Source organism: Nyctereutes procyonoides, unplaced genomic scaffold (assembly GCF_905146905.1).
Source record: "Nyctereutes procyonoides isolate TBG_1078 unplaced genomic scaffold, NYPRO_anot_genome, whole genome shotgun sequence".
Lineage (NCBI taxonomy): Eukaryota > Metazoa > Chordata > Mammalia > Carnivora > Canidae > Nyctereutes > Nyctereutes procyonoides.
The window spans coordinates 67013254-67085342 of NW_026575049.1; positions in this window are offsets into that span (position 1 = coordinate 67013254).

Sequence of the window (72089 nt, forward strand, 5' to 3'; positions counted from 1 at the left end):
TCTCCTAAACCCAGTGAAAAGGTGCTCTGCGTACAGGGGTGATTTTTACAATCCATTGGGAGTGCTGGGTGAATTAAAGACCGTGCTGTGCCCACACGTTTCAGTCCACGTTGTGGGTCTCTCACGACAATATTCACTTTAAGTGGACCTTTCTCCTTTTCTTTCTTTATTCTCTTCAGGTCCAGCTTGCTTAGCAATTTAGCCAGACCTCAGCATCATCACATTATGGGTAAATGGTTTGGTGGTGACATGGGATCATTTGGACTTCAGAAAAGGCAGTAGTCAGTGTCTAGAAGGGGGGGGGGAAGCACTTTTTTGAGACGATCAAAAGGGACATAAAGGCAAAAACTGACTTTCACTGCAACAGGACTGAGGACCAGGCCTCCAGTGTCCTTATTGTAATTCATTGCTTGTTTCGAGGCCCCATGATAAAATTCTTCCATAACAGACAGAGGACTTTGTGAAATTGTAAATGAGTATGACTTCAAGCACTCTGTGGAAATATATTCTCCCCTATAGCCCATACATTATTTCTGCTTAGTTATGGTGGCTCACATTTCCCGTAACTATCAGAGAGAACTTAATTCAACTCACACCACATCACTTTAAAATTGTGCAGCTCTCTTAATCAACCTTTGTATCAGCCACAAATGTGCAGTATGACCTAATTTGAAAATGTCTCAAAGTGCTGACTCAAACTGTTAGTGAATAAAGGCTAGTCATTACCATTATGACACTAATGTGATGCAAAATAAAATTGAGTTGCATCAGCTGAACGTTAGTTTGCAAAAATATTAGTGATGGAAGCCATTTTGTGTTCATATTTTATTTATACTTACAGATATGTATCTATACGTACATATGCATATAGTCATTTATTTTTTTGTGTTCCTGAGACGGGCTCGCAACAAAATTTTTAAGTGCAGAGGGAGGAAGTCACGTTTCTAACGCTGACAGAGCCACCGGATTAGAAGTGGATCGTGCCTACACCGTGATCTCCCCTCTACGAGGTGAAGCATGTGCTTGCTGAGTTCTTGCTAGAATATTTATATGCACATGGGCACTAATGTATGAAAATTAGCTTTTCCTCTGTACTTTTGGTGCTCGATTCTAAGATTTTCAACAGCCCCGGAACTATTTATTGCTTACTACTTTGCATCACTCACAAATTCTCTGACTTGTGTGTTTTGGGATGGCAAGGGGTTGAATTTATTTCTTGTGTGGACTCTCCCGAATTTATTTCTTGTGTTGGCCCCCCATTTTTTTTGTTGAGATAAATACTCTGAGTAAATATTGTCGTTGATGACTTTTGAACAAAAGAAAGCAGGGCATGGGACTGGAAATTATCTAGCCTCACCGCTTCTGATAATACTTTGAGGAATGCACCATAAATTATTTTTTTCCTTATACAGGTTAGATGTTTTTCAAGAAATGTACGTGTGCTTACTTAATACTTATGCCTTCCCCGAGCTAGCACTGGTTTCGGTCTGTAAGCGGATCATTAATAGTTGAGAATAAGTCGGCGTGAGTCTTTCCTAAATTACAGAAATTGTCCCGGGGGTCAGTCAGAAATTCTGCTCTGCATCCCGGTTTGGGGCTCCTGAATTCTGAAAATTCTGAACATAAAAGCTACGCATGAGTGATTGGATACTTCAGATTTTATGTATTTAACAGTGAGAACAGGCCAAGCACAGAACTAGAAGGGAGATGGGTTATTCTCTAAAGTTTCCAAGGACCAGAGGTTTTGGCCATCAAGAAATTATTTAATGTGATAGAGTGTCGAGATAGGTCCACTCTTCGTAATACATCACTACAAGCGATCGCTGGAAAATACGGCTAAATTAAAATGCTGACAAGCTTCGTTCATCCACTTCTTAGAAAAACAAGTAAAACCTTAAAGCAAGATGTGTAGAAATTTGCTACCATGTGATGACTTTAGCGTTTTAGTCCGTTTTACATTATGTCACGTGTGGTTTGGGCTGTTTTTATGACCTATGTTTTATTTCCACATTAAGATAATCCAGATACTGAAAAAGTAAGTTTGAGAAATTTCAGAGTGGACTTGCCAAAAAAAACCAGCGTTCAGAAGCACGGGTGCTTTCGAGCACACGCACAGACGCACACTTTCAATTTACCTAGAAGAGGGGAAGGATCGCCTTTTTCGGCTAAAATACCATTGTTCTTACTTTCAGGTTCCAGGGGAAAAAGGTGTGTGGGTGTGATCGCTGTGAATGGATTGCCAGTCTCTTAACAGTCCATCATTCTTAAATGATAGAAGTGTAGCAGCACCCTCTGAGAAAAATCTTTCCTGTGGATTTGACTTTGTCCATGCCAGGACAAATTGCGTGCAAAGTTGGAATAATTCTGAGGTGTAAGACACCTCCATGACTGTCCTTGGAATACTGAGGAGCTGACATTCCTCTTTGGAAGATGAGGGGAGCATGGCCCCTGCCCTCTTAATTGATGATTTACCGTGCTCTCCCCAGGGCCACAACCGATGATCTGTAAGCTTGTTGAATTTTGAAGCAAATACTAAATATAATCAATATACAAAAATTAAAAAAGAGAGAGAGAGAAAAAATGCAATGAAAATTTATGACCTTAACATTCCTTCAGGGTCAAGCAATTTATCAAATTCTCTCACTTTCTGGTTTCAATTACACAGCCATTGTGGAAGGAACTTATTTTAGCAGGTTCATTTGCCTCAGTGGGGAATACAGGACTTTGGCCTAATGCTTCACCTTTAGTGCAGGCCATTTGAGCCTTAGAACAAATACCAATCATCACTCTTTGGGAAAAAAGAATCTGCATCGGCGTGGCCTATTGGAATGGGGTTTCTGTCAAGGTAAACGGTTGTCGGCAATGACTGTGGTAGAGTGGCGATAAATCCCATTTTATTGCTGAAAAATTCCAGCTTCTCTCCATGCCTGACAGCTCCCCACATTCTCATACCCATTTGGGCAATTTCTGCGCTATGTCCATCTGGTTCTCATTACCTCTCAACCTGCCTGCGTCTGATCCAGAAAAAGTGCAGGTCAGAAACAGGGGGAAAGAACCGAGGTGATGGACAAAACAGAAAGCAGGGGGGTGGCCCTTGGGGGTCGAGGTAGAGGTGAGCAACAACAGGGAAGGGGGGATCCCAGCTCAGGGTTGGGCCAGTGGCTGGAAGGGGCCGTTCAGACATTCTTCAGAATGATAACGACAGAGGCCCAGCCAGGAGGCCGGAGGAACCTGTACCTTTCGATTCAGGCCTTTAAAAGGCACCTGCTTTAAGGTGGAGGAGGGAGGGACAATGGGGTGGGCGGAGGGCGCAGATTGAGAGAAGCAGAGAAGGCACGTCCGGCCCCTTCCCTCTATGAAGGGCTCTATATCCTGGAGCGGAGGCCCTAGTCCAGAAGAGACCCGAGCATCAGGCATCTAAGGAGCTTGGAGTGCCACGTACACAGTTGGCATGCCTCTAAATATGGGGATAAAGCTCTGCTGGGGATTCTGTTTTGGTTCAAGAATATGATTATTTAGAAGAAGAAAACTCTAGGGCCTTCTACAGAGTTGTCTTCATGCGTTTTCCCGAGAAAATTAATATTGAAAATGAACGTGTCCTCATCGGTGCCTTCAGGATGGGTTCCTTCATGGAACGACGGGACCAGCACCGAGTCCCCTGGGTATTCGTGACCCCACTCATGATCGCTTTCAGAACTGCTGTGCATTCGTGCCTGCAGAAAGTCGGCCTCGTTCTCTGAAGCTGAAATCCTTTGGATCATAATTGCTCCTTCCTTAAAATGACTTATAGTCACCGTAAGCTGCCTCCTGGGGCCAAAAAAGGAATAGAAACAGTAAATATCTGACAATAGGTATTAGCAAAAAGCCCCCTTAAAGATGACCTGACAGTAGACTGGGATGAAACTATGTATGTCTCTACGTTTAATATAAAATTTACTTATTATTATTGTGCTGGGGTAATCGTAATTAATAGTAAAACAAAGTTTATGGGAAGTGTATTGAAGTACAAATGATGGAGATCTGAGAACTTTTAAGAAAGAAAAAAAAATAGAACTAGCTGAATGGTGAGCTGGATGGTAGTTGTTTTACCACCTGTTCCAAAGGCAAATAATTCTACAGGCAAGTGTCTTAAAACCAGGTCGGGGTGGGGGTGGGTGTTCTGAAATATCCTGGAAAGCTCTGGCACTGCTCTGATTTGCAGACCGTGTGCGAGGCTAGGTGTGTTTGGACAGACCCCATCTCTTGGCCCCTTCTGCATCTCGGGGTGCACGCTGCATCTCAGGTCCTCAAAACTCACTTTTTTTTGGACAGTGAGACCCCTCGGGGCTGCCATGAATATCCCGGTTCTACTCCCCCCTGAACTCTAATATCAAGATTGTGATACATTTTGGTTGCTGAGCTGGACCTCGTGGACGAGAAACACTGGCTTCCCAAATCCGACATTTAGTTTCTAAAACTTTAAGCCACGGACGCTCGGAAGAGGTTCCAGAACGTGTGTCCGAAGGCCGCGTGGGACGTTGAAGTGGAGAAAGAGATTGTTCGAGATTTTCAAGTCACTGGATAATCTGGACGGGAGGACCTTGCAGGTGATCAGAGGTAGAAGTTAGTTATTTGGCAGCTTTAACGTGAATACCTTCAGTCAACGAATACGGTTGTAAAACAGACATTTCTCCCACGTGCATATCGAAAGGCATAAACTCCTGGCCGGGCCCTCGCATCCGCCGTCGAAGGGGCCTAAGGGACGCATCCCTAACTGGGAAAGGGATTTCAGATGCTCAGCCAGAGAGCATCTCTCTGGCCTGAACTTTGCTTCTCTGGGCTGTACCTAGATCAGAGACGTGGTCCTTTAAAGGGTATTTGTTTCTTTTAGTAGCAAAGCAGAAAAATTAATGGCCTGGGGGCGGGGGGGGGGAGTGACAACTTAACTTGATGCTTGATAGCTGTTTACTTATAAATGTGTGTCCAGATTTCAGCGTCCTGTGAAGGAAAGGGAAAAATAAAGACACCAAAGCCTTCATCTGGTCTTTACGCAACACATGGAAGAAAGTGCTTAGAAGGCTAGTGAAATATTTACTAAACAAATCATTCACGTTAAACTTTTATATACGCGAAACCCAGAGCACCTACAAAAAGAGAACCACGGTGAGCTATAAGAAATATTTCGGCATCAAAATGGTTAATGGTATTATAGCTTCAAAAGAGCCTATTGGCTCACCCTCAAGGATGCCCTGCAGTTGTTGTGAAAGTCATCAGATGAAGCTAGCCTTCTCAGCTAGCCTTCAGATTTGTCTGCTAACAGTAAAAATACTATAATAAATCGGTAACATATGTTGCCAGGCAAGGAAAAGTGATATAAATAAAGAGACCAGGAGACCCAAACCAAGTACAATGTGAAAAGAATTTAACTTTCAATCTCTTCGCTGGCTAATTATCATTTGAAAAGTAATTTGAAAGTGTTACAGTTATTTGCTGATATGCTTCCTCATTTTTTCTTTTTTTCTCTTCAGATTGCATTCTTACCCAAATACTCTTCGTGATTGTTGCCTGCTTTGCGGCTTTGGGGTAAGTCCCAGTTTTCCACAACCTTAAGGAAAAAAAAAAAAGATGCATAACATAAAAGATGCCAAAAAGACTTATGTGTCCTGATGTGGTGGTGGTGGGGGGGGTGGTTGTGAGATATACGTGGGTTGGCTTGGAGGGGGGGTGCGGGGAGCGACGTTGGTAATGAAATAAAGAGAAGGGGTTTGTTTCTGCAAAGGATCAAGAGTGTGCGAAAGTGTGCATTGCAAACGAGGCTCCCTTCAGGAAAGCCACCTCTGGCATGGAAATGACAAAGCTCGGAACACACACAATCAATTATTTTCACTAGCATTTAAAATACAGAAAACAAAATCTGCTTTGGGAATTGACTGAATATTTTATTTAGCTTTTTTATTGAGACATCCTTTGAAAAATGGCATAATATAAATAGTTTTGCAAAGCAACAATATAATCAATCTCTAAACTAGAATATAAATCAAGGATTTCATTAACTGCTAGTAGCCAGTTTAAATTGTAGTCTTGTCCATAATGTCTATCTATCTATGTATGTCCAAGTTATATTAAAAACCTTTAAATGGCTTTGTAATATCAGCTACATCTAGCTATTATAATAATTAATGGTACTGTTTTATAAATCAATACATGTATTCTTGATAAATTCATATCCAGTTAATGGTGTAATTTAAATAAAAAATTAATGTAATAAAGGACGTGCAGAAACAGGCAGGAAATCTTTAAAGGTTAAGAGACAAATTTGTCTAAATTCATTTTTAAGCTGTTTTGAAAAAGTTTCTACTTAAAATCAGCTGAGATTTACCTTGTTTCTGTAAAACTAATCTTGCCATGTCTATTGGTAGCCAGTAATGAATCTGCGAGTTATTTTCTTTTTTTTTTAACTGTGAAGTTTTAATTACATACGTAGGATGCTCTGAGATAGTTTACTACCATTATACTCCTGTGCAATCACTGAGCATTCTTTAGAAAAAGAGAACAAAACTAAAAATCTCAAGCCGGTAATTTATTTTTAATACATGAATTAAGCGTAAATGCCTTATATGTGTATGTATATATTTTTGTATCTGTAAAAGAACTGCTCTGGGAATCCCCAAGGCCATATACAAATTTTACTTAAAGTGGAAAAGGACTGATTAGTTCAATAAATTTGCATGTGCAAGAGGAGAGCCCCGCGTTTTTTTTTTTTTTTTTTTTTACTGCTTTCACCGAATGAACATCCTAGGAATTTTAGAAAGAAGAGAAAAAGGCACTGAAGGGTCTGAAATGCGTCTTGACGCTGCACCCGGGTGCAGAAGCACACCACAAAGAGAAGCGTGTATCATTGCCCCGATTGAAAAAAAAAAAAATAACATACCAAAGGCGGATGAGGGGGTAACGAGATTTAGAACAACAACTGGATGTGGTGTAGTATCAAGTGCAATCTCAAATCTCTCCAGATACAATTTCATCTGGTCCATAAAGTAAGCCTTTCACACAAAATATCTTTCAGAATTACGCAGACCAGCCCGCCCTGCCCTGCTCCGTGACATGGTGCAGAAATGTTACTTTAATCCACTGAGCTTTTTCTGACATTTTTCTTAACATTGCTGAGCCTTATTTGGAGCAGCAAAGGAGACGTGTGCAGTTTCCCCTGACACTGATGGGTGTTGCAAAATGTTGAGAGAGAGAGAGAGAGAGAGAGATTTGCTGCCACTTTATCAATAGAGCTCCAGGAGCAATTGCTATTTGTTAAAAGTTTCCATTTCAAATGAAGCTAAACCTTAAAGAAGGCTCATCCTTTTAAAAGCCCGCTGCTTGCAAGGGGGAAACTGTGCGATCACACGTTAAAGTGCACCCGGCCACTGGAACCGTCTAGCATGTATTGTGTTTTTCGGTGAAATCTGCAGCAAAACCACTCCTGAGAGGCTTAATTTAGGTTTTATAGGAGGGACATAAAAAAGACCGGGTTACAGCAACACGCTGAAATATGGGGTACATTTTAAATATCTTCATTTAAAAACGTATGTTTATTTTCCCTCCTGGGATCACTAACGTGGGTCTCGACAGAGGAAGCGAGGACATGCTACATTCTTAAAAATTATCTGCTAAAGGGATCACATTCCGAGACAGGTCTGAGCATTTTTATTACTACCGATAACCTCTTAATTATGTCACTGCCTTCCACTTGTTAATCAAGGGACATTCAACATGGTTAACCGGTGACTGGTTGCCTTTAGACGACTACTTGGTTATTATTAAGAATTAAAAACTCATTTTACTCCCATCCTCATGTTGTTGCCTGTGTGATCTTAGCACTGCGAAAAACGGCTTTTACCTGCTTTAAACACAGAACGCCTAAGAACGGGCTTAGATGCCCCAAAACGATGCTGTTAATTACTTCTAGGTGCGGCTCACGGAAAGCTTCAAGGGGTAGATAATTTTCCGTTTCCTGTCTCAGCAACACCCCCCCCCCCCCGCCCAGCACCTCCCCCCCACCCCTGCTGCCTCCCCCACCTCTCCCACAATTCCTAGTTGAACCAATTTTAGGTTTCTTCTGCAGCCACCAGCATCTGAGATACTCAGAGACTTTTTCAGCGAGCGAGGTATAAGTGGAGTAAATAAAATCGTGTTTCGCTGTGGCTTTATCAACCCTCCTAGGTAGTTTTCCTGCCAGCGAACCTGCACTGTTAAGACCCAGAAAATTATGCAATAGTGACTTCTTGGAGGTTCTCTAATCAGATGATGGCCGGTGTTAGGAGGGAAGGGCCCAGGGCAATGTGGCTGGCACTTAACGCGGGCCTTGGTCATTACTTGTCTGGTAGAGACCAATAAACAGATGATTACTATCCTATAAGGAGCCAATGTTTTACATTTATCCTAGCTATTTCTTTTCTTTTCTTTTCAACGTCTTATAACAGCAAGTGTTTGTCAAGAAGATCTATGACGAATAACCTCACAGGCCCCTTAAAAATAAGAATTTTCCTAGCGTGAAATGATGCCCTTTGTGGAATGGGGAGAGTGATTCTGGCTTTCATGAGAGCAAAGGTTGGATTGCTTTAAAGTCGTTTTCTTTCAGGTGTGGACAGTCCCAGACACCTCCCCTGACTGTCCTGTCCCCCCCCCCTTCTCCCTCTATGACAGGTTCACAGGCTGCAACCAAGGGGTTTTAAAATGCAAATATTTATATTGGAGCTCTGGCAATAACCGAGTCATTTTGCTTCCTCTGTTAGCCTGTGATAATTGATGCTTCATACCTGGAACTACGTTTCATTTATCTCCTTACACATAGAAGATATTACATAAATAAGAGGTAATTTATGGAAAGGAAGCAGCCATTTGAAATAATAATAATCCCAAATTTGACTACATAATCTTGAAAGACTCTAAGAGTCAAAGATGCAGATTTCTACGGTCTTAGAGAAAACTTGATTGCAACTGGGAAATATGTGCATTTTTGAACACTTATTGAATTTGAATGCCTGCATGGATTTAAAAAAAAAAAAGAGGAGGAGGAGGAGGAAGAGGAATAAAAAGGAAGGTAGGAGAAGAAAGGTGTGAATTTTGCCTGTGCTTAAACGAACGCGTTCAGCCACACGTTCAGACTTCTCGTTACAATTTTACGGACTTTCCCTTCAGATCTGAAAATCACTTTAAAAATAGCCAGCGCAGATTGCAAGACAGCGAGGCTCCTAAAGTGCCTTTTCTTCCCTGGGATCCTCATCTTAGAATGAACAGAGAGGGGTGTGCCTAGACCTGGACCCTGATTTCACCACCTCATACAAAGCCAGGCAGATTTCTTGAGCCAAACAAACAAAGGGGGTGTAAGCGATTTCATTTATTTTGATAATCCTCCTCCTGCACAGGGGCATCGTGCCGTCTTTGTCAAAGTGAATGACAACAATTTGGCTAACTCTCTCTGAGCTGCACTCAACAGTGACAGGCAAATTATCAGAGGCCCTGCACTTCTTATTATCAGAGGAGAAGCCATCAGGGGGACGCACGGAAGATACCTCTCCCTTGTCACTATTTGTCAGTGGGACAAGGGCCACTGCTATGGGTAGCTGACAGGTAATTTCAACAATAACAATTACTCCTATTACTGGTGTCATAAACAATTCGCCCAAGGCATGACAATAGCAAAGCTTTATAATTCAATGCCATATAAATAAATGCCAGCAGGTAACAAGTAATTTAGCTCCAATCAAGCTTTCACCCCGGCATTAATATTGTTATTGCAAGAAAATGGAAAATTGAAAAAAATTCAATATGTTAATGAATTAAGAGAGGTTCCGGGGCCGGACAGAGGGGTTGAAAAAGGGAAACCAAAATTATGATGGTGTCATATTTGGTGCCATCCTGAGGGCCAGGGAGCAGCATAATTACTTCGAGGTAAGAAGGGGAACCAGGAATGCTGCTGCCTTTGACTTCAGACCTGGGAAAAATATGACATGGCCTTTCCAATCCCCCTCTCTCCAATTTCAGAAGAGTAGAAGTAGAAATATGAGAATGTGTATATAATGTAGCATTTCACTGGCTTTTTTTTTCCCTCCCCCCCTCCCCACCTGAAATATTTCATATGAAACAGAGGCACGAGTATCAAAGGAACATTTCCGTCCGCTTAAGAAAATCGCATCAGCACCTGCTTCCTTTACATTAAGTCTTGTAATGAAACTATTTTAGTAAAGCCTGTTTTTCTCTGCGGCGAAGGTGACGCTGAAAACCCCCCTTTGCTCCCCAGCTGTCCACCTCCTGGACGTGGACTGCCCGGAGGACACAGTCCAATCTTCCTCCATAAAACTTCCCGATCACACGCATTTGCCATTCCAGGGTTTGTCCGGCAAGACAATGTGCCATCATGGTGACAGCAGTAAAAGAATTTGAAAATCTCTAATTAGGAGAGCTGCAGAGCAATTAACGCATGTCAAATTTTACTTCATCAAGTGCCACTCTAATTTTCCTCTAAAAATTAATGGATTTTTTCCCCCCTTTCCTTTTGGTATGTGTGTGTGTGTCCCCTTAAGGCAATGTTGATTCAAATCTGCTCAAGATGCAGTGTTGCACAGCTAAGCATCTTCTTGATTACAATCCGCCACACTTCTAACTGCGCTCATTCTCACTGCCACGGATACTTTGTCAACAGTCAAATTACAGCACGCTGATAACAATGCGTAATGGTGTTCCTCCTCGAGGCCCCTGGCGGGGGACGGGCTTCATAAAAATGGGATGTTTTCCTCTCAACTGTTTCTAGAGGAAGTTTGTGTGACCAGGTCACTCGTCAGGCGTTAATTTTTTGCAATTAATTTGCTGATTTCCAGAAAAGCAATGCAAAGATGGAATATGAAAGCATCTCCTTGAAAAAGGAGTGAGGAATCGAGACTCTCTGTGGCCAAAGTTTTTTGCTTAAACACTTTGTTCGGAGACATTTTCAAGAGCGCCAGTGTTGGTAAAATACCAGGGTTTTCTTTTTCTTTTTTTTTTTTTTTCTTTACTTATGAGCTATAAACATTGGAAGCCTCTCTTGAACAGACAGTATTTGGATTGTGAGAGAAGTTTGTTTAACTGCCATATTTGCCAAAATCCTCAAAACATCACAGGACACAGAAGATAAATGGCCTTTTTTTTTTTTTTCTTTTAAGGTCAGGACTGTATCTTCCAGATAAATGTTGATTCATTTTAACTATTTTTTATCCCACTTGCTTGTTGCAGATTCATGAGCCTGAGTCATCAGCACAGGGGAGGATTATTTCTCACTGAAAAAAAAAAATGAAAGAAACCACAGTGATTAGATGATTTTACAGTCAGTCTTTTTAGAGATTAGTCAGATTTTCGATTTCTGCCACAGGATCGGATCCAAAACAAAAATGGGGGAAATCAAACAAGATGCTGAAGGTATCTCTTTGCAGATTCTCCAGGGAGTGGAGAACATTCACGTGGACCGACATTCCAGTTCTCTCATCCTGTGAATATATTTTTGATTCTATGTTTTCTTTGATCATGTTTATTCAGTAAAAAAAAAAAAAGAAAGAAAGAAATCTAAGTTCATGGAGTATACGCTTCATTTTTTTTTTTTTAATTCACAGGTATAACCCGGCCTTTTCATTGACCGACAACTGTGATCAAAAATCTTAAATTTGGTATTTCGAGGTTTGTATTTCCAGATATCCCCAAACTCTTCCTTTTCTGGTGGCCCCTCCCCAGCGTGTTCTGACGTGGTCTATTTCAAACAAAAGAACATGACATCCCTCTTTCAACTAGTAAACGTTGGCTTCTCCAAACCGACCAGGGGCAAACTGGAAGTTTTGCCATTAGGTTCACACGAACTGAACTGCGTTCACCATTCCCAAACATTCTCCTCCGAACTTCACAAATGTGATGATACTGAGTTTAGAGTTTCCTGTGGCTTGTTGACAAATAAAGGTATCTCGGTAGAAACCAAGCTCTGTGCATTTTTGAGAAACGAGAACGTGGAACGATCCCATATTAAAACATTACAAAAGGACTGTAAAGGGAAATTTAAGAGGGGAAAACTTGATTATATAATGCAATCCAGCAGTAATCAATTTTACCTTCAATATCTTGCTTTTGTTTTCAAAATGCTAAATAAACAATACATAATGCATCCCTCATCAGCCAAACCATGGAGGCTCTGTGCTCAAATAACAGGAAACATATTCAATTTTCCTAACAGAAGACAGTTCATTAAGCTGTGCCACATCAAATAAAACTTTAATTTCTCCAGCATCAGAGTCGCAATGAAAGCAATTGAAGAAGATGAGCCATATGGTACTTCTATCAGCAAACACATATTGCTCATTCCCCCAAAGTTTTCTAATTCTGCTCCCCAGACCTGTGTAATATAGATAATGTGCTCCGAGAGCAGCAACCATGAGCTATCTAGTGTACACTTCTAATACTGTATTTAATGGGAAATAATGAATCATAAAAGCCTGGAGAAGACGGCTTTTGCTAACCTAAATCTCAGCTGTAATTTCATTGTTCTGTGCCTAAGATGCTGTTCGCCCTTTCCAAACAACAGCAGTTGAACATAATTATGCTGCTTCAAACCTGGGCTTGAAAAAGCATCCCTAATAGAACCAAGTTTCTATTAACTCCTGAAATCCTGAATTTAATGATGCGCCGACGCAGACACTGAGCTAACTGGGCGGGTGTCATTTTAAAACCCAAATAAGCATTTTCGCCTTCTTCCCTTTGGCCAGACCGCTCCATGCATTTATGTTCCCTCCTCCACCAACCCCCCTTCCCCACGCCCCCACCCCCATGCAACAGGAGTGGCATGATTAAAAATGAGGAGATTTTCTTGTTATTAGCAAATTTGACATTTGCCTGATGAAATGCACATAAAATGTGAAAGCTACACAGTCCTCAGAAGAAACGTCTCCACTCCAGTGCAAGCAACCGGGATGAAATAATTTAGGTGAAGAGAATGTAAAGATCCTTGTACATCCCTACTGCAGAAAGCTGGGATTGTGTTAAAAATGAAAGGACCAAACCTCGCTGAGCTTCTAGAGCAAGGGTACTTGGACACACGTGAAGTGTCTAGTGTTTCTGCTCTCACCTCAACTGCTTTGGTTATTAACCTAAACGTCAGACGTGCGCTCAGATGCGGCAATTTCCGTGTCATGGGTCCAGCCTCTCTCTGGCAAGATCTTGGGGCCGGGGCGTAATTCCTTTTTCAAGAGAAATGGTCCCCCTCCCCACCCACCCCTACTCCTACCCCCGCCCCCAAATAGGTTGATGATTTTAGCTCTTCCATTTTTTTAAAGCTCATCAAATCAATATTTTACCAACACGCTGGTAATTTAAAACACTATCAAATAACACCGCAGATACATATTGAAAACATATTTTAATGGTTTTGTTTGTTTTGGCATCATAGGAACCAAGGACGATTAAATTAAAAAGAGACTTTTAAAAGTTAGAGATTGCCTTTTTACAGCTTATTACAATCAGCATGTTACATGCCTGTCTCCGAATTAGCTCTACACACTTGATTGCCATCATTAAAAGTAGCTGTTTGGGTGCTGCTCTGTGATGGTTCCAACCCTTCCTCGAAGCCGATCTGGGCTAGTCACTAACTTGGAATCTCTTTCCGTTGAAATTTAAAGAAAACAAAAACAAAACAAAAAACAAAAAAACAAAACAAAAAAAAAACACACACACAAAAAAAACAAAAAACAAAAAACACAAACCCATTCTCGCCAGTGGCAGAAACAGTCCCCAGAAAGTGAAATAGCACAGCGAGGCAGTAACATTAAACCCCCGAAAAGACCAACAGGTAAAATAACTACAGCGACATCTGAAACACACTCAGGAAAAAAAAAAAAAAAAATCACAACAACAACACAGAAGCAGTCCATTGATTATATTTCATGAATGCCTTAAAACAAATGTTTAAACAGTTTTCTGAAACAGTGCAGAGAACCTCTGCATGCTCCACTGGGTTGCAATGACAATGGTCTATTGCAATGTAAAACACGCTGGAGGATAAAAAGGTGCTTTTTGTTACCATTTTATCAAAGCTGTTCATCTTCGAGCTGCAGGCAGCATTTTGCTGGAATTGCAGATATTTCTCTGTCCAGGCTCCTTTGTTTGTGCATCTCATTTGCATATATTTATCTCCAGCTGAGGGTGCTTTCTGCTCATTAAGGCCTCCCTTCACATTATTTCATAAGCCAGCTGCTAAGAGGGATTTCACCTGTGGTGACTGAGAAAAGAGGGGTGAAAAACTAAATTCTTCATAAAAAAGGAAATCTTCTGAGTCTCTTCCCCTATAAATGGGCACCATTTGTGTTAAACAGCCTCTTGTCATGATAGATGCCTCCGGAGGTCAGGGGTTAAAGTTGATTTGAAGGTCAGCAGTAAAACAACAGACAAACCAGACGCCAAACTGGTTCCTTAGCTGTCGGTGGGAGCTGTGGTACAAACAGGTCTTGAACCTTTTTCAACCTCTAATAAAACAGGGGATGAATCTGAAGTGGATCAACCAGGCCCCTGAGGCAGCGGCACAGAAAAACACAAATAATATCAATATCAGGCAGCCACAGGAAACAATGGGGCATTTCTCCGTGCGACATGCATGCTGCTATTGTTTCAAGGGCTGGGGAATTAATTCCACTTATTTATTTAAGGCGTGTCAACTCACTGCCTAAACCTGTTTCAGTGTCAAGATGAATAAAACTTTTATGGCTCATAAAATAGAGCCATTCATCTCAATGTTCTTTGTGGTGCGTGGTGTGTTTTTTGTTGTTGTTGTTTGTGTGTGTGTGTGCGTGCGTGTGTTTTCCTGGCACACTGAGCTAGGCCTCTGCTCCTACGTGGTTACATCTGAACCCACTGTTGCTGTGATCCGCACCATATTAGAGAGAAAAAAAAAAAATGATTTCACCGGCAAACGGACCTCAACAGAAACGACAAGGGAAGCATTTTAGCTGTGATGTAATTGTCCCAAAATTCCTCCTAAACACTCCTCATGCGGTTGCATCTGTTTGGAGCGTGGATTATTTACCAAGCGGAAGTCTCGGGTTTTAGAGAGAAAAGCAATAAAAAAAAAAAATTAGTTTCCTGGACTATTCTAGATCTGCATTTTATTCCAGAAATGCAACCTTGTTGGAGCAGCTCTTCCCATTCTTTTTTTTTTTTTTTTTTTTTTTTTGGCCCAAGTTTTCACTGTCACATAGTCAGCTGGCACCCAGGTAATAAACCAATGCCTTTTTTTTTTAGCTCCGAAGGTTTGACTTTTATGTGCAATTTTCAACCTAAAATGCCAAACATAAATGGAAAGGAACGTGCATCGAAGTGCATTTTGTATCACAAGTTTTTTCAAAGTTCAGTTGTAGAATTAACTTTACTTTTGATATCTAACGATCTGAGTAATCACAGCACACGTTGGCATCACGCAAGTTAACAAACAAGTTAACATTTATGAAATGCCACACACGATGCTAAGCATACGCATTTTCTCCTGCAATTATTAGTGATAATTCAATCCCGGTCACAGGAACCCACGTAGAATGGGCTGTAATAACAAGCCTCTTCATTACCCAGGCTATATCTTAGTTAAAACAAAACAAAACAAAAAAATTCCAATCAAACAGTTCCATCATTCCTGCAGATGCCTTAATAGGTAACATCATGGGGCTATGATTGCTTTATATGAAAAGGAGCAAAAAGACACAATTTGATGATGTTTCACTCATGTATGTGACAGCCCTTTGCTCTATTGCAATATAAATTGATTTGTGGATGAATCACCGTGTCATCCCAGGCGCTTTGCTCTCGGGGCCTCCCGTGAATATTGTACTTGACTTCTGATGCCACGTTATTTCGAATTTGGTCAGTTTTTCCACACAGACTCAAGTGTTTCCAGCAAGTAGATTATTTGTGCTTTCACCTTTTGCCCGTGCACAGAGGTGCAGGAAGCCCTGGGGAAGGGAGGGGGGGTTTGCTCAGTTTCTTGGGGTGCCGATCACTGCTCAAGACGCGACGACTCTGTGCTTCCCATTCGACCGGGCGCGTGTGCCAGAGGCCTTGTTGATGAGGCTGCCCCGTTTGAAAATGGAACTGCTTTCAAGTGGCCAGAAAAAAAACATTTCAACTCAAAATTGATTGGGTAATCTATGTCAATGTGTTCTCATTTAAGCATGGAGCGGGAGATTGTTCTATAACCAATTACAGTTTAAAACAAAACAAAACAAAAAAAACGCAAGGGGTCTTGCTTCACACGAGGAGCACGACTCGTGGTCAGAGAAATTTTCCAACTTATTAAATATTGTTTGTATCCTCATCTTCGTAGACTCTCTGCCTTCCCAAAGCATCTTGTAGATCCGTCTGTCTGCCTTCGGACCTTCCACGTTATATCCAACTCCACTTCTATCCGCTCCACCCCCCAAACCTAGAACCTCCGAGTAACTGGACTAAAGCAAAAATACACAGCTGACCCCCCCTCCCCAAGTCTGCACCCATATCTCTCGTTTCTCTTTCCCCCTAATCTAATCGCTGATTCTTAAGCTTGGCCAAATAGTTAAAAATGTTAAGTGCTAGCAGAGCCTCTTACCTCCCCCTCCTATCTGTGTCTGTTTATGGAATGGGCCCGGTTTCCTCCTCTTCTCCTTCAGCCCGGGGTCCTCAGGTCAGAACACTGTAAATACTCACGGCCCTGGCCCGACCCATAAATCTGAGCAAAGGGCAGGCTTATATATTCAGATAAGCGTGGGTGAGGGTGAGGGTGAGGGTGCGGGCGTGGAAGGCGCGAGACCCAGCGGAATCTGATGCTTCACAGCCACGTTCAGAGATGAGAACTGGAAAGGCCAAGAATCTTTGGTGGGGGAGGAAACGACAGTTTTGTCTCAAAACATCTCTCCTTATTCCTAACGGATGAGGTTGGCACTGCTTCCTCTTTTTTTTTTTTTAAATTTTGTCCACATTGCTTATATTCAGATCCTTACCAAACATATGATCCGAGAGGCAATCAAATGAAACAACACATTCCATTCATTTCCAATGTCCCGTTTCCCCCTTATTTGTGTTTTGAACTTGGTGCGGTGTGCAGGGTGTGCGTGCGTGTGTGTGTGTGTGTGTGTGATGTGAATCGGAGTCACTTTACCAGAAACTCTTCTCCACTGTGATTTCTCAAACCCAAGGTCTTTGACTTAAATAACCATGTTGTTAGTCACCACATTGAATTGCAAAGAAAAACATGACTGAAGAAGTTGGAAATGACAAAGTGGATCCTTAAATGGGCTGCGTTTCCTTCAATCTTCAAGGCTTCGACTTCATGTCCCAGCCCGGATCTTTTGGGTTGGAGGGTTAGAGCTCACGATGGTCTGGGGCTCCTGAAAGTCCACACCCCCCGCGGGAGACGTGGCCCTTGTGAACATGGATATTGTCACAGCAGAAAACCCTGAGCAAGGTGACCTTGGCTGATGTCGCACTTTCTATCACTCCTCTGCCCTGATCCTCCTTTACACGCAAGGAGCTGCGCGCCACACGTTTGCCTTTGTCACGTAAGACACTGGGGAAAATGTGGCACTTGATGTTTTCATCACGGTTTTTAGATTTTTATCACATGTACATGTCCTCTTTATCTGATTTCTCCAGGCTCTGATTTCTATGAGCTCTTGGCTCATAGAGAACTGATGGTTCCAAAAAAGGGCTAATTCACGTTCCTCAAAAGAGCTGCTTTTCCTGGGTGGCAAAATGAGCAAAAATTCCACATAGGTAAGAGAATCTTGTGGGAAAAATTGTCAAGAGAGTGATTGGGCCGGCAGCCCAGAGCATTTTCTGCACTTGAGCCTCATCATCAACAAATCCTTGAAATAATAATGACAACAACCATAATATTACCATTTACGGAGCACTTACTTCTGGAAGGCAACGTGCGCTAGGTGCTTTGGGTATGTGCTCGTTTTAGTCCTGTGACAACGCAGCGGACGAAGCACTGGCAGTCTCCATTTATAAACGAAAAACTCTGAAAAGTGAAGAAACTACTCCTAGAACACATGTTGAAGCCCAGAACGTGGACGTGAGGCTGGCCCTACAGCTGTTTCTTCTGAGCTGCCTCTCAGGGCCTCAGGTTTGACGTCTTCAGGACGAGGGTCTTGGGTGGAATGGGGTGGGGTGTCTCTTGAGTGGCGATATTCCATGTCCTGGTTGGTTTTCTCCAGCCCACGGCTCTCCTGATGCCTGGTCCTGGTGCTTCTGACGGTCCCGGCGTCTCAGCCGCCTCTCTGAGTCCTTCTGGGCCACATGACAGAGACCAGACTCGTCGATCCCTCCCCTGACCTGCTTTCCCTCCGAGATCCATCTGCTGTTGACTGGGAGCACCCTCCGGCCCACTCAGCAGTCCAAGGGGGCTCTCGGCCTGCCTCACCTTAACCTCAATGGCCACCCAACTGGGCTGAGCAGACGTGAGTGCGGGGGGTACTGGGCCCATTCTCTGGGTGTGAATCCTGGCTCCCGCTTGCCCGCTGTGCAGCATTGGATCAGTTACTTGACCCCTTTGTGCCTTGATGTTCTCGTCTATAAAATGGGGCCAGAGATACTACTTAGTTTTATAAGGTAGCCTAGGTGAGACTCTTGGATTTGCTTGACCGAACTTGTTAAAATAGGCTTCAGGCGGTTTTCTCTGTAGCCAGGCTCTCCCTTCTGTAATCCAGCCTCCTTGCTTCGCCAGTTATCCTCATAAAATAATAAACACGATCCTCTTCTGCTTAGAAATCTTTAAGACTCCAGGTTGCCCTCAAGTCCAACCACTGAGTTGGGCAAAGGCCCTCAAGATCTCCTGCCAGTTGGCCTTTCCAGGGCCATTTTCCACCATAGCCCCCTAAGCAATTTGCACTCTGGCAGCAAAAGATGATACCCCTGATGTTCTTTGATGCCTCCAGACTTCCGACCGTGCTGTGCCCTCTACCAGGAGTGCTCTCCCTCTCCGCTTCCATCTAGTGACGTGCGCCCATCTTGCATGGCTCGGTTCAAAAGTCACCTATTTTTCAGGGCAGCATAGATTGAGCTGGTCACTTCTAGAAGCATGTCCCTCTGTTTAAGAACCTAATCTGTTAAAAAGAAAAAAAAAAGAACCTAATCTGTTGAGTGGTGGTTATCTGCACCGTAATTATTTGTCTACTACTAGGCTGTGGATTCCTGTGGGCAGAGACAGTGTCTTTTTCAACTTGATACCTTTTGTTCTGGAGCTTCACATAGAGATTAAGTTCAGATTAATATATAAAATATCATTCTTCACTCCTAAAAAAAATGACTTAAAGTAAATGAGGATGAAGTGCCTATAACGCTAACTAGTTGAATTAACTCTTGTTAGCTTAAGATGATAAAGACAGTGAACTCGTAACAAAATTAAATTAAAAATTCAAGCGGAATTATATTGTTCTTACAGTCCCTGAGATGAAACTGTCATGTTTGTTTTTTTTCCCCTGATACACTATTACATGTCACAATTTTCTGACACCTTAAGAAAATCTGATAATGGAAATTCTCTAGGACGCCACTGAGGTCTCTCTATTTGATACAACGTTTCATTAGAAAAGAGCCAGTTTTTTCCTTATTCCAAGCATAGTATTTCATGGGAGGCAGCATATTTGTGATTATGATCATAGGCTCTGGAGCCCGAATGCCCGAGTTTGAATCCTGTCACTGCCACTTATAAGCTATGTTAACTGTGAGGAGTGATTTTCTCATTTTCTCGGGGCCCGTTTTGTCATCTGTAAAATGGGCCCGGTTGTAACAGCTACTGCAGAGAGGGGTTGTGAGGGTCCAATGACGAAATGTATCTAGGAACTTGGATCAGTACCTTGCAGGTGACTTACAGTAGATGCTCAATAAACGTGCCCTATTATTTGGTTGGTGTTTACAAGAGAGGCGCCTGGAATCCTGTTAGGAAGGTAAATGAAAACCAAATCACTGGATGTGCCCATCACAGCACCTGGCACATAGGAAGTGCTTAGTACGTGCTAATGACTACTGTCTTGTTGAAAGTAGTATTGAAATATTTTTACTCTACAATGCGCTTTAAAACTTTACTTTATTGTGAAATATATCATACCTATGGAAGACTGTAAAAGCACTTCTGTAGGTGAAAAACAACAGGGCGAACACCTATATCCTCCCCGCCCCAGACTAAAAGATAAAACACTGCCAGTTCCTGAGAGTTCCCTGCAAGCCTTCTGGACACATTCCCATCCCTCCTCTCAGGAGGCTCCTGCTCTCCTGACCCTTGGATCTCCACAGATTTGCTCTACTTCATCATTTCAGCTCTTATAAACGTACCTCTGACCAACATGCTCCTTGTTTCTTATCTTTCAGGAACCTTATATTAATGGATTGTAGATTAAGATGTTCTGTGTCTTGCTTTTTGCATTCAACAGATGCAACTGGGTTGACGCGGACAGCTCTAGTTCATTCGGTTTCACTGCTGCATAGCATTTTATTGTATCAATACCCCGCAGTTTATTTTATTTATTTATTTTCTATTATGGGCATCTGGGCGGTTATTGATTGATTGCTATCACAGGCACTGCTGCCCAGAGCATTCTTATACGTGAGCCCTGGTGGACGCAGGAAAGGCTGAAAGGCTCTCGGAAGTTAATCAGGACGTGGAGTTGCTCAGGTGTAGGGTATGTGAATATTCAAATTTACCAGGTAATGGTCAGCTCTTTTCTAAGTAGAGGCACCTGCAAAAAATGTTTTGACAGAAGATTATTACAGATACATTTTGGGTCCTCACGAAGATCACTCTATGTGGTAGTCAGTCTCTGAGATTTCTCTGGTTTCAACCAAAAGTCCAAATGCCCCGCTCCTCTTGGTATTCACACCTTTGTGTGGTCCTCTCCCACACCATACTGAGGTTGGTCTGCATGACCAAGAGAATAGAGTAAAAGTGATGATGTGATTAAGTTACACAAGACTGGAGCTCTGTTTAAGGCATCCTCTAGCTTCCTGTCTCCTTTGGATCTCTCCCTTTGGGAGAAGCAGCTGTCATGTTGTGAGTGCCTCTATGGAGGGGCCCACAAGGTGAGGAATGGAGGCCTCCACCCAACAGCCAGTGAGGAACTGTGGCCTACTGACTACCATGTTCATGAGCTTAGACGTGAATCTGAGACGACTGCTCTTTGATAGTCTGGCTCAAACCTCATGGGACACCTTGACCAGAATTGCTCAGCTAGGCTGCACCTGACACACACAGGCTGTGTGACACTATCCGTGTTTGTCTAAGCTAAGTTTGGGGGTAACTTGTGATGCAGCAAATATAACTTACACATATTCTACTAAAGAGGCGGAACCTTTAAGTTTCCTCAAGGAATTTGGGAAATAAAGCAGGATGATAAAACAAACAGGTTGAAGCACTTACAAATCTAGGTGTCATTAAATTACTTGGTTGTGTAAAAAACACCAGAAACCGGGAAGCCGAGGTGAATTTGTCATTCATAACCTATAACAACATGGATCAAGTGTCATGAAGCTTTTTCCTTGATTTATAATCATTGAGTCCTTTAGATGTTTGTATAAGTTGCTCTCAATGCAAAACATTCATTATAACATAATAGTAAAATAATAGAAGGCATCTAAATATACAGAAATAAGAAGCATAGTTAAGTAAATATCCACTCTATAGACTATTATAGTCACGAAAAAATTTTGGAAAAAAAAAAAAAAACTAATGATGCGCTCCCAACATAATGTGAAGTGAATACAGCAGGATATACAACCAGGATAAAACCCACCTTACGGGGACTTAACAGTAAAAGTGGGCATGTCTCAGGTGGATTACGTGGGATTCTGTTTTCCTCTCTAAACTTTTTCTGGACTTTGTAAGTTGTCTCTAACAAGCATGTGTTATTACTCTATTACTAGGAATTGTATTTAGCACCTGGAAAAATTAACTTTCAGCACTGAAAAGAAACAAAGGCTATAATTTCTACCTTCAAGTTGGAAAAAAATATTCCATTTAACAGATTCCGACTACAGAGCATCTGCGAAGGTTCTGGTTGCTACTTCAGGTTGGCTTCCATCTATATCATCTTGGTCTTTGGACATAAGCATGATTTGCTCTCTTGTTATCATTGCTGATGCGTTTTATTCTTCTCACACAAATGAATGTAACCTACCTGTTGTTTTGTTGACATCAGAGGTTCTGGTGAGGGAGGCGGAGGATACGTTTATGGAATCTCTAAAATTTCATGTGATTATAGTTTATATTCTTCTGCTGTGGCCCATGAAGTTGAGAGGAAGAAGAAGGAGGTAGATGAGACACCATGAAGGGGCCACGTGTTGGTGAGGGGCTGCCTGCGACCTTCTTAAATTCAGAAGGGTGTTTATCCAACGGCTGCTTCAGTAGGTCGAGTGGGGTCTGTGGTCAAATCCTGAAAAATGATGCCTTGTGACAATAACTATGAAAAAAAACCTTATTTTGATATCAAAAATATTTTTGATATATTTAAAACATCTCAAAACAGTATCTGAATAGACTGAAAATATTTTTACCTTTTAGAATTCTGTTTATAAATATATTTTTGCCCATTAAAAGAAACTTGGAAGAGTCCTTGAAATATAGGATCTAATTTGAAAGAATTAACCAAAGCCCTGACACTTAGGGAGAACTGCTCCAACATTTGGGTGCGTCTCTTCTCATATTTATATTTTCTTTATGCATTTCCATTGTATCCTGGGCTTCTGTCCCTTATGCTTTGTCGTTACTGTATCTTCCCATGACGACAGTAGCTATGTCTTTCTGACTAACCATCCTTTTTTTCAGTCCTTAGAGTATAGTAGGTACTTACCAAATCGTTGTTGAATGACTAAATTGTTTGGACAATACAAGGAAAAGAGAAGATCCATAAGCAGTAAGAGAAGCTTCAGGATTAGGAAGAAAGCTTCATGGCTTCTAGGTTCATCTGAGCCATAGTACTGAATCGCCTTTGCTTCCCAAAAGAGGGAATCATTTTTGTTTTATCATGCGCAAAACCGATGACAAATATTTCAGGCAATAAGAAAAAAATATTGCCAGTTACGGCAAGCACTGGAAATTTATAATTTGGTGACTTCATAAAGATCTAATCAATCCAACATCACGTTTCCAAGCATTCTTTTATTAAGTGCTCCATTTATAGGGAATCTCGTAGCTAGAATTTATTGTTTGTTTAGATTTTTCCAATGCCCTCATCACTGAGGTCCTTGGTTGCATGTGTGGAAGATTAAGAGATACAATAAACTCAGAAGAAAGGACCAAGCAGCACATACGAAATGTAGGCCAAAGCAAATAAATATGTCACTTTCTAAGTCCTGGAGTTCAGCAAGAATAAAAACAAAGTCTTACATGTAAAAGAAGTAAAATTTTCATAAGGAAGATACTTCGGCCTTAAATTGATCTGACTTTGCCCAAGTGAAGCAGCTGTTTGATCTCTAAGCCAGGAATCAGAATTATTTTATATCTTACAATTACGCTTTTGAAAGTACACCCAAGAAATGAAAAGTAAAACTCCCCAAGGTGTGGATGAAGGACAAGGCATTTGTTTCCAACTCGGGACGAATGACCTTAAAGGCCCTATTGAATCGGCTCTTAGTGGCTGGACGAGAACAACATACAGCTAAATGCAATTCCTCCTAGTGTCAGGTTAAAAGCCAAATTCCCCAGGTTCAGGTCCTAGTTGTGTGACAGGTGACTTGCTCAATCTCCTTGTGCCTCGGTTCTCTCATCCATGGCGTGGGGACAATGATAGTATCCATCTCGTTGTGCTGTGGTGAGGATCTCGAGTTAACTCGCCAAGTTCGGCGAAGAGTGACTGGCAATTAGGGGCATGTAAATATGAGCTGCCATTACCACTAGACCGTGTAACAAAACACTTACCTATTGTTACGTTTGGTGTCACCTTTTTACTTGACAGGAGGACACCTTGGTCCAGCTCTACGGCTTAAGTTTTTTTGCTCATTCTTTACTTAGGCTCCTCCTTTCCGTCTTTACAGGAACGCTTCCCTCGCTCCCCTGTTGGCCACTCTGGTCTCTTGACTCCCCACCCTTGAGGTAGGACACTACAGTGGTGCTAGGGGCGGAAATGGCTCAAGGCTCCTTTGGAAATTCGTGTCTTTGCCTTTCCGGACATTCTAGAATTAGTCATAGCGCTTGAGAAGGCTTGCTCCATGCTTTAGAAATCTCTAAGGAAATATGAGCAATCTCTTACATGCTTTTCTTCTTAAAATGAACCTCTTAAAAAATGTTGTTGGTTTGTTTTCAGAGTAAGGGGGATTGAGCCCCTCGTATTGCTATTATTTCAAAATGGAGAATAAAAGAACAATCCTGCGTGGGAAGATCCTTGTTGACATGTCTGTGCGTGAAGTAACCGAATATAATCTTTCCTCTCCTGGGAGATCTGACATGAGAAGCTAGGTGTCCATCTGACTGCGTCTTCGCTTGCCACCTCCTCCGTGGCCACAGCTCGCAGTAGATGAGGGTGGCGCGTAGAGCAGGAGCTGACGTCCTGGCATTCCACCCGTGACCGCAAACTGTGTTACGTGGGCCGATGGCTTCAGTTCCCAAGACTCAGCTGCTGTAGCTACATTATGCCAGCTGTGTAAGCATGCTGGCATCAAAGCGGGGACCTGGTCCAGGTGGCCTTGTGAGGTCCCGCCCAATTCTTAAGTGCTTGCTTCAGTTTACTTACTTTCCTGGGAGGGCATCGTAACCTCTGCTACCAGTCAGAAAATCTCTAATATCCGGCACTCCAACAAAGAAATCTCCCACTGTGGACTCTCTTCTAGACTATTTACCTTCATCCATGGGACTGGAAAGGAACATTTCTCTCCTCCCACCAAGGCCCTATGTATCTTTCTAAATGCCTCTGGGATCATGGTAACTTCCCTGCATAAAATCTTTCAATTGCTCTTCCTTGCATATGGGGTAATAGAACAGTATTTGTGTGGCACCCCACAACCCTTCGTGGTGGGCCCCGGGGGTCCATTGCCCCATGGGTACCCTGGGCTGTGGCCCTAAGAAAAGCTCAGTGTTCCCCTTGTTGGCCCTCTTTTCTCTTCCCCATTCTTTGTCTTTGAATGGATCATTTCCTCTGAAGTTAATGTGCTTCTTTGCTTTCTCTGCTTCCTACACAATAAGCGAGCATCTTGTCCTCTCAGAAGCCTGTCATGAACCTCCTAGATGGACTGGAGAGCCCTCTCCTCTACCCACCTGACCCTCACTCTTCCCATTGTAGTGTTAACTGTGCTGTGTTGTGTCTTTTTTTTAAAGATTTTATTTATTTATTCATGTGAGACAGAGAGAGACAGAGAGAGAGAGAGACAGAGACAGAGAGGCAGAGACATGGGCAGAAGGAGAAACAGGCTCCATGCAGGGAGCCTGACGTGGGACTCAATCCCAGGTCTCCAGGATCACGCCCTGGGCTGAAGGCGGTGCTAATCTGCTGAGCTACCCAGGCTGCCCTTTGTGTGTGTGTGTGTGTGTGTGTGTGTGTGTGTCTGTCTTTTGATGTGTGTGTTGCTCAGAAGCTTTTGAGGACAGGGACTAGATCTTTCATTTTGGCAATTCCAGCACGCAATCCAGAGCCTGGTATATGGTAACAGGGTCAATACGTGCTTACCAAACAAGTAAATGGATAAAGCCTAAATTTCACAAGATCTCCTGTGTATACTTAGGGATGCCATAAACTTAGACATTATAATTAGGTTGGCATGTGGCTGGTAGAAAACTATTCTCAAAGGACTTAGAGAGGGCAGGCCTAAATCAGACAACAGGCCTGTGACGGTTTATAAGAATTAGGAAGTATTTGAGCTAAGATGCAGAGGCTACTGAACCCCGGGCAGGACTTCTTCAACAGGTCCTACACCCAAATGACTCAGTTTTGAAACCGATGAGGTGTAACATTCGATCTTTTGGGCTTAAAAGTTCGTTAAACCACTGCAAGTTGTGGGAGACGAGCTTGTCCGAAAGTGACCCCGAAAGGAGCCGCTATTTATTGAGCTCCTACTATCTGTTGGGCTTTCTCATTGGATGCTTTAAAATCACAGCCTCATTTAATTCAGCCCTCACAACATCTCTATGAAGTAGGTAATCATGGCCTTATTTTGTGAACGAAGAGACTGAGGCTAAGGCGGATTGATCAATGTGCCAAAGGCCACGCTGCTTCCAAGAGACAGCACTGACTGGGCTACTCCAAAGGCTGGATCAAAGGAGGGACACCTCATTTTTTTCTGTACTGAGTGCTGATTTTAAGAAGGTCACAGACAAACGAGACTGCATCCTGAGAGGGGAAGCTGTTGAGGATTCAGAGGTGACAATTAATCACATCTTCATCTTCTCAGATTTCTAAATCAAGCGAGGAATACGAGAAGTCAGACAGAAATCCAGATGTCAGCTTATCCGGGGAAACATGAGCTGTGGTTAAACAGACATGTGAATCCTGTACCCCCAAACCAAGTGCCACATGCAGCTTCCAGAACCATAAGCCAGCAAGGGGCCTGCCCCCTATGCTCACCACATGTGGGGGCGAAAATCGGACTCTGAAGTCAGGTGGTTTTAAAATAAAAGGTCCTGTGTGGACTTAGCCTTGAAGGCTCAGTGAAGCCTCCTGGATTCATCGGTCGGGCCAACCAGGGTGACTCTGCATCTCTTCAGAGAAACATAAAGCCAAATAATCAAGTCCTTGCCCCCTCCCCTGGCCAGAGTGCTAAGCGACTTATCAATGTGACAAAAGTGGGGAAAGGACTGGTGAGATGGTTGGTTTTTTGCATCCACTTGGCCAGGCGATGGTGTCCAGTTGTTTGGTCAAACACCAGTCTAGACGTCGCTGTGAGGGTATTTTTTAGATGCAATGAACATTTCAATCAATAGACTTGGAGTAAAGCAGGTTACCCTCCCTAATGTTGGTGAGCCTTATCTAACCAGTCGAATGCCTTGAGAGCAAAGATAGGTTTCCTGAAAATCAAATTCTCCTCACGACAGCAACATCAAATCTTACCTGAATTTCCAGCCTGCCAGTCTGCCTTAGACTTCAGACTTGCCAGTCTCCACAACTGTGTGAACCGATTCCTTAAAATTAACCTTTCTCTCAATCTCTCCCTTTTAACTTTGATATATATATAGATACTAATTCTGTATTTATATATAATTATATATATATATATCATATATAATCTCCCACTGGTTCTGCTTCTCGAGGATTCTGCTAATCTAATACAACTGGAATTGTTGAATCTACATCTGAGGAGTTAGGACAGAGGCCATGAAAGCTGTGTGCATGTTTCTTTGGGTCTCCATTGGACAAGCTATTTGGCTTAGTCAACATATCCCATGAGTGTGGACTCTCTGGAGATCTTTTGCGCATCTGAGATGGTGTAAATAGAATCTAATGACCCTTGTCAGTGGTGGGTGGAAAAGATGCTCATGTTATAAGGAGGCTGACACAGGTGTCTGGCTGCTGGGGGCTCTTGAACTATTTTGAGAGCAGCAACATTATCTTATACTCCTATTAAATAATTCTGTTGCAATTTTTCCTCATGTTTTAACAGTCATGAGGTTCTTTCATGCCTGTTAATTTGTTGGTTTTCCTGTAGGGAAAACAAACACACAACTAGGCATTCTGGAATTGGGTCTAGAGGGTAATAATGGCAAATCAAGAACAACATTACAACCTTATTTTTAAAAATTTATTATTATAGTCAAAATTTGTATTTATTTATTTGAGAAAGAGAGAGAGCTCGCGTGCGAGAGAGCATAAGCAGGGGTGGGGGGCAGAGGGAGAAGTGGACTCCTCACTGAGCAGGGAGCCCGACTCAGGGCTCGATCCCAGCACCCTGGATGGCAGATGCCCAACTGACTGGGCCACGTGGATGCCCCTCAAATTTCAACTTTAACCCGTATTTCTGTTTTCTTCACAACGAATCGTCCCTATGCATTTTCTTTTTTACGGTAGTCATTTTTTATGACTAGCATATTAGTAATGTCATATTATTACTTGGTTATTTAATTATACATTAAAATGCATAGCTCATAGCATTTTTGACCAGAACTAAGCAAGAAATTAAAATACAAATGAGAAAATAACCTAATTTGTAAATAACATTTCTCTGAAATCAATTATCTTATTTTCATAGGACACACAATTGGAAGGAGAAATCTGTCTGTTAAATTCATCCCAAAGAATAAAAGAATTATTGGAATTAAAAAAAAAAGTACCGCCTTTTGAAATGTTAATGAACACCAGCTTTATCGTTTCTAAAGAAGATTTTGGGTTTTGCTTTCCTCTTCCAGGGAAGAATTTTCCTGCTTCCCTGGAACACGGGAAGGACACGGGCTTGAACCTGAGATTTGAGACCGTCTAGGTAGCCGCCCTGGAAATTTCAAGATGATGCCATTCCCTCCCCCTCTGGGGCCATTGCATTTCTGTCAACGTTCTTGGTTTTGTCACTGTCCACACAGCCACCCCCCTGTGTCCAGCACCTCCGCTTCTGCTCTAGAAGGACCAGGGGAGGCTTCTCTGGGCCCCTCTCAGGGCGGAGGTCTCATCGGATGGCAGGGGCTGGGGGTGGGCACAAGCCTCGTTCTGGATCTTTCCTGCGGATGCCAACCCAGCGGAGTGGAGACAGGTGTCCTGTCTCTGGAAGGGGACTCCCGCCTTGTAGCCCCTCCCCGCCTGCTGCCCGGAGCCAGGATTTCTCCCACAGCTGACGGCAGGGGCGGAGCGGGGCTCCTGGGCTGCAGCAGCAGCAGCAGCAGCAGCAGGACTTGAAACCTGGTGGAAATGCAAATTCTTAGCGCCCCCTCCCCCATGAAGCAGAACCTCTGGGAGCCACCCAGTGATCTGTCCCTCGGGCCTGTCCCCATGCTGGGCCCCCACGTTTGAGCTCTGCTGGGGTGTGGCGCTCGGGCTCCTCACAAAGCCAATATGCGGACATTTGGGGTTTTCAAAACAAGATGGAAATCGCCTTTTTAACAGAATAGTTCCTTAGTAAAGGTGGCCCTGGTCACGTAAAAAAAACAGTGAGAGAGGGGAGCCTGGGTGGCCGCATCTGTTAAGGGTCATGCTCTCTGGGTCCTGGGATCGAGCCCCATGTGGGGCTCCCCGCTGCCCCTCACCTGCTTGTGCTCCTCTCTTTCTCTCTCTCATTGTCTCTCTCTTAAATAAATAAATAAAATCTAAAAAACCCAAAAAGACAGTGAGAGAGAGAGATTCTGTGTGTGTGTGTGCGCGTGTTGTTTGGAGACAGAAGTGACAACCAGGAAGGCCCAGTTCAGAGATGTTGGAGGCCCCGACTGCAGCAACCCAGGCAGTAGGGCCAGGGCAACGTCTAAGAAGGGTCCTCATCAGTCTGTGGGCCGTAGCTGCCTGGACTGCCTTCATTTGGGATCCCTACAGCTTCATTGAGCAAGGATGGCTCAGCCCGGGCCTTGGCAGAGGGTGGCCTCAGGATGCCAGGCCGTGGGGGCCAGGGGTGACCATTCCTGCTTGGCTGGGACTGGGACACTGGTATACTCCTGTCCCCACCACATCAGGAAGGGGCTGGTCTGGGGCTAGAGGCCCGAGTGGGACTCCCACAGCCACTTCCACGGAGCTGTGTATCTTGGGCAAGTCCCGTCCTCTGTGCGCCATCTTGGGTAAGTTGGCCAGATGGGCGCCCGTGCCGGGGAAGGGTCGTGATGGTGCCGAGGGCACTGCTCTCGTGCTGCCTTCGCCTCCTGTATGCCCTGCGGACTTCAGCAGAGGAGGTCGTTGTACGTAGGCCCTCTCCTCTCCTACCACGGAAGAGGTTCATGAGGTGACTGACTTCTGGGTTCGCTTCCGGCTCCGACAGGCCGGCCTTGGCTCTCTGTCCTGGCTTTGAAGCCCCGTGGTGATAGGTTTTATGCATCGTTTCAAAGGGCTGGAGCCTCCTCTGAAGATTTGTTTTCTGGTGGTGGGCTTAGCAACTCGAATCCTTTTTTCTTAATCTATTTTCTTTTACAAAGAACAAATGCCCCCAAGTACAATTTGCACCCAGATTACTAGACTCTCAACTTAAACGTTACCAAAAGCTATAATTTAGAAATTCTTTTATCTCTCCCAAGCTAATAGCAGTTTTGCATGTCTTTATATTGTTTTCATCTGTTTCCTCAGACTCCCTCCCCTTCAGTTATTGTCTCTGGAATATGTGCGGGCTTGTTGAATTTTAGTGCTGAATTTGGGATATGGAAAAGATTACTCTTAATTATATTACTTATTTATTGAAACATAATAATGTTTATACGGACCTTCTGTGCTACAGAAGCAGTGTGCTCTTTTTGTGAGGACGTTGCCGGAAGGTTGCCGAGGCAAGGATGTGAATTCAGTAGGGTCTGAATCTAAAGCAATCCCGGAATGAGCTCCCCTTTGGAACCTGCAGACCTGCTAACTCCCTTCAGCGGGAGGCGTGCACCTGGCCTGGTAGCCAGCCAGTAGGGTTCTGTGTTCCCCTGACTCCATGAGCTGGCATGTGCCCCTTCTCAGGCAATCACCATGGGGCCTAACCAGGACCTCCCTCCTGGGGAGGTTAATGCATGTCGGACTGGGGTGAGTGGACGGGGCCTTCTCCCTCTTGTTGGCCTAGTGCTTACCATCCTGACTCTTGGACTGCAGCAGGTCAAACCACAACCCTGGCGGCTCTGAGCAGAAGAGAGAAGGCCAGTAAAGACTAGAAAATAAATCCTTGTTGGGGAAGAAGAAGAAAAAGAAAAAGAAGAAGAAGAAGAAGAAGAAGAAGAAGAAGAAAGAAGAAGAAAGAAGAAAGGAGGGGGAAGGGGGGAAGGAGGAGGAGGAAAAAAGAAGAAGAAGAAGAAGAAGAAGAAGAAGAAGAAGAAGAAGAAGAAGAAGAAGAAAGAAGAAAGGAGGGGGAAGGGGGAAGGAGGAGGAAGGAGGAGGAGGAAGAAAAGAAGAAGAGGAAGAAGAAGAAGAAGAAGAAGAAGAAGAAGAAGAAGAAGAAGAGAGAGGAGGAGGAGAGGAGGAGGTAGGAGGAGGAGGGGGAGGAAGAAGAAGAAGAAGAAGAAAGGAGGAGGAAGGAGGAAGAAGAAGGAAGGAGGAGGAAGGAGGAGGAGGAAGAGGAAGAAGAGGAGGAGGAGGAGGAGGGGGAGGAAATACTATGTCATCGAATGTTCCACTTTGCCAATAGAATCATGGAGCTTGACTTCCTCCCTGTTTCTCTGGGCCGGCTGGCAAGGCGGGAGGCCGACTCCCACCGAGGCTGCCCTGTCCCTGAGGCGAGAGCTTCGCGGGTCCTCAGCTACTTCTCCAACCGTGGGGTTCCCTCTCCCTTTGAGTCTGACAACATCCTTTGCAATTCTCTTTGAATGTTCCAGGGCTTTTTCGCTTTTTCACATAATTGTCGTCTGTGCCTGCCAAATGCCTGAGATCGTCCCCTCCCTGGCTTTCCTGTAAATACTTCCCTCCCTCCGGGCAGCAACCCTGTGGCTCCATAGGAGCGCCCTCTCTGCGGCTCTCTGCTTTGCTCCATCCTTCCGTTCTCAAAGACTTCCATGTCCTGCTCCCTCGGTGTTTACGTAGTTGTTCTAAGACGAATCCTCTCTAAGGGGAGCCCGATGCGTGCCCATAATCTCTCCTATAAATCTCTGCCATTTGCACTCCTAATTGGATTTCTGGTTTCTGCTCTTCCAAAAAAAAAAAAAAAAAAAAAAACCCAAAAAAACCAACAAGAAAAAAACAAAACCACGATATACTGTGATGTTCTAGAACTGTGACGGGTGGTTGGCCTGGTGCGACTTAGCCGAAAAACGAGAGCGGTTGGCAATTGTCGCCCCCAACCAAAATGCTGCTGCGGATCCTGCACACTGGAGGTTGCTGAGCAAAGGGGTGAGAGGCACGTTTATAGAATATTCCCGCCAGTGGTCGTGGCCACGAGGCAATGAAGTTCACAGGCTTTAGCAAATGGGTCATTTAATGAAAATAAAGTGGATTAAAATAACTCGTAAATCAGGGTCAGGGTGTCAGAATGACCTCACCAAGGACAGGATGATAGACACATTGAAAATGAAAATGCCAAAAAAAAAAAAAAAGAAAAGAAAGAAAAAGAAAATGCCAGGGCTGTGTGGACCACCTGCCCGTGTTCTATTGAGTGCCACCACCTGTCCCCACTCGAAGCCTGCCCTTCTGCAGCGGGGTCCACCTCCTTGGGCCTGCCTCCCGTCTGGCTGGCCTATGGAGCCTGCTGGCAGCTGCAGCCCCAGGTGGGAGCGGCAGGACACTTGGGGCCACCTCTCGAATCCTTTCCTGGCTCTGTCCTCCCTCTGGGACTTTGGCTGGGTCATCGCAGCCCCTGATTTCCACATGGGAACCACGGTCATTGTAGCGGCGGGCCATTTTTTTTCTGGTCCACACTTGACAGAAGGTGTTGCTCCTCCCAATCTGACGTTCCCCCTCTGGACCTTCTTGCTGGGTTTCCCACCGAGCTCTTCGTTCCTTGAAATACAAGGCAGTGAGTATTTTCCCAATGTGTGAGCAAACTTGGACGTGGACTTGGGATCCACGGCCTGTTGCTGCAGGAGGCCTGTTCTGGAAGCCTCGGGAGGGTGAGGAGCCCATTCTCTTGTGTTGCGATTCTAGCATAAGGACGTCTAGCTACCACCTTGGATCGTTCCTGCAGAGTGGGCCTCGTTTTCTTTCTTAGGGTGCCCCAGGCTTGGGCCTGTGTGCTCGCCTATGGAAGGTAAGCGGACGGCATTGAGGCCGCTGGACTTTTATACGGATTGTTGTCTCGCACCACCTGGTCGTCACGCGGTTTTCTCTCTGCTAACCCAGCTGTGGTGCTAGCTCTTCCTGAGGTGGTGTCGGAGGGAAGGCGCCGTCTGGGGGGCTGCAAGGCCGCAGGCTCCAGGCCCGCCCAGGATGCCCCGGCCTCCGCAGCGGGCCTCCCTCGGCCGCACCTGCCTCCGGGCCCTCAGCGCCCAAGTACACTTGGTGAAGGTAGTGCAGTGTGAGTCTGTTTCACCAGAAAATAAATATTTGTTTCAAAGCATGGTGTTCCATGCTTTCTGTGTTACTCTAAATGCATGCTCGCTGGGCTTCCACGGGCCCTTCAAATAATTCCTTCCAGACCCTTCCTTTCCACTTGCTAAGAAGGCTCCTTCCTGTCTCCCTTGACATCTCTTTCCTAAGCTCTTTTCACACTTACAGGAAACCCTCCCTTCCGGGGGGTGGGGGGGTGGGATGGGGGGGTGGGAAGACTCGGGTAGGACAAAGGGCAGGCAAGGGACTGGGAATTTTCAGGTTCCAGGGATAACCACTCGCTCCCTGTGGAAACCCTTCCTGGGCCTTTCACGGAAGACGGGAGGCACGGAAGGCGCGTTTCCCACAGAGGCCCTGGGAGGGTGACTTGGAATAAGACACACGGCGAAGTTGTTTTTGAATATTTTCACGTGTGCGTTTGCTACCACTTTTGCTTGTTTTGTTGATTTTAATTTTAATTTTGATAGGTTATCCCAATTCAAGCAAAGAATACGTAACTCGTTTGCCGCTTAAATTTAAGTGATTGATTCCCCAAACATGTATTTACTTTCTTCCGACACTGATCGTTGTTATCGGGCCAGATTTTGACCTTTTTTCACCCAAGGAATTTAGAGTCGGAAATAAAAGGAAAAATGATAAGGAAGAGACTCAAGTGTAGTTCAAGCCCCAAAGTATGCTAATTAACACATCTGTTTGCCTTTGGAACATCTGGGACAACAACTATGTACTAATTCTCCTAAAAATGATTTATTTAAACATTTGTGGAAGATTCAGGTGTGTGGTTTTAATTGCACAATTAATTAATTATTGGTGAGGTCCTTTTATTCCTTCCTAGTAATCAACATAATAAAACACTGCAGTGTAAATCATGGCAGAAAGGAATTAATAAATATAACTACCGTTTTCATTTTTATTCTGAAAGTCTGTTTAAACAATTTATTTTTGATGTTTCTCTTCCTTTTTTTCCTCCCTCCCTCCCAATTTTTCTTCTTTTCTTCCTTGCTTTGGTTTCTATAAACAAACGACAATAGTGAGAACAATGTTATATAGAAGAATTTAATCCAAAAGTATTTAAGCTATGAAAGAAGAAGACAAAGGGATGGGTGCCAGTGGTGAATCTGAGTTCTGTCTATGACTGAATCAGTTAAACAGGAAAAAAAAAAAAAGGATGCTTATGTATTGTATATATGTGATATATAGGCGTATATGCGTATATTTGGTTTTTTATAAATCACCCGGCACAGTCACAGCCAAAGAAGGCTTCATTCCTTTCTGACATTTTGCTGTTACAAATGTGATTCTGTTACTAATTATTTCTTATCTTTTAGATCAGGTGTTTTCTTCTCGATATTTTGCCACACTTTGAATGAACTGATCAGTTTTCAATAAAATGTGAGCTTGATGCTCATATAACCTGGCCGGTAGTAAATACTGTCACCCAAAAAGAACTATTTGAAAATCACATCTACCCATCTTCCAAGTACCTGGCACTTCAGTGTCCTCCATTAGTCTTTCACTTGGGGAAAAACTTCAAAGGTTTCTGGTAGGATGCAAATCTGTTGGAAAAAGCATATCATGAAAACATGTTTACCCATTATTAGTTTAACTTGAGTGAGCATCTAGCAGCAAAAGAGTGGGATGCAGATCCAGTGAGTATGAGACTACAGGAAGCTCGGCGGTAGAGACCTGGCAGCCAGTTGGACCCAGTTCCTTTACCTTGGGTGAGGACGGGGTTTCAGTCCAGGGCGCTGTGTATCTTTGTGAGAAGAGGGTTCTGGTAGGATAAGGCACTAGAGAAAAGCCTTCCCTTCACAATGTTGCTTAGAGTGAGGGTACACCGAATAAACACGTTTATTTGAGTTGAAGCTAGAGGAGGTATGTACTTGTAAGCAAGAGCTTTTTGGAGCTTCCCAATTGTACCTCCCTTGCTGATTAAGTGCATAACCTGGACTGTTACTTAACATTCCCGAGGCTGTTTTCCCATCTGCCAGGTGAGCTTGGCAGTGTCCATTTTGATGGGTTGCCATGAGGACTAAAGGGGGAGTAATGCTTGTACAGTACTTAGCACAGTACCTGGCCCATATTCAAGAAACATCAATAGACTGTGTATTTACATGAGTATCTATCTAAGCTCCTGCCTCTTAAGAGGCCCTAAATTGCATGTAGCAGAAAATTATGATTCAAACTTAACCATAAAGACTTAGACCATAAAGGGAGTTATTGGCTGACATAATTAGAAAGCAAAGTTGGGCAAGCCTTCAGGTTGGATTGTTTCAGTAGTTTAGTAATATCACCGAGGTCTCCTGAACTGTCCTCCTCTCTATCCTTCCTTTCTGGTGTTAGCGTTATCCTAAGGCTGGCATTTCTTTTAGGTTGGCAGATGGCCACAAACACTTTCTGGGTTTACATGTTTCCCCTTCTAGGAAGGCCTATCAAAAGAGTGAGGAATCTCTTTCCCAGAGCTTTCTGTGTCTTCATGATCCAACTCGGTCTATACCCATCCCAGACCTGAAAACTATAACCGGGGGAAGGGATTATATCGACGAGATTGGGCCTGAATCACATTTAGGCCTTGATGTCAGCTTCCCCCCAAACATAGAAGGTGTATAAGGGGTGATGTGGATATCCAAGTAAGGGGGCATGGATGGGGAGCAACAACGGTGTTCACCAGTGTTGACTACTTTGAAAATGCTACCAGTAAAGCTAATGACTGGAGAACGTGTCCTCCCCTGTAGACCATTTTGGAGAAGGTAGGAGGTCTCCGAGGTTATTTAGACTTTGAGAAGCCTCATTATCACAGATCTTGTTAAGAGCAGAACCCAAGTGTCTTAATGTTACATTGGATCTCTTCCCAGCACACAATCCTACCTCATTAGGTCTTCCTGCAGTGCCATCTTCTAATTTTACATTCATTTCAGCATTGTTTACAATGTCAAATCTCTAGAGGCAATTTAAATGCCCATTAAAGGGGAAATGGAAAAATACATTATATTTGTAAAGTTTAATACAATGATGTAGACCTACATGTGATGGGAAGTTTTATAGAAATACTCACCCAGCTACCATTTCAAGGAAAGCTTTGATCAGAGGAACATGGTATCACGCCCCTACTTGTGTGTGTGGGTGTGTGTGTGTGCTCGTGTGTGAGTGTGCTTATATATATGTTTAAAAATTTCTTTAAGAATACTAAAGAACTAGACAATGGTTGCCATGGGTGGGAATGGAAACTGGGGATCTGATTGAGATAAAAATGTTTTCATTAATTGACTTTTCACTAATAGATTATTAAAAAATACAACTCGAGAAGGTCTCAGTCTCCTTGGTTTCAGAATTTAGATATCACTTTAGGGTCTATGTTTTTTTTTGTTGTTGTTTTTTTTTTTAATTTTTTTAATTCTTTTTTAATTTTTATTTATGATAGTCACACAGAGAGAGAGAGAGACGCAGAGACATAGGCAGAGGGAGAAGCAGGCTCCATGCACCGGGAGCCCGATGCGGGATTCGATCCCGGGTCTCCAGGATCGCGCCCTGGGCCAAAGGCAGGCGCCAAACCGCTGCGCCACCCAGGGATCCCTGTTTTTTTTTTTTTTATGATTGTGGTTCTAGGTACGCCACTTCATTTCTCTGAACCCTAGTTTCCTCTTCTGCCAAATGAAGATAATGGGTTTATCACACAAGATTTTCATGCAGATTAACTGAAAAAAGTTATTTGAAATTGATTTTTAAACTCTCATGGGCCATCCAAGGGCTAGTGATTACCATGTTGCATTTTTCTTGATGATCATTTCCTTCTGCTCTCCATTCCACTGCTTCGAGGATGATGCCTATGGCAGCCGAGGGTAATTTCTGGCCAGCCAGGAGCACTGGATGAGAAGAGAGATTGGGGAATTCAGGGAAAGTCTATTTGGAGTCTATCAAACTCCCCCTCACCAGCCCCCCGACTTGATAAGCATTTTAATGACACATAACTGGACCCCGTTTTCCTGGCTCCCTGCTTGTTCTTCATCTTTCCAGAAAAGATGGAGGAGTTTAACTCCACTTCAATTCATTTATTTGTTCAACCAGTAGTTATCGAGCACTGATTGTGTGCAAAGCACTAGGTTGGGTGCTTAAGGCAATTCGCCTATCCCCTGGACTTTACAGTAGAGCAGATTTGACAAATATTTATTAATGAACTATTGTGCATAGTAATAAGCATTTATTTTGAATAAAAGATGACCAGAAACTCTTACTTCCAGTGACTTCTAGGGTTGTAGTTAGAAGAATATCCATGAATGCCAGTTTCTAGGTCTTCATTGCTAATGTGAAAACAAGCGCCTTCTAGCTCAGGGTTTGTATACACCACACACTCATCCTGCACGTATTCTGAGATGTGTCCACGGTTAAGGGGCAAGTAGGAGAACAGACATGGGGGTTTTTCAAGGATCGCCTCATGCCTTCGAATCTGCGTCTGTAAGTTTGATCTGATCATTGCCTCTCCAGGCGGAGAGCTGTGAACGTTCCTAAGAGAAGCAGAACAAGCAGAGACCACTCAGAGACAAGAAAAACATCTCTTCAGGACTCAGCATCGCTGATGAGAATCTGGGAAGAGCCACAGGCCAAGAATCCCCTTCAGATCTTCTTTCCTAAGAAGATGTGACTCTTGTGCAGCAACTGCCTTCCCTGCCCAACTGTCCCCCATGCGGCTTCCCCCATGCGCTTTCCAACCCACCATGGAACGTCCCTATCAGAGAGCTTGAATTCAAATAATTTAGGCCTGAAAAAGAAACCCCATGTTAGAACACAGGCATCTCTGACAATTAGCCAGAATTCCGAGGAGAAAAAAAAGGGAGGCCCTGGCAAGGTAAACGCGTGTGTGTTTATATAGCGTGTGATGGGTTTTGAAGTTTTCCCCAAGGAGAAAGGCCTTCTCTCCTACTTCAAAAGCCATTTTCATGTTTTTGAAATTACTAGAAATTATGGGCTAAACCCCCTTCACACGTAATTTATTTCACCCCGTATCTCATATTTTGTGATAACATGCAAATACCATATGTCGCACTTTCCCTTTATGGGTGGAGGAGGGAAGGAGGGACGATTGGCTGAATTATCACTAGGCCCTGCAAAACCTTCCAGTGAAATCCGCATCCACCACAGTGACGTTTACCGGTTATGGCAGGGTTGATCAAGTGCAGATTTTCCTGCTGCTGGAGCTAAATTGCAAGCTGCTCATAATGCCATCAGATGCTGCTGGGGTTTCAGCCCGTGAGGACCTTGAGGGCGCTGCTCCCTCTCCCTGTTTTCTGTCGCAGCAGAGCCCCCCACGCCTGGGCCGTGCTCTGCCCTGTTGGAACCAGGCGCCTGCAATACGCACAGCTCCCCCTCACCTTATGTGATCCCAGTATCCAAACCAGCGCCCCTAATGCGTTCCCAGAGCCTTCCTTTTTGTTTTCTCTAACAGGTACTTATTTCCTTAAATGAAACGGTCAATAGTTAGGAGTATATGTTATTCATAAGACTGACGGAGGAAAAGAAAAAGCAAAAGACAAAAAACCACCCATCTTGTATTCTCCTCTTCTATCTCCTCGGAGGCAAAATGCTTTACGCTGGGCCGACTGAGTCAAAAACACAAAGCTATGACTCAACGCATAGCTGCTTCAACCATTTCTTTACCAACAATGGTGAAAAGATGTGATTTTACAAGCAAACAGGAAGAAAAAGCTTGAACACACCCTGGGAGCGTGTTTAAGAAGTTGATTTATGTTTCATGCTGAGTCTTACACCTGCAGTTCAAGTAAAATCCAACTTGGCTGCCCCAAAGAGTCTGGTTTATTAGGTATCAAGGAGTCGCAAGAAGCCATGTAATTAAAACCGTAATTAACTGGAAAAGGAAAGTGCCACCTGAGTTTTGAGAGGCTGTCAATTTTATTTCCATTACAGCTCTCCTGGCTCTCCTCTCGGACTCCCCCAAACCCACCCCTTTTGCTTGATAAGAAAACAATATGTAAACATGCCCACTACCTACCTCTATGTGTTTTTAAATACATTAAAACATGTACGTATGGCTCCTCCTTCTGGAAAAAGTCACAAGAACTTCAGGTTTCCTAGATCAACTTCTCCATCAGAGAAATGTTCCAGAAGTCTGTTACCCAATACTGTAGGCCCTAGGTAGCTCCTGAGCACTCGGACTGTGCCTAGGCTGAAGTAAGAAGTGCCATAAATGTCAAGTGCCCATCAGACCTTGAAGACAAAGTGCGAGGGGAGAACATAGGATCTCAGTGCTGTTTTTAATATTGATCGCTTGTTGAACCACGTTCTTTCAGATATACTCAGTTGTGCAAAACATGATGGCGTTAATGTCACCTATTGCTTTTTGCTTTTTTTTTTTTTTTTTTTTTTTTTTTTTGAGAGTGGCCATGTAAGAAATTCAGAGTCCCGGACATGGCTCTCAGGCTATTTCCATCAGACCGCGCCGTCCTGGAGGTTGGGTCCTGTGTTTCTCACTCAAGTGTGAAAGAATGCCCTGGAAACATGTCTTCTTGCCCTTTCTGCCATCCCTATGGCTGCACAGGGCTGGGTGAGGAGGACAAAGGGGCATGCGTGTTGGCAGCGTTCAGCGGTGCCAGAACACGTGTTTGTGATTGCCAGATTGTTCGACTCAATTTCTCAATAAAGAGCTTGAAGGGAGATGTCTGAGCAGCACGAATGGAACATCAAAGGTCCTCCCTTCTCTGGCCGCCCCTTGGCCTACAGAGGTCTGAACGCACTATGAAGTATGTTAGCACCACAGCAAGAAGTGCTGGGGACCCCCGATGAAGGTAGTGAAAGCGAGTTCAAAACCAACACGTGTGCCTTAATTTGTGAATTAAAGTGCTGATAAAACAATCTTTTGAAAAAGGTCAATCCACTTACATTAGACTCTGTAAACATCCGTCTCACGTTATTACACCGTCTTTCGGAACCGGATCCTTGGAGGGTAGTAAAGAGGATTTGTAACAAAGACACAATTATATCATCGTTTTGAAGGTGGCTGGGGACAGATGCTTTTTGGCAGTCTGTAGCAGAACCAGGCACAAAATTTTAAGTGTCTTGGCCTTCCTTTTTTCCCTGTTTAATCATCTTGGGAGTGGGGGGGGTGGTCAGCAGAGAGGGACAGCGTGGACATGTTCAGGAAGGAAAACGGCATCTCATTTCCCTGTTAACAGTTTAGTAGTGACAAAGCTCTTGTTGAAAATTTGCCCAAGGAAGGGAAGAGGCAGACGCTGCCTTTCTTGGGGTCACAGGGGAGCAAACGTGTCCTCGCAGCCTGCCTCTTCCCAGTTGCGTATTTTTAAGTTGCATTTGTTGCAAGGTAAGGGTCTCCGTAATCTTCCAGTTCAGCACAGAAATGTGTTGGCACGTAATTTTGGGAAGTGAGCCTGAGGTACCCAGAGCAGATGACACACGGGGCTTAGGTCCTGATTCAGCTACAAGTCAGCGGGGCACCCCAGGACCATCTGCGTTCTATAAATTACAGTAATGCCGGCACATGCAGCCTGTAAATCACTGGCGAACAGGCGTCACCTTGTGACACACGACATGAACCCTGTTGTATATTCCAATAAACTCCCATAAACCATCTGATCTAAACTCTGGCTTGTATTTCTTCAAGGGTTGGAATACTCAGACTTTTCCTTGCCGCCTGATTCCCCTTCAACATGAGAGGTGAGTCCACCCAGCACGTTCCCTTCTCTTTCCCCGAAACTAGGCATTTTTCTTTTCTTTTCTTTTCTTTTTTCCAAGTCCAGAATCTTACTTAGTGGCTGACATGTGCAATTTGGTGAACTTTAAAGGACCGATCTTTTCTCCCCCCCTGCTTCGCCTTCTTTAATAAACTTGTTTCTTTCAACACGACTGTGAATGTCAAAGTCTTGTGGTTACGACACAAGGAAAATACGATTTATAAACAGCAAATTAATGGCCAAATTGTCAGTAACCTACTTCACTGAATATAAATAAACGTGTATCCTAAAGGGTCATGTTGTTAATGTGGCTTTGCCGGGTTTCTGGCAACCTACACAGCTGCCTTCTACAATAGTTTTTTTGTGTGCAGAAGTATGAGGAGGAGGAAGGAAAATCAGAGTGGAGATAGCATTCAATTACATTTATGGCTCATCCATTAATGTCTCCAAGCAATAGTGTTTGCTTGGAACACAGTGTTACCCTGGTCGTGGAGCTCTTCCTTCATCTTTGAAAATCTATGAAAAAAAATCTATTTTCATCTATGAATATCCCTTCTGAGGAGTCTCTTCTTATGGCCCCTCACACCTGTCGTGCTGGCCTACAGTTGCAGAGGTGACGGAGAAAACCCAACACTGAGTCCTCTCAAGATGCTCACCTTTGCCTCAATTAGGAAAGATGGTAATTTTTTTTAAAGCAGTAATGACAAGAAAATCTAAATTTTCAGTTTTCCATATAAGCGTATGTTTGTCTCTTAAGAAAGTTCTTCCAGTTCAGGATCTTTGTTTTTTGTTTGTTTGTTTAAGATTTTATTTATTTATTCATGAGAGACACACACACACACACACACACAGAGAGAGAGAGGCAGAGACAGAGACACAGGCAGAGGGAGAAGCAGGCTCCCTGCAGGGAGCCTGACATGGGACTCGATCCCAGGACCCTGGAATCACGACCTGAGCCAAAGGCAGACACTTAATCGCTGAGCCACCCAGGCATCCCCAGTTCAGGATCTTTGATGCAACATTCAAGTATTTACTGAATATCACTTTTCATAGAAGTACAGGTATAAACAAAAGGGATAGATCATTACTATTCTGTGTAGGATTTAAACAAAATATACAATAATTCAAAAATTTCAGTAGCTTCTTAAGGACCTAAAGGGTGAGATAATCAAGACTTAATTTTACTGGTCTGACATATCCTACTCGAATTGAGCTGTAAGTTAGGTTAAATTTCCATGTCCATTGTCTGAAAAATGCTTTAACCATTATTTTATATACCTTCAAGGCTATGCAAAGAAAGTGCAGTGCTATTTTTATTTATGGTTGATTCAAGGTTTGTAAAGGATTCACGTACTCAATGAAAATTAGATGAATTGCTCTAAAGTTATGGGGAGTTCTTTGGGATATAAACATACTGAATGTGCATAAAGTTTAAATGCTCAGGTTCTGCTGAGAAAGTGCCCCTGAAGCCGAACATAATTGCCTTGGTGGAAAAGAGGTAAAACTAAATTTTACTAAGACACACAGCGCCACTACTGTGAATTCAAAAGTACAACTTTAAGGAACTTCTAAATACATAGAAGCATTCTTTAATTAATGCAGTTTATCCTGTAATCTTGGGGATTTATTGATGTTGGCAGAAACATTTGCAAATAACTTAGAAAATTTCATGACATATTATGCATCTCAAAGGATTTCATTCAGTTTTTTTTTATATTTTCCCTGCAATCAATAATTTCTTTCAAGACTTTTAATATGCTAAGACAGAGTATGGTTAAAAGATTGTTGGAAATTCGCAAAAGAAGGATTTATGAAAATAAATATGAACAAAGATGAACTTTGTAGTGTTATGTTATTTTCTTTCATTGACATAATTTTTGAACAAGTTCTGCCTCTGTTTTCCATTACACCTACATAGCTCTCATTTTTATTCAACATCAAGATATTACTGTGGGTGCATCAAATCAGAGTTTGGGTTCTTTGAACCTATCACACTATTTTATTTCCAAATATCTGGGGTTTGATAAAACCCCAAATGCATACTAGAAGCACTTTTTCCATTAATTATTAAACCCATGTGCATTTTGAGGAAAATTTGATCCATATGGGTTCTGGTTCATTTATGCTTTACTCATCAAAATACTTTTTCTTAAAGTCCATGTCCAAGAAATCTTTTGAGCCCCGTTAAGTTTTTTGAGGTTTGCCAAGAACAAACAAAGTTGAACACCAAAAGATTCAAGTCGGTTTGTAACTCTATACCTATGGAGCATTAGCGGGTTCTAAACTTGGAGTGAACACATGCTCTCATCCCTAATAGGTAGTTGGATGTACCTCCAGAGGGAAGCTGGAGGACTGGTACAGAAAGCAAAAGTTAGACGTACGTCAACACAGGCACCAGATAATCCCAGAACGCATCCTAATTCATTAAAAATTTACTTTGTGTAATTTTTGGTTCACATATGCACAGATGTTCCATGGAATTTGAGCTGGGAAGGGTAAGAGGCATCATCCCAAGAAGGTAACAGAAAAATGTGTTATTATCTAAAATGTGAAACCTGAGTATGTGGATAACAATTCCTAAATCAGGAGACTTGCTTAAAAACAAGTAATTATGGAGAACACGCAATCACCTTTTCATAGGGAAAATGGGAATGTGGCCCACGATGCTTTGTTTTTATATTTTTCTTCCTTTTCAAGTGTCTAATTTGGAGGTGAGTTTTTTGTTGGTTTGTTCGTTCATTTTGTCGTCATTTGTATATTTTGTCATTTGCCCTTTTTCTCTCCCGCAACCAACAGGTCAAGTTAAACTGAAGCCATGAGTAAAGGTAGATTGCATTTCAAGGCACCAGTCTTTGATTAAACTGGATTGTTAAACTCAAAAATCCAAAAATCCAGAAAAGGACAGTCAAAAGAGGAATATAAGTAAAATAATATACTATTTCAAGATGTCAGGGAAAAGAAAATCTAAGGCTTGGAAGAAATGTGTGGGAGATATCAGAAAGGGAGACAGAACATAAAGACTTCTAACTCTGGGATATGAACTAGGGGTGGTGGAAGGGGAGGAGGGCGGGGGGTGGGGGTGAATGGGTGATGGGCACGGAGGGGGACACTTGACGGGATGAGCACTGGGTGTTATTCTGTATGTTGGTAAATTGAACACCAATAAAAATTAATTTATTAAAAAAAATAAAAGGCAAAAGGAAAAAAAATAAAAAATAAAACGTTTTTATCTTCTAGGCCTGGGTGTCTCAGTGGTTAAGCGTCTGCCTTTGGCTCTGGTCATGATCTCAGGGTCCTGGGGCTCTCAGGGTCCTGGGATCCAGCCCTGTGTCGGGCTCCCTGCTCAGTGAGGAGTCCCCTTCTCCCTCTCCCTCTGTCCCTACGCCCCCGCCTGTGCCCTCTCTCTCTCAAATAAATAAATAAAATCTTTTTTGAAAAGTCCTTTTCTTCTAGAGATTCCTACCGAAATATGTGTAGATGACATGACATGATTTTCTTCAGACTTCTGTGAGAGATAAAGATAGATGGAGATATAAATAGAGCAAGATAATTGTCGGTGCTGGGTGCTGGGCAGACTGATGTTCCTTACCGCATTCTGTCGCCGGTATTCACGCACTGGGCATCCCCATGCCTACCGTACCTGCTTTGGGTCCCCCTTAGCTATTGCAGTAGTAATCCTGGGAGCAGTACCTGGCCTTAGTGCACCATGCATCCCTCCCGCCACAGACAGCATCTGCAGAAACCTGGCATGCCATTCGGGTGCATGAACAACTTTGAAACAAGTGTGAGAAAGTGAACACTTCTTGGGACAATTCTGTATTACTGGGGGACAGAACTGCCCAACGATTCCGAGGTGCATCTTACATGGAGACTCAGAGGGTTCCAGGTGGAACCCCCAGTGTGATCAGTTTGATAATATACCCTTGACGGGTCTTTCCTTCTTCTTTGTTATACTTTTTTTGGGACTCTTTCTCTTGTTCCTTAAGATTACTTCCTTAAGGAAACTACCTGCATCAAATCCTTATAGTATTTTCTAAACGTACGTGGTCTCATAGCCTGAGTCCTTATCTCTCAGGCTAAAGCTACTGATGTTTGAAATTTTCAATAGCCAAACTGTGGAAGGAGCCTCGGTGTCCATCGAAAGATGAATGGATAAAGAGGATGTGGGAATATATGTATACAATGGAATATTCCTCAGCCATTAGAAATGACAAATACCCACCATTTGCTTCAACATGAATGGAACTGGAGGGTATTATGCTGAGTGAAATAAGTCAATCGGAGAAGGACAAACATTATATGTTCTCATTCATTTGGAGAATATAAATAATAGTGAAAGGGAATGGAAGGGAAGGGAGAAGAAATGGGTAGGAAATATCAGAAAGGGAGACAGAACATGAAGACTCCTAACTCTGGGAAAGGAACTAGGGGTGGTGAAAGGGGAGGAGGGCGGGGGGTGGGGGTGACTGGGTGATGGGCACTGAGGGGGGCACTTGACGGGATGAGCACTGGGTGTTATTCTGTATGTTGGCAAATTGAACACCAATAAAAAATAAATTTATTATTTAAAAAAAAGAAATTTTCCATAATAAAAAAAGTTTTGAAAAAGTCTTTACACTCCTTCTCTCTATATAATAAAATCTAAAGTTTATTTAAAAAGGCATAAATAGGCTCTTCTTTAACAGTTGGAATTTTGTATCATTACTGTTTTGAGATTTAAAGGCTTTTATTGATTATTCAGTCATAATTCTGTTACAGAAACATACATATAAATTGAAGCTCTATTATTGTCTTTTCAAATGTCCTATAACCATCGGGTTTGAAGCATTAAAATATTCTGCATTGAGTTAATGTTACAAATACCTATAGCACTCAAGTGATCAAAAATAATTAAAATATATTTCCAAGTTTAAAATATTATTAAAGGGTAAAATTTCTTGGAAACATATCTCTGAAAGAAATAGCTTTTTCCTAATTAGTTCACATAGTATAGAATATTATTTTAGAACCAGGAAGATTTCGGCATCAATTTTATTCCTACTTTTCATGGTTATGGATGTAAATTCTGACAAAACGTATTCACTTAAAAGAGTGGGCGCATATAGAAAGAATTCTTGTAATCGTGTCCACTCAGTTCCTTGAAATTATCCTGGATTATGTTAAAAATCATATTGTAATTTATCTTCAAAATCATTTTTATCCAACAGCTTGATTAGTTGTTCCTGCATTTCCTTGATAGCAAAAAAATTGGAGATAACTTTTTCACAAAAGGACTTGTGAGGGTCATTCACCAATATCTCGAATCACTCATCTGTTTGGCCATGTACCCCAGGGAATATACCAAAAAAGAATAGAATGAGTGGGAGAGTGATGCCATTCTTTTATAAAGTTAAGGGAGAAGCAGTTTTGAAAGGGATGCTTGTTTATTTTTTGTCATACCCATTTTTATTTAAGTTGAGATATAATTCATATACCATAAAATTCACCCTTTTAAAGTGGGTGGGTTCAGTGGGTTTTAGTCAATTCACAGTTTCACAGCCATTATCACTCTATAATTTCATAATATTTTCATCACTCCCAGAAGAAACTCTGTAACCATTAGCAGCCACACCCATTCCCCCTCTACCAAACCCCCCAAAAGCAATTAATCTACTTTCTGCCTGGATGAGCTGCTTATTTTAGCCATTTCATGTAAGTGGACTCATACAATATGTGGTTTCTTGCGTCTGGCTTCTTAAACTTAGTGCAAAATGTTCAAGGTTCACCCACCCTGTGGCATGTGTCAGTATTTCATTCACTTTTATGCCAAATTATATTCCACGGCGTATATAAAATATTTTCTTTCTTCATGCATTAGTTGATGGGCATTTGCATTGTTTCCACTTTCTGGCTATTATTAACAATGCTACATTCGCGTACAAGCTTTGTGTAGACACGTTTCAGTTCTCTTGGGTATATGGCAGGGAGTGGAATTGCTGGGTCATATGGCAATAGCATGCTTACCGTTTTTGCAGAACCGACCAACTGTTTCCACAGTGGCAGTAGCATTTTACATTCCTCCAGCCACGTCTGAGGGGGCCAGGTCTCTACACCCTTGGTTATTTTCTGAGTTTTTTGATTGTAGCCTTTGGAGCAGGTGAGAAGTAGTGTCTCATTGTGGTTTTGATTTGCCTTTCCCTAACAGTTGGTGACGTTAAACATCTTTTCATGTGCCTATTGACCGTTTACAAATCATCTTTGGAGAATTGCCTATTTAAATCCTTTGCCCATTTTTAATTGGATTATTTATGGTTTTTATTGTCATGTTGTTTATTGTTCTTTATGTATTCTGGATGATAGTCATTTATCAGATTTATAATTTGCAAATAGTTTCTCCCCTTCTGTGAATCCTTTTTTTTTTCTTTTTCATTTACTTCAGGGTCTTTTGATGTGTAAACATTTTTAACCAACTGAACAACCAGTTCTTGGTTCTGGCTCAGGTCATGATTTTAGGGGACAGGAGATTAAGCCCTGCATTGGGCTTTGTGCTCAGCAGGGAGTCTGCTTGAAGAGTCTCTCCCTCTGTCCCTCTCCTGACTTGCATTCTCTCTCTCTCAAATAAATAAATAAATCTCAAAAAAAGTTTTTAATTTTGATGAAGTCTACTTTATTATTTTTGTTCTTATTGCTGTGTTTTTGGTGTCATGTGTAAGAAACCATTTTCTACTCCAAGGTCATAAAGATTTACACCTATACTTTCTTCTAAGAGTTAAATAGTTTTAACTCTTATATTTGGTTCTTTGATCCATTTTGGTATATATGGTGTGAAGTAGGAGTCCAAATTCATTCTTTTGCATGTGGATATGCAGTTGTACCAGAGCTATTTATTGAAAAGGCTATTTTTTTCCCATCGAATTGTCTTGTCAATGATTTACCATATGTGCAAGGGTGTATTTTTAGATGCTAAATTCTAATCCATTGATCTACATGTCTAAACTTATTCCAGTACCACATAATTTTGATTACCGTGGCATTACAGGACGTTTTGAAATTGAGAAGAAACCCAACTTTTTCCTACTTTTTCAAGATTATTTTGGTTATCCTGGGTTGCTTACATTTCTATATAAATTTTTGGCTCAGTTTGTCAGTTTCTGCAAAACGGTAGCTGGGATTTCATAGGGATTGCATAAAATCTGCAGATGAATTTGGAAAACATTGCTGTCTTTTTTTTTTTTAAACATTGCTGTCTTAACAATATTAAGTCTTCCAGTCCATGAACACAGAATGTATTTTCACTTTTTTTAGTCTTGTCTAATTTTTTCAACATGTTTGTAGTTTCATTTTATAGGTATTGCATTTTTTTGTTGAATTTATCTTTAAGGGTGTTATTCTTTTTGATACTATTTTTAAGAAGATTTATTTATTTATTTTAGAGAGAAATAGGGTGGGGGCAGGGAGGGACAGTGGGAGAGTGACACCGAGAGAGAAGCAGACACCCTGCTGCGTGGGGCTTGACCCGGGTCTCTATCCCACAATTCTGAGATCATGACTTGAGCTGAAATCAAGAGTTGAGTGCTTAACTGACTGAGCCACCCAGGTACCCCACTGATGCTACTTTAAAAGGAATTGTTTTTTAATTCCATTTTCATATTGTTCACTTCTTGTGTATAGATACACAGCTTACTTTTGTGTATTTTTCTTGTACTCTTTGGGCTTGCTGAACTCATTTATTAGTTCTACTAGTTGTCTTGTGAATTCCTTAGGATTTTTAATAATATGATATGTCATTTGTAAATAGAGGTCTATTGTATTCTGTTTTTCCAAACTGAATTTTTCTTTTACTTTCTTCCTTCCTTCCTTCCTTCCTTTTTCTCTTCTTCTTCTTCTTCTTCTCTTCTCTTCTTCTTCTTCTTCTTCTTCTTCTTCTTCTTTCTTCTTCTTCTTCTTCTTCTTCTTCTTCTTCTTCTTCTTCTTCTTCTTTTTCTTTCTTTCTTTCTTCTTTCTTTCTTTCTTTCTTTCTTTCTTTCTTTCTTTCTCTTTCTTTCTTTCTTTCTTTCTTTCTTTCTTTCTTTCTTTCTTTCTTTCTTATTGCCCTGAGTTGACTCTCCAGTGTAATGATAAATAGAAGTGGTGAGAGTAGATATCCTTATCTTATTCTCAATCTGAAGAGGGAAAGTTTTCACTCTTTTACAATTAAGTGTGGTGTGAACTGTAGGTTTTTTTGCAGGTGCCCTTTATCAGGTTCAGGAAATTCTTTTTTATTTTTGTTGATTTTTTTTTTTATCAAAAAAGGATTTTTGTCAAATGCTTTTTCTGCATTGAGATGATGATGTGGTTTGGGTCCTTTATTTTATTAAGATTACATTGAGTGATTTTCATATGTTGAACCAACCTTGTGTTCTTGGAATAAATCCCATTTGGTCACACTGTATAATTCTCCCAAATGATAATGGATTTGGTTTGCTTTTATTGCTTTGAGGATTTCTGTGTCTGTATTATGTTATCTTGGTCCTTAGCTTTTTTTCCCCTTGGTATCAGGAGAACACTGATCTCACAGAATGAGTTAAAAAGTGTTCCTTCCTCCCTCTTCCTTTTTTTTTTTTTTTTTGAGGAATTTGTGAAGGATTGTTTCAGTTCTTTCTTTCTCTTTTAAATATTCTCCCAATTTTATTTTTTATTATTTTTATTTTATTAAGTAAACTCTACATGCAATGTGAGGCTTGAACTCACAACCCTGAGAACAAGAGTCACATGCTTTACTGACTGAGCCAGCCGGGTGCCCCAGGTTCAGTTCTTTCTTAGGCATATCGGTTGTATAGAAGACATGTGAACAACGTGGTTGTGTGGCACTTATTACTTCTGCCAGGCACTTAGATATTTGTATATGCATCCTCTTTTTCCTACCGTATTATAAAGTCATTCATCTCTGAAATACATATTTACTGAGCATCTACTCTGTGCTAGGCATTGTGGAAAAAGCTGCAGGTCCAACAGTGAACAACACGATCCCTGCTTTGTTGAGTTTCTAGTCCTGGGATGATAAAGGACAAGCAACAAACAACAAACAAACAAATACTTAACTGTTGGCGGGGATTATATCTGCTGCATCTGTGATAGCACATCTAATATCTGGTATAGCATTTTAAGTATATTTAATACACAATAAAGGTGGAATGATTTATTTTTATATGGTTGCTGTGCTCTAACTTGGTTGGGAAGATTAGGTTATGCACATAGAGTAATGTGAGAATTATACAAGACAAAAAATGATTTTAGAGTTCACCTACTATACTACCTACTATAGTAGGGGAAGGGGCTACCTGAGAGTTTGAAGACCTAGCTCTCAAAGCCTGATGTTAAAAGAGAGAAAAAAAAAACCCTCCAACACTACACCTTTTCTACAAAGCTGCCCATTGTACATATCTATATCTCTTACACCAGCATTCCTTAAACTGCCATATGTAGAAAAATCACCTGGGGGTCTTTTTTAAATGCAGATTTTGATTCCATAGGTCCGAGGGGCCATAAGGTCCTCCCTTTCTAGTAAACGTCCAGGTGATGTCTATGCCGCAACAGACAGTAATTCACGCGGCAGTGCTCTACGCCCCTCCTTTTCCAAAAGCAAAGAACCAAGAGATATCTGATGAATTAGGGAAAATTTCCTCCAGATTTTCAGAGGTAACTGAGTTGCTGTAGAACTGTTTGTTGATGAGAAGACCTAGAAAAATCATCAGAGTCTTCATACAACCCGCAGTATCCTATGAGAGAACCAGCAGAGGGGGAATAAGGGAACTCTTATCTTCCTGAATGATGTCATTTTTGCTGAAACTTAATTATAAGTGAACATCCATCTTTCCTGTCAAACAATACAGTGTACATAGGCCAAATCATTTTTAATGTAAATATAAATGGTTCTTGTGTGTAGCCACTGGGGAAATGGTTAATGCGGGGAAGGAGGAGGAAGACGGAAAGCTAATTCTACTTTGTGAAGGAAAAATTGCCTCAGTGTCTTGATATTCCGTAACTGTTAGGAAAAAAATCCCCATAAATGTTGGTGATAGGGAATTGGCTTGCTAGTGTCCAAAACGCAGAAATTTACCTTGAACATTTTTATTTTATTTCTGCTTTCCAGACAGATAGTCAACCTATAAATATGTGCTTTCTCTATCAGTATGATGGTTTGTTTCTTTTTTCATTTATATGGTTGAGTTTTCTGGCACACTCCTGTTCCCACAAACAGTTCTCTAGAGTTTCATATATAAAGAAGCTTTAAGTAAAAGACAAATTTGGTAAAAACCAAAAATTACTCTTTGAAACTAGTATACTATGTTGGGAAACCAGAAAATATAGAAACCATAAGCTCCTCTTATTGGTACATAAACTCATGTATTTGGGGCTGTTGCACAACTGAAATTGTCCAATTTCAAATGCTCGTAAAGTACAAGATAACTCTGTGAATCTTGATGGGAAAAATAGACAACCAGAGTCACACAGCCTATTGGGCATTATTCTAGCAGGAAGGCAATTCCAGGGAAATAAGAGTAGACATACTAACCAAGCAGTGCAGGTAGGATGAAAAATATCTGTAGTCGTCTGCACATGCATGTGTGTGGTACAATTTCACACATTATAGGGAAATGTGTGTATATCTATATATACGCACACATATATGTGTGTGTGTGTATGTGTGTGTATATGTATATATATATATACACACACACACATATAGGCAATTTTGGAATAGAGTTCTAAAATTAATATATATTCACATGTATTTTTGGGCCTTCTAATGTGCTTAGGGCTGTACCAGATGATGTGAAGAGGTGGAGGGCATTGTGCCTGCATTCAGGAAACTACAAACAATCCCTGCAATTATTCATACATTTAACCCTAAAATATCACTAACATTGTAAGGTAATGTCCATCTCAAAGGAAGATGGGAAAAAAGAGAGAGAGAACTCCCTTCTGTCAGCGATGTGCCTAGGAGACTTCAAGACCATGATCTGGTACTTGGGGGTCTGGAATTGCCCATCCCAATGACCCTGGGCTGGCTCCAGGGCTGTGCAGCTGGGGACAGCTTGTCCCTTCAGTGCACACATAGGCTACCTCCCTGTCCTTCATTTGCAGGGCCAACTCCAATGAGTCCATGGGCCACCTTAGACTTGGTGATCCCAAGATGATTCCTGACGAGCACTATGAGGCCATGTGGAGGGAGCTGTGTGCTCAGGACCAAAGGGGATATTTTGTTGCCCAGGGCATACTTAGGCTTTTTTTTTTTTTTTTTTTTTTTTTTTTTTTTTACCTCAACATGCTTCTAAGTTGTAATGCAAAATTGGAATTGGAACTCAAGTTCGGGACCCTCACTCCAGTATCTTATCCCTGTCTCACATTTTCTTTAGCGTATATTTTCATTTTTTCCCCCAAAATAAGTTTTTAGGGTTTTCGCTTGTTTCTTTGTTTTTTTTTTTTTTTTTTGAACAATCACTAAAGTAGAAAAAAGAACTGGAATAATTGTCCTTCTGCCAACTCTGAACATGTGTCTCAAACCCTTAATGCCATTTTTGGCCCTCTTTTTTATTTGGAAGAGAATCAGAGAGGGGAGAGGAGAGAGGGAACGAGAGAGGGAAAAGGAGGGACAAAGAGAAAACTTTCCTCCAGAGTTGGTTTTATCTGCCAAGGAGGAGAGGTAGAGCTGCTTGATGGAGCAGGAATTAGAGAAGGATACACTTATACCTTTTGTATAGATATAGGCACAGCAATTAGCCATCTACATATCTGCCCGTCTACGTATCGATCTATCTATGTATCTATCATGTATGTGTGTATGTATGTGTCTACCTACCTACCTACCTACCTACCTACCTACCTACCTACTAATCTATGTATCCATCCATCCATCCCTCTGTCCATCCATCCATCCATGTATATGGCTTCCTCTAACTTTCAGAACTGACCTAGAATTACGATAATTTCCCTCTTAATCCAGTGCCTGAAGCAGAAACTGGTGGCAGTAGTCCATCCTTCATGCTGGGTATGTGTTGTCTGACTCAGTTTTGTGGTTTGGAAAAAAGTCCTTCTTCTTCAATGACTTTCTTGATGTGACTTCCCGAAAGAAAAGGCGTCAATTGTTTCCACAGTGGCCTTGTTGCTGGCACCCATGCCCACACAGCTGCCAGCAGCTAAAGAGCATGGTGAATAGGAGAGGAGGTGGGGGAGGTCAGCTTCCTTTGTGATCTCTTTGTTATGTTTCTACAATTATGGGCTGTGTGTCAGAAGCTACCGTTTTGGTTTTTATTACCCTATTTTTGTATCTGTTGGGTTTCTATGTGAAAATTTCTTTCTTATCCTTTTGTTATGAATCCACTAAATCTGAATGTAATGGCCTCTCCATAAGGATAGGCATTCTCCAGCATTGTCAAGGTGGCCTTGTGAGAGGAGACCTATTTTGGATCAAGTAACCCAGGTTATCATTCAAGAATGCATTACTCCAGTTCTCTTAGATCCTAGAGTAGCATAATAGTAATAGAAATTTTTAAAAGAAAGAAGATGAAACCTACACTTTCATTGTATCCCTTTTAAGGGATATCTCAACAGCAGATTAATTACTCCAGTTAGTCAGTAGAAAATAATTATCTTTAAAAGGCTGCTTAAGCTTGAGATGAGCTAGGAAGGATACATAGGATGAGGTCATTGCCCACAATAGGGCAGATGTGCTGCGAGTTGTGATAGATAAGCTACCAGAAGTGAAAGTGTTTTTCCATGTGGAGGAATAAAATGTCTGTATGTCAGAGGAGTTCTGGGAGATTTTGAGGGCAGATATGTGGTCTGTACCTTTATTCAAATATAACATTTCTTGAGCTTAGAACCATTAATATGTGTACTTGGAAAAAACACTGGTGGTAGGATGAATGGAAAGGGCAGCACACCATTGTATTTCACAGATCTAAGAAAACTTTGATTGTAAGATGCAACATTATTTTATGTACTACTAAGAAAGAAAAAACACTGTTAATTAAATTATGTCATGCCATTGATTGGAAGATGCAGCCCAGTTTCACAGATGTTAAAGTGTAAAAAACAAATGTGAGTTTTAGACTTGATGACATTCAGTGTATCTCCTCTTAAAGATTTACAACACATTTTAATAGCTCTGAGAAGTCCCACAGGAAAAAAAAAATCTATTTAACTCAGCTTTCCACCAATTTTCTAACTTAAAATGCTTTTATTGGGCAAATATCTTTATGAGCTCATGAGTTAAAACACAGTCGATGAATTTTAATTCATTGCAATTCTAATACTATTGAAGTTCACTTGTTGAATCTTTGACCATGAGACTCTCCTCCAGTTGTGTCTTGAGTCCTTTATGGCATGGCCTGCTAATTGTTGAGAATTGTCTTACTTTCCGGCATATCAAGAATTTTTTATCTAATCTTCTGTATTTCCTTCCCTGTTTCTGGAATCAGTCATCTTAACTAGATTAATCTTCATGCTTTAAAAAAAAAATCTAAGGTTTTTTTTTTGAGTTTATCATCTCATTTCTGAGTTTTTATTTTGGTTTATGTTTTTTATTCATGCCTTGTATCATTTCCTTAATGTCTTTTAGCTTATTTCAGAATAGGATGTTACAGTTGTGATCTATATTTTGAATGTGTCTTTCTGGCATGCTTTTATTTTCTGCAATAGTAATATTTTGCTCATTATTCTTTTTCTGATATTAACTTTGTATAGAGTATTTTTCTTTACCACGTGCTTTTTAACGTGAAATGAGTTATCATGAACTTTTATAAGGAGGCTTGATTCAGATAGCTTTTCAAACTCCACAGACTTATCTTTTCTGTTGCTTTTGCGTAGTATTAAAAAAAATGGTGGCTGTTTTCAAAGACTCCTGACTCTACTTCCCTCTCCCATTTTTATCTACACCATCTTTTCTTCATCTCTTTCATTCCTGACATGCTCAGATTTGAATTCACTCCTAGACCCTTCAGTATGGGGCTCTGTCTGGGAAGGAAGTCATGAAAGGTCAGTTTCAAGAGTCTGTGGTGGCCAGATTGTGTAAGTAGGCGAGATCCTTCCCAGATTCGGTTGCTGTTTTTATATTAGCCCTGCAAGCTTTCCTGTGAATACCTAGTCACTACTTTGGCTCTCTTCTTACCTCATTGCTTCCTTCTGCTTTTACCTGCACAGATGGGATAGCATGCTGTTCTTGAGGCTACTGGTGGTTTACCTCTACCTGCTTATATTTTTAGCTTTATGAGAACACTTTGCTATCTAGTTTTGTTCTAAATTTGTTCATGAGTTTTGGTTTTGCTATTTAATTGGTCTGCCAATTTTTATGTAGGGAGTCTGGAAGATCTAGCAGCTATGCTGCTACTACCACTGCCATATTTCCAGAATCCCTTGGAATACCTTTATAATGGCATCACTATTTAAATCTTACAGAGTAGTGATCTGCAGAGCCTTGGTTTGATAAATCCTATTTGATCTATTAAGAGTATTAATATTGGCTTAGGGGTATCCTACTCAGTGCTTGAGAAAAAAACATTATCTTCTAGTTTGATTAAAATCTCTAATGTCAAACATAATAGTAATTATAACTTCTTCATATTATTTTTTAAAAGATTTTATTTATTTATTCATAAATAAATACACACACAGACACACACACACACACACACAGAGAGGCAGAGACACAGGCAGAGGGAGAAGCAGGCCCCATGCGGGGAGCCCGACGTGGGACTCGATCCCAGGACTCCAGGATCACACCCTGGGCCAAAGGCAGGTGCTAAACCACTGAGCCACCCAGGGATCCCACCTCTTCATATTGTTAATAGCTTTTCCATGTGTAGAATGCTTGTACAACCATTATTTTTGTTAATCCTACTACAGTCCTGTAAAGTGGATAGAACAAGTAATAAAGCTTATTTTGGAGACGAGAATTCAGAAACTCAGAAAAGTTAATTACCTTCTCTAAGGTTGCACAACTGGAAGGTGGTGTGGCTGAGAATTCTCCCTACCAGTGTCATAACCACACTGCATGTCATTAACCTGATCAAGCAAACATGCTGAGGTCTTCTTCCTTGTGTATGAACACACTTGTGTGAAACAGAGATCTTTGATCTTTGCCTTGTTTTTGAGAGAAAAGGATAGAAACTTCTGCTCAAGAGTGATGTTCTAGGGGATAATCTAGACAAAAAGTAATCAATGAAATGCTATGTTAGTCTGTTTGGGCTGCTATAAGAAAAATATCATACACTGGGTGACTTAACACACATTTCTCATAGTTCTGGAGACTGGGAACTCTAAGACCAAGGTGCCTGCAGATTCAGTGTCTGGTGAGAGCCTGCTTCCTGATTCATAGACGGCTGTCTTCTTTCTGTGTCCTTAGGTGGCAGAAAGGGAGCAAGAAAACTCTCTGAGGTCTCTTTTATAAAGGCACTAATCACTTCCCAAAGGTCCTACCTCCAAACATCATCACATTGAGGATTAGGCTTCAACATATTAATTTTGGAGGAGACACAAAAATTCAGTCCATAGCACATATGTAAGTTTTTCCCTTATACCAACCACTGCATAGAACCCCTCATGTTGGTGCATTGGGCTGTCTCATGTGAGTTTCAGATGCTCCTTTGCTAAACAGTGAGACAGACTTAATGGTCTGACCAGTGCCTCTATTTTATAGGCTCCTAATCCAAACAGAGGTTAGAGCTGCCTTCTTAAATATGGAAGAAATTCCATGCCCTTCTTACCACATTACTTTCACGAGAGAAGGGGTGGGGCAAAGAATAATAGCCAAATGTGGGATTTTTAATGAGAGTGTGCCACAGGTACTCTTGAGATGTAAACATCCTTTCCAGTCAAAATGGAAGACTTTCCACCCCGACTCTATCTTCCTTTCCCACTCCCTGCTTGGTGCTGGGGCATAGTAGTGCTATTGGCCTAGATCCACATCAGGGATTTTCTTCTTTGGAGGTGGGCTGGAGAGTGGTGAGGAGATGGAGGGAAATTTAAGCTTTGACCTTTGTCTCTTATCAAAAGGAAGTCAGACTAATCAGGAAATAATTAAAAGTGGGAAGAAGCCATGTCTTCCTCCTTTTCAGGTGTCTGTGCTTTGCTCTCCACATGAATCTTTCTTCCCCAGGCTCTCCAGTGACTTTCCAGCCTTTGGATTTTCCTAATGCTCTGAGTTCTAAGCATCATGAACACCTTTCTAACTCCAGACACCTGTTTGCCATTTGTCCTCTTTCATCTGTTCTTATACACACATTCATGTTTCTGTTAAAGAAATACAAAGTTGCCTTTTCTCATGACACTTCCAATGAAAGTATTAGCTGCTTGAGGCAAAGGCCGATTGGCTGCTTCCATTTTCATTGGCTCAAGACTTAGTGAAAAGCTGTTCACACATTACTAGCTAAAAAAAGTGACATGGGTTGATGAGATTTATAGGTAAATATACATCGATTTCTAGATAATAAGGGAAACAACTTTTATTTCCTGAAATTTCACCTATAGGACTCAACAATTATCATGGTTCTGAAATGAAAGAAATTTGAAGGGAGAAACAAGGTACAGGTTTGATTTTTTTTTTTTAAGGTGTAGGTTGTCATAAAAGAACATGAGAAGCTGGGCAGACCCATGACCATATCTAAGATTCAAATACTAGGCTCCTTCTCACAAAGAGCAAAGATCAACAAACTATAGCCAATGGGCCAAATATAACCAGTCTCCAGTTTTTTTTGTTTTGTTTTGCTTTGCTTTGTTTTTAAGTAGGCTCCAAACCCAGCGTGGGGCCCAATGAGGGGCTTGAACTCACAACCCTGAGATCAAGACCTGAGCTGAGATCAAGAGTTGGATGCTTAACTGAACCACTTAGGAGCCTTGAGTGCCCAGTTTTTATAAATAAAGTTTAATTGAAACAGAGACATACTCATTTGTTTATGTATAATTTATGGCTGCTTTCACACCAAAATGGTTGAATTGAATATTTGTAGCAGAGACCTTGTGGCCTGCACAGCCAAATAAATTAACCACCTAGCTCTTTACAGAGGAAATTTGCTGATCCCTGCCCTAGACTGAGGGCACTTATATCTACTAAGGCTGGAGGGAGTCTTTACTGTTTGGAATTAACTTCTTTTCTTTCCCTGCTGCCTGCTTTCAATGCCAAGGGGAGGTTAAAATGATACTTCATGGGCCCTAGAGCTCTCCCCTCTCTTCTGGAAAATCAAGAAAAAAAGAAAATAAAAGAAAGAAGAAAGAAGGGGAAGAAGTTCATAGCAGAGCCTTCCGACTCCTTGGAAACTCACATAGGCTATTGCCCCTAATTCCCTAGCAAGTGGAATGTGAAGGTGATGCTAGAATAATATATTAAATATCTCTTCTTTTTCTGGAGAAACAGCTTTTTAGGTATATCACTGCTCATACCCATTGTACATATATCTCATTAAAGGTTATATTGCTTTAAAATGAGCTTCTGGTTGAGATAATAGTATTGGATCAAGATTTAGTTTATATTGAAACAGTTTGATTGGAATATCATAGTATGAGGAAGCAAGGAAAAGGCCAAATGTGCTTACATTAGATGTAATTTAGTAAAAATGGAAAGTTCAGGCGTTTCTGGCATATAGAGAACATTTATAGCATTTTGGCTTTTCACATTCATCTTTTAAAGTTCCAAGTTACAACATTTTCTTTTCTTGGCTCCTTAAAAAATAATGAATAATTTTTCTCTGTACCCGTCGGTTGAAATATTTTCGTATATGTTAATTCAGAAGATGAAATTTCTTTTGGAAATGTTCACGTTAGCCTGCATATTAAAAATGGAAAGTCTACTAGCTACAATCCCAAAATTACCAGTACCATTGGGTTCATGTCATTAAATTGTTTTGAGAACCTTATTCAGGGGTCTGGAAGTAGCAACCATCCATTCAGAGTATCAGCTCCAGAGCTGGGTTCTGACTTAATGAGTCTCTCCATCTGCCCATACTTTTTCATCATCATTAGCCCTTGTGCTTTTAGTAAGTATCAAAAATTAACCTGTTTGAAAAGCCATGCCTACCCTACTGCTTGGGAGGAATAGATTTCTGGGGCTGTTAAGAAGATCTATTTCAGTATCTACTGTCTGCAAAATATCTTTTTTCTACTTCTAGGTGGTTGATAGAATACTTTCTTGCCTCTTTTATGTTAGGAATGGCCTTTGCTCGAACCATAGAAGTGTGAGAAGTTCTGAATGTCACTTCTGGTTTTAAGCTGTAAGAGCCTGCATACGAATCACCATTCTCACTTCCTCTTTCCCTGAGCCTTAGCAATCGGCAACATTTAATATCATGTGGGCTTTGCACATCTGGGTTCCAAAGGCGGAGGATATGGAGACAAGCGCTCAGCCAGCCTGTGCAAGATATGCAGTCAGTGCAAGAATGACACCTTTGTGTTTTAAGCCACTGGGCTATGTGGTCTCTTTTGTTACTGCAGCATAACCTGGACTTTCCTGATTGATTCAGTATGCCTGGGATAGCTTTAAAAATGATTGGAACTTTCCATGGTGAGGGTTCATTCTTTGGTGAAATAATCATTTATTTTCCAAAAAATAACTTATGTGAATGTTTGGCGTAACGTCGTAGTCAATGGTGTCATACTAGCGTATCTCTGTGATACCATATCCACTTCATATTGTCCGCTCATTTTTGCTGTTGGTGTTGATCCCTATTTATGTTGTTCCCAAAGAAGAAGAGATTTGAAGTCTAGCTCTCAATCAGCTTCCCCTGAAGAAAGCAACCCTAAGGTGGGGTTAAATGGTATTAGGCCTGGGGGAAATGCAGCTAGAGAGCAACAAGCAATTAGCAAATTGGGTTGCTTTCAGCATAACATGGCATAACATAATGTGGTAATATAAATATGGATTAATGTTCCAGTCCAAGTTTTTACTGCAAAGGTAAAGATGATATGAGCGAAGGAGTAGCTGAGACAAAGATTTAGCCAGAAAAAAACACATTTTTTTTTTGTGTATGCCAGGCCACTTAATCCATTTCTTCACTCATTTTTAAGCCCAGGCATTATAATTGTTAACAATTTGTCACTTTTTTAAACTCACAGTGATGAAAGCTTTCCCGTTACTCTTGCAAATCATGTACTTGAACCATTTTAGTTGTAGTAGTCTTAGACCTGCTCTTCTTCTCTTTAGTGAGCGAGAATCCCTTCCAAAGACCTTCTCTTAGACCTCGGCATATCCAGACGTTTGAGAAGGCAGCTGTCGAAGGAAAGAGGCCCCTTAAACTGGCCAACGTAGGTTTATGACTCCATAGAACGAAGCAACATTCTTTGCTTATTGTTCCATCTATAGCCACATGCACATATTAGCAGCAATAATAAAATATTGCTGCATTATCCCCAAAGCATCGGCCTCTGATAAGATAAAAGCTTTTTTCCCAGAGGAGTTGGTTAGTGTACAGGGGGTTGGAGATTGGAAAGGAAAGAATACATTAACCTCATGGTTCTGATAGAAATGGGCTCTTCTGTTATGAAGAAAATGTACACGTTAAACACGTGTGACTAGCAAAATTATAAGAGATCAGTTACCTTCTCACTCTACTTATCTCGGTTTATAGGACTAGTAAGTGGTTAGAATGCAGCAGACTGCTCACTGGGAAGTGGTCTATGAAAAACAGACGAGTCAGATACAAAAAAAAAAAAAAAGTCAGAGCAAGAGAGGTTATTGAGGTATTGAGTGAGTGGAAACTCAGAACGTATCCCAGATATCTACAGCGTTGCTCTAGGCTCTCATAATGCCCTTGCATGAAGCTATTATTTCTGCTTATTTTTCTTTATTACATCCTTCAGTGTGAGGGTCTACGTAATATAACATACATGTAAGTAATGAAGCAGGATAGTGAAATGAATGGGTAGGACTTCACCCCTCAATTTTAGATCCCAAACATTGTAATTGCTTATATGCTCCTCCCACATCAAGTCCTTCTGCCTCCCCCAAGCCTGAGGAAGAACTTTGTGTTGTTTGTTTTAATTAAAAAACATTTCCCCTACCTTCTCTCTCTCTCTCTCTCTCTCTCTCTCTCTCTCTCTCTCTCACACACACACACACACACACACACCCATATGGAATGTTGCTTGATTTTGATGGTTTTTTTGAACTTTATAAAAATGATACACCTCGCACGGTCTGCTGGGACTTGTTATTTTTATTCACTATTTAAGATGCACCCATGTTGTTTGTGAAGTTCTAGTCTATTTATTTTTCTTGCTGTGTAGTTTCCTAGTATGGGACAATACTACAATTTGTTCACCCATTTTTCTGTTGGTGGGCATTTAAGTTGTTTCCCAGATTCTTTTCTTTTTTTTTTTTTTTTGGCTGCTGCGAGCAGAACTGCTATGAATATTTTTATTCACATCTCCTGGGACACATGGGCAAAAAGTGTCTTTGATTGTTGCCCTGGGTTGTAGTGCATGTGAATATTCCACTTTATAACACACTGCCACATTTCTTCCCAGTGGTTCTACCAATTTGCTTTCCTTTCAGCAGCATATATGAATAAAAGTTCCCATAAATCCACATTTTTACTCTTTAATATTATAAGATGTCTTAATTTATGCCAATCTAGTGTATAAACGGTATCTCATTGTGGTCCTAATTTGCATCTCCATGATTGCTAATGAGTTTGAGCATCTTTGCAAATATTTATTAGCAATTTGTGTCACCCCTGGCTTTTTTTTTTTTTTAACTAGCAAGGTAACTACCTATTCAGTTCGCATTAAGAAAGAAAGAGAAGTCAGTTGATTAAAGTCTTTTATAATTAAATACACAATCGGTAGATGACAGATGACCAGAAACTAAAGTGAGTGCACTAGTGTCTCTTTGGGAAAGCAGAACAGTGTGCCACCATGCCCTTGGGAATTCCTTAAGTCCTATACTTGTAACATAATTTGTTCCTGCTAAGGAACAATGAATTACATCTATAAATAATGATACATGATAATTGGGGATTTTCTGTATTCCCATAGTTAAGTTTATATTTTGTGATTGCAAGCAACAGAAACCCCCTTTGGCTAATTTAAGCCCCAAAAGATTATTCATCACCATTCTGCCTACAATAACAAAAAACTAGAATAACTGAAATGTCCATCAAGAGGAGAACAGATGAGGGAACGAATTGTGGGCAGTCACGGCATCTTGTGTCATGGCCCCACTGAGACTGCACATGATCCCAAAAGGAAATCTGGGTGTTGTTACCAAGAGGAAGGGCAACACGGATGTTGGGAGGAAAGCAGCAGCTCCCCAAACCCTCGACTCCCTGGACTTTTTCTCAAGTAGAAATTCTAAAAGTGGTTGCTAATTTCCAAAGAAGAGAAATGGAATTTGAATAGGGGAACATGCGTGTTTTTAACATCATCCATCATGAAAAAATATTGTTAGATTATTTTTCTAACTACAGTGGCATTCCCTTTGGCTGAGGTTTTCCAGGCTATGCTAATAGCCAGTAAGATAAGAATTTGTGCCAAGATGTGACAATGGTAATGACTTGACTCAGGGAATGGGTATGCACCAAATTCAGTGCCAGCTAGAACCCATTCATAAGCATGTTCATGTCCCATCTTGGTAACTGTGAACCACTGGGAGAGGAACCATGTCCCTGCTCATTAAGGGGATGGCTGACTGCTAGGATTTCTTGGGATCCTGTCACTGATAGGGACTGTCTCTAAATCCCATCTCTCCATCAAAGTTTGGGGTTGACACTGATTTTATTTATTTATTTATTTATTTATTTATTTATTTATTTATTATTTATTCATTTAACATTTAAAATCTATTTGCCAACATACAGTATAACACGCAGTACTCGTCAGTAATTTTAAACAAACATTAAATCATAAATCTAAACTTTGGTTTTAGCAAGGTCCCGAGAAGCCTGGGAGGCAGGAGGGGCTAAGGTAGTGAACTCCAGCTACATCTACACAGAGCAGTGAGACAAGAGCAGGCCCCTTTGAAAATCCAAAGGAGTTGTGACCCACAACAAGATAATAGGTAGTTAGGGCCAATTTGCTTTGACTTTTCTGTTCAGAAGCAAACTTCTCAAAGCATAGGATGAAATAATTAGGATATATGAGCGATAACAGAATTTTAAATATGAGCAATGTCAATAATAATGAGACAAGTATTCCTCGTCTTTCTGGTTTGGATTCTTTATGAAAGACCTACGTTAGTACTTGTTTTTGCTAACTGAAAGGAATCCCAAGAGGATCTTTGCTTTTATGAAAAAAATAGCACTCAGCATTTGTTTTGCAGCAAACCTACAGAGGCAGCGTACATCCTGCACAGCGGGAGTGGCCCCGCCACGCTCCTTCCCTGGAACGACACTCAGCATCTCAGCATCCAGCCGTTCTAGCTTTCAGCTGTGTCTGTGAGCATCTGGGCTTTATCTCGATTTATTTTATATTTCCATTAGCAACATGTGTCCTAAGGTATTAGAAAAGCCTAAGAGAATAGCCAATAACCCAACAATATCTTTGGGCGTCTGATTACTCTCAAAAGTCTGTCCATATAAATTAGTGGTAATTGGTTCTTCATTTCGTGCCATTCTGCTTGTGAAAGTTTTCATAGGAATGCTCTACTTTCAGACAGTGGGGAAACCTGTAACAGTTACCATTTCTTGATTTTTCTGCTCTGCATCTTGCAAAGTGCTCCGCGCGTCTTTTTTCTGACCCTCATAACAACCCTTTCAGTAGGTTTCTCATTCCTGTTTTACAGGTCAGGAAACTGAAGTTCAGATCAGCTAAGTAACATAGGGGTAAAGTAGCAAGCAGCATTGCTGTGATGATGCCACATTTGGAATTAGAATCATGGAGAGAAGTGAATTTGTGACTTTCTTGTGCAAAAAGAGATATACGGTATTTGATAGTATACAATATTTGATGACTATGCTTGATATTTCTGTGCTGGATGACATCAATATACCCTGATGGTAATTGTTTACCAAACAGTTTGGATTGGAACTATTTATTTATTTATTTATTTATTTATTTTGATTATTTTTTAGAACGATTTATTTTAAATTGGTGAAGGAAAGTTATGGAACGCGGGTTGCTTTCTTTCCATGATAAATACCTTTCGACATTTAGCATCCCACTTGTGAAATGGCTTTAGCAAACTCCCTCGTTCCTCCTCTTTAAATGGTTTGGAGAAGTAGGCGGAAGGTCCTGTGAGGCCTACCTTTTTGCTGGATAGAATAAAAGGTGCCGGAAAACGTCACCTTGTTTGGGGAAACAGAGTCCACGTTTGGATCCGTTGTCATCTTTAGTCTTGGGCCAGTAGAAAATTTGACCCATTTGGATAGTAGCACCACAACACTGTGTTATAACTTCCATGTAAGCAAAGCATCTCCATTTAATAAACTTTTAATCCTTTTAAGTAGGAGACGGCCTTAGAATGCTCTATGGAGCCTATCCTTTTGCCTCTTAATTTCCTTAATTTATTGTCAGTTGGCCAGCACCATTCCCATCGGAGTCACCAGGCCTGGGTGTGCTGCTCCTCTGGTTCACCCACGATGGACTAGAACTCAGTGTCTTGTGCAGCCGTTATCTTTCTGCTCTCACTATAGTCAGCAGTCTTGCACAGCTTGATCTCCCCTTTAATTTAGAATTTGTCTTCTTTCTTGGCTGCTGGCTGCCTTCAGAAAGGAATGAGCATTCTCAGTGAGTAAATGTAACTAACTCCCCAACCCTCACCCTCTTCCCACCCCAGCAATCATTAGTTGGAACATCTGTTCACCCTGCGTTTAGAACATGATAGAGCTCACACTGGGATTTTTGGTTAGGATCATCTCAGCATCAATTATTTACTAGACTGAAAGCTTCTAAAAAGAAAGAACTGTGTCCTATACTCAACTGTCATTCTGAGCCCAAGCATAAAGCCTGGTACCTATTAGGGCCAAAGAAATATTTGTTTGACTGCATTGAATATTTACATCTGAGACATTAGCTCAAGATGGTCGGTAGAAGAGGGGAACCAGAAAGCCTCATTTTGTCATAGAGATTTCTGTTATGACTTATCCTTGATTGGAAAAGAACCATGTTAATGATCTTATTCGTATTGCATCATTTTGCTTACACATTTGTCTTTTTAACTCTAGAGGCAGTAGTGAGAGTTAGGCTCTTGAGCCAGACCGACTTGGGACAGACCCCAGTGTTGCTGCTTCTAAGCTTGGTGCCCTTGGGCAAGTTACTTAACCATTTCCAGCCCCAATGTTCTCATCTATAAAATGGGTATAAATAACCACAACTACCTTGGTGCAGTATTTTGCGATAATATTAGTAAAGTACTGTAGTAAGTGTACAATGAATGACAACTGTAATGATTAGTATTCTATAGCTAACAGCAAAATTGTTACTTTGTTACCGTGGATGGTCACTGTGGACTGTGGCCAACTTTTCTTTTTTTATTTTATTTTATTTTATTTTATTTTATTTATTTTATTTTTTTTTTGTGGCCAACTTTTCCATTCAGCCTCAAAGATATTGAATTTTGCACCATCTAAAATAGTCATTCAGAGAAGTAATTAAGTGCTTTACTTACATATGCCAATAATAAACATTCAGTGATGATCACAATAGAATGATTATCTTGTAGCATGAAATGAATCTTTCACCATAGCAACTCATTTCAAAAAAAGTATTTTTTTTTCTTTTTTTAGCGAGGAAGGTGCAGAAGGAGAGGGAGAGAGGAAGTCTTAAGCAGGCTCCACGCTCAGCACAGAGTCCGATGTGGGGCTCAGTCTCACAACCCTGAGATCATGACCTGAGCCGAAATCAAGAGTCAGACTCTAAACCAACTGAGCCACCCAGGCGCCCCTTAAAAAATACTTTAAGCCATAAGTAGTGCATTTCAAGACCATTATCCCCCATGCAGTTTCTTGTTTATTTGATATCAGGTCTTGTGGTGTATATCAGTCAGCTATTGCTGTATAACAAACCACCCCAAACACATAGTGGCTTAAAAGAGTGATCATTTATTCTGACTCATGCAATTGTGGCTTGTGTGGGAATTGGCTAATCTCGGCTGGGCTTAGCTAGGTGATTCTGATTCATGGCTGTAGGTCTGACTAAGTCCAGTTCCTTATTGCAGACTGGGTTCAAGTCTGATCCGTATGCATTCCCTGATCCGGGGCCCAGGACCTTCCATATCAATGCTAGAGGCACGAAAGGCCAGGCTCATTTGTACAAGCACATTTTAAGCCATCATTTGCCTCATATCTGCTGATATCTCACTGGCAAAGAAAGTCAATGGCTGGGTCCAAATTCAGGGAAATATATTTCTCCTATAGAAATAGGCAGTCAGGGGTAAATATTTTTGAGCAATAATCAATCTACCACTAAGTATAACAACAGGAGAAATTCTAAATTGAGGCCAGCAGATCTGTGAATAATTTCTTCCCCAGGGACTCACATAGCAATAGTGATTGATAAAGGGACTCATTTTTCTAAGAGTACATCTTCAACCAACCTTGCATCACTAAGTGCTCAGAATTTAGAATGTTCAGTTCAGTATGTCTAAGAGGGAGGTATGCAACAGAGCTTTAAAAATACAGCACTTAAGAAAATAGACTGAAGTGAGTCCTAGGGGATATAGCTAAAGAGATTGCTATTACTTCTAGCAATACAATTTATGCTTCCTGCAAGAATACTATTTTGGGCCTTTTTTTTTTTTTTGAGAAAGAAAAACTAAATTGTGCTTGTGCTGAGTTTGATCCTTTGGCTTCTGCAATATCGGGTAAGGCTTTGTGTATTTGGCTTAGTAGAAACTTTTATTTTGGGGGTATTGCAGTCTCAAGGTTATAGGGGAGACGGGAACATTCACACATCCTACACTAACACACCCTGGATTTCCGAGTGTGATGGGGGTGGGCTGGGCAGGGGCACGAGATGCTCTTACTTGCACTCTTGCTGGCATTCAGTGAAGTCTCATAATGAAGTACCATCTTGACATCCGCTGTTGGCAGTAGTGGGGTAGCTTTCTTTCACAAAATATGGTGACTGAAAACAGGTCATTTAGATGTTTACCACCTGCACGGAAAGGAATATATTTGGACAAGAAATTTGTATTTTTTGACGGTGCAGTTGCATTAAACTGGATATTTCTGGGGCTGGTTTTCCTCTTCATCCTCCTCCCTTCACCCCAAGGTTCACAAGCGGAGGTCTCCTCATCTCATTTGTACTTTGCAAAAGCAAACACCACGATCTGAAGCAGGGCCTCCCAACTTGAGCTGTGCTATGAGATCATCTGGGGAACTTTCAAGATACCAATGTCCAGATCCTGGGTCAGAGAAGCTGATTTAACTGGCCTGGGAATCAAGACATTTAAAGCTCCCCAGTGAATGAATTGTGCAGCCAGGGTTATGAATCCCTAATCTAAAGGCTTGCTAGCTTCATCCGCGTCATTAGAATAGCTCCCTGCCCGTAGGTGTGCTATGCAAAATGAGGGGGTGGCTATTTTTTTTTAAAGATTTTATTTATTTATTCATGAGAGAGACACACACACACTCAGAGAGAGAGAGAGAGGCAGAGACACAGGCAGAGGGAGAAGCAGGCTCCCTGCAGGGAGTCTGATGCAGGCAGGACTCGATCCTGGGACCCTGGGGTCACGCCCTGAGCTGAAGGCAGATACTCAACCCCTGAGCCACCCAAGGGCTTCAAGAGGATGGCTATTAACAAGCTGGATGTTGTCAGTGTGCCTAGAGCTTAGCAGATTATCTCACTGAGTTTAATCTTCACAAAAGTCTCACAAGGGGTGTATTGCTGTCCTCATCCTGTAGATGAGGAAACAGAGCTTCAGAGAGCCTGCTCTCAAACACAGAGTTTTTCATCACAAAGTTAGGATTCGGATCTTAATTCTCAGCTTCAAAGCCCCAGACCCTCTCTTCCTCTGAAATACAGTTGTGAGTGGGCCCCATTTTCGTCATCTTCCATTGTGCCTTGGAAGGTGGTGAGCAGTTTCCCATGGGAGTGGGGGCAAGGCACACGTGAAAAGCAGAGTGAGTAATCGGCTAAGATAGGAGGAGGCCCAGTAGTCTGGGTCAGATGCACAGTGAGACCAGGATGGTAAATAAGGGGCCCGGGAGAGGAAAGAGTGGTTAGGCTGGAGGTGGGCAGCTTCAGACCAGCTAAAGAAGACGTGCCAGACGTTTCAGATGTTGCAGAAGACTGGATGGGGAATTTCTAAACATGTTAAAAAATGAGGAGAGGGGCTTTTGCAGTAGGGTATTGGAGCTTGTGCAGAGAGGATGGTGAGGGCATTGCAGCAAGCGGTGGTTTGGGAGGAAGTTGAGGTGAGGAGTTGAGGTGGAGTTGAGGTGAGGAGAGGGAAAATCCTACCAGGTGCTTGGGATCAGGAGGAAAGCCAGTGTTGGGCTGGAGAAGCCCGGGGTGGACAGCGGGCACAAGGCTCCCAGACCTCACCCACGTGCCAGACCATGTCACAGCTGCTCTTTGTCCAAGGGGCAGGGCCCCTGGGGATTGTTTTGCACAGGAGTCCTATCTGCGGGCCCTCAGTGACACTCGGATGGCATGTGATGTCCTCTCAAGATGCAACCGTCCCCTCACAGAGGCGTGGCCTCGCTGGCCATGCACCGCTGCATGGTGGGCTTGCAGACGCTGTGACTGTCTTCAGAGCTCCACGCTTCTGACCCTTCTAGGTCCTACGACCTTAACCCCAAATGTAGAGCTCAGAGGAGCAGAAGAGCAAGCGAACTGAAGGCGAGGGGAAGCAAAAAACAGTAGAGCTCATGGCAATAAAGCAATAACTGCATGATAAGCTTTTCTATGATTTTCCCCAAGATTTTGTTTCTTTTTTTTCCCCCAAGATTTTAGCAGGCTGATGACATGAAAACGTAAGACTATAGGTTTTACTCCGATGTTTTATTTGAAATGTGGATTTACCCAGGAAGTGCTCTCCAGCGCTGGACTTTACCTCCCTCATCACTGACTTCGTGTTAACGTGTCTGAATCGGATCAGGGGTCACACACCAACCCGCCGAAGGCACCGGGCTTCCTCTGCTGGTCTCTCCAAGCTGAGGACCACTTCTCCTTTCACATCGTTAACGCAGCAGAGAGCTGCATTTACGTTTTCAACCCACCACTGTGAAACATTACGGCTTTATAGTAAGGTGCATTTTTTTTATTGGTTGTAAAATACTCCCTTGTCCACGTTCCCATTTTATTCTTACAAAACCCTTCTGAAATGGGCTTTTTGATTTCTATTTCACAGATGGAGCAACTGGGGTTGGGTTCAGGGGAGTCGTGTGCACTGGCTTCCGTGAGGGCAGCCCCAGGACGTCATGCTCTGCAGAGGCTGCTCCCATCCACAGAACCGTGTTTGGTCTCCCAGAAGAAGGGGAGGAAGGTATCTCCACCACTTTCTGGATGAGGAAGCTGAGAGCCAGGGACGAGAGTCATCTTCTCATGTTCTTTAGGCTCTGCACAGCGAAGTTCATGATGGCCTTGAGCTTTCCCGTTTGGACCTTTGTCTTGTCTGAAGACTAAACAACACTGGGGAAAAGTCATTTCACGAGGAAAAGGAAACAAAAGAGCGGAGCAATAAGGACCACTGCCTCCGACAACGGGACTCTCCTCCTCACGCTTTCTTGAGTCCAATCAAGGGGCAGGATAGGGTGATTCCTATTCCTCTGGAATAAAATTCCCATGTCTAATTTAATAGTGCGTTACTTTAATTATGATGAACTTGAACTTAGAATGTGCATTTCAGCACAAACTTTTCAATTTTGTTCCAGCCTAGATCTTTCACGTTCAGCCGCCTTGCTATTCTTTCTTGAATGATTTATTTTTTTCCTTTTTCTGCCTCATATAGAGTCATTGAAGTGGTCTTGACGTTATTCGGGAAGTGGTCTTCCAAAGAGGCAGGACAGGAGGATCCGCCAGGAGGTAGGGAACTAAGTACTGTCACTTCTAATCTCTCTTCTTCATCATGAATTTTATTATTATTATTATTATTATTATTTGAGGTTTCTACTCTTGTGCTTGCTTTATAATATGTATGACCTATTAATAGGCTGGCCTATTACATGTATGTTTTTCTATCACACAAACCCACACAGACATATTGAGGGGTGCGCACGGATATTTTGGTTACTAAGGATGTATGCTTATGAAAGTTTGGAGATCGCCAGTGTTATGGGTTGAATCGTGTCCTCCTTTCAAAAAAAAAAAAAAAAGATATGTTGAAACTTTAACCCCCAGTACATGAGAACATGATCTTATTTAGGAATAAGATTGTGACAGATGCACTTAATTGAGATGAGGTCATATTGGAGTAAGGGAGGCCTCCAATCTGATTTGACTGGTGTCCTGGTAAGACGGACATACGTGGATGGAGAGACACAGGGAAGATGCATGTGAGCGGGGAGGAGGACTTTGGAGTGATGCATCTAGAAGCCAAGGAATGTTCAGGATTTGCCAGCCACCACGAGAGGCTCGTGGGTCGCTGTGTAACAGACTCCCTCAGAGCCCGAGACAGAACCAACCGTGCCCATACCTGGGCCTCAGATTTCTGATCTCTAAACCGTTAGACAATCTATTTTTGTTGTTTCAAGCCTGGTCTGTGGTGCTTTGTTATGTCGGCTCTCCGAAAGTAATATGCCTCATATATATTGACAAAAAACCTTCTGAACTGTTTGAGGAAAACTTGACAAATTTACACCGTTTCCAAGTGAGGCAATCTATCAATATGATCCTTTGGTTAGGAAACGTAAGCAGACAGATTTGAAGGCTGAGGAGGGTACTGGGAGCCGGGGAGAGAAAAATATCCAGTGCTTCCGAAGACCCCTCATTACCAGGGGAAAGTCATGAGTGTCTCCGCGGAAATGATGGGTCCAGAAACATGCTTGGGAGACTGGGAAATCCCACTGGGGTTTTGAGAGCAAAAGGTTGAGGGATTGAAGAAAGACATTGGGAGCTTAAGAGAAACCAGAGAGGCCTGGGGCTAATTTTTGCTGGTTTTATTTTTTTTTTTCCCATTTGTTTATTTGCTATAAGTCAGATTTTGGAGCAATTAGCAAAATATCATGCAAATATTCCCAGTGTGACTACACATGAATAACTTTAATTCTGCTGAACATTTGTCTTGTTGCTACAAAATACATCTGCTATTTGCATTAACTTAATCTGTGAAGATATTGTGAACTAAACCACAGACTTCCAGAGACATTTAGGAAGCAACTTCCCATCTTTATTGGATGCTTTTGACTAGCAAAATCTGCTTTTGTGGTCACGTGACCCCACCCCGGGAGCACCTCTATTCCCAGTGCTGTTTCAGACAATAGAAAAAGCAGCGGAATGGAGCATTAGAGGAGGGAAGTGCTGGTAGAGCAGGAGGGATGCTTATCAGTAACAAAGAGATGGTGGAAGAAATAATTAGAGGGAACATGCATCCTGTGTGCTTGAGAGAGGGACAGAAATGAATTGAATGCTTGATATGTGCCAAGTACCCTGCTATGTATGTGACATAATTCACACCATGCAAATCTCCTGATGGCTCTGTGGGGTCGATTTTAGGGAGTCAAATCACCTGTTCTGTGTTACACGGGGAATGAGGAGCAGGGTCAGTGTTCCACTCATTCAATTCATGTTTATTCAGCACATACTATACATCGGGTGCTGTTCTGGTTACTGGGTATAAAGGGGTAAAGAAAAAAAAAAGAAGAAGAAAGGCCACTACCCAGAGAGTTGAGTTTGAGATAAGAGTCATAACAGTCAACCCACAAATAAAGAAAGACACATTCAAGAAGAGACGAGAGCTTTAAAGAAAGTAGGAGTGTGTGATGTGATAGCAAGCACATGGCAGGGGACTGCATCAGACAAAGGAGTCAGGGGAGGACTCTCTGAGGAGGGGATGGTAACTGAGACTTGACCGAGAAGAAGCCAGGCATGCAGAGAAGAACATTCCACAGAGTGCGTAGGCCGAATGCCACTGGTCAGGACCAAGAAAAGTAAGAGATGCCACTGGAGGGTCTTAAGCAACCAGTGATGAGACATTATAATTTCTAGAAGATTGCTTTGGTAGCTGTGGCAAGAGTAAGAGTAAGTTGTACCGGGCATTTGACAGGGATCCCTGTCTGGGGGTGGTTGTGTTGCCCAGGTGAGAGCCGATGGTGTCTGGGACCAGGGTGGGGGGAAAGGAGATGGAGCGATGTGGGCAGATTGGGGATGTATTTGGGGACAGCACTGACAGGGCTTCCTGGTGGTTCAGAGGGAAGAGGGTTGAAGTTAATAAAAGAACAATGATGAACAAGACTCATTGTTTTTGCTTCAGCAATTGGTGGTGGATCATGGTGGCATTTACTGAGATGAGACAGGCTGG